The following is a 61,793-nucleotide window of genomic DNA, read 5'->3' on the forward strand; positions in this document are numbered from 1 at the left end:
TAAGTAGTCAAAAGGTCATATTCCATCCAGGTTGAAACTTGCATAAGTTACATTATCTCAATGGCTTCCTGATTCCATTTTAGCAAGGTCTCTTAGCAATACCAACTTCATTTAAATTTTCCTCCCACATTAGCAAATGGTTTTATGATCTTTCCTATTTGTACAGCAGTCAGTTTCTTCATAAAGCAGTAAATCAGATGTTTGGAGTTAGAAAAGATCTGGGAGTGTTGTCACTTTACCCTAACACAGCAGCTCTTCTTCAGTTCTTCCTTAATTCACCTGTGCTGTACTTAGTCACTCAGTTGTGTCTGACTGTGTGATCCCATCGACTGTAGCCCACCAGGTTCCTCTGTCCATGGGGATTCTCCAGGCAAGAATACTGGAGTGTGTTGCCATGCCCTCCTCCAAGGGATCTTCCCAACCCAGGGATTGAACCCAGGTCTCCCGCATTGCAGGTGGGTTCTTTACTGTCTGAGCCACCAGGGAAGCCCTTATAAAGCACCTAAGCATCTAAAACTTTGAAAAATTATCAGGAAGTTTAGGAACAGCAAAGGGAACACGTGCCACAGTCACAAGATCATCTCTTGAGGCTTATTCTTTCCATTTGTACATAAGAGTGAAGTGATTCTAAAACTATACATGTGTACACTATGATATAATGTGTGGTAAGGACATTAACTATACTTCTCTATATAAGCTATACCTGGAGAAGGCAGTATGTAGTGAGTGAGCCCAGTGCTGCTGGCAGGCTACCAGATAAAATTCGCTGCACCATCATTTGAAAGTTGTACAACTTTGAGCAAGCTGTTTTACGTTTAAGTCCTTTAGTTTCCTCATCCATAAAATGTGGATTATATTAGTACCTATTTTATTACACCATTGTGAGGACAAAATGGGTATATATAGACAGAAAGAGAAAGAAGGAGAATTGGACATAGTCCCTATTGTAAAAGAGGCAGAACCTGACACATCTTAGTTTTCACCTGGGACTCTTAACAAAAAGACAGATTAACAAGATAAAACCAGTTTACTAACACCTACAAGCAGACATCACACATCATGTGTTAGAAATCTAAACAAAAAATAACTCAAAATGACAGCTTACAATTCCTGCTTACAGAGCATCATCAGCAAGGAACAATAAATTTGTAGAGAGATGACAGGATAAAGGAGAGCAGCATAGGCTCCCTACTGGGCTTAAATTCCCCGACTTTTGCCTGCAACTTGCCTGAGGCTTGGTTGAAACAAGTGCCTGCCCTCTATAGTTCACTTCCCCTCCTTTCTCAGACGTCAAATTGTGTTCCCTTCAACTTGGGTCATCGAGGAGTGTTCAAAGACTGGGTAATACTCATACGGGTGCTCAATGCTGGCTGAAATTTTACTTCCTTAAATAAACAAAAAAAATACTATATTTAATAAGAAAAATTCGACACAATATAGAAAAGAAGGGAGGAAGGAAATTGACATTTGCTGAATGTGTACTTTGTGCCAAATTTCATGTAAGAGTCTACTTCAATATCAAGTTATTGTTCTATCACTTTTAACCTTAAGATTAGAATGCCTGTTTTTTTTTTTTTGTTTGATGTAGGAAATTTTATCTGCTCATTCTATATGTATGAAGGGAAATTAAATTTATTCATAAAATTTGTATGATTAAACTAGCTACTATGACTTCACAGATCCTGGTTATAATTAACACAATCAATATAAGATGATTTAGACTATCTTTCATTGAGGAAAAAGGCACTTACATTTCTTTTAGAATCAGTTATGGTTCGCATAAAAATAAATGATGATTACAAGAGAAATATTTTTAAAACACGTTTTAGAATTAGACTTCTGTGACTGTTTGCTGAACTCCAACCCTCCCTAAGGCAATAAACTTATTAACCCTTATTTGAAATTTGTTTAATTATTTCATCACAGAATTCTTGTAGCAAGTATTTTAATGAAGTAGGAATATTGCCTTTCACTGAAATGTATGTGCCAATTAGGTGTTATGGGGTATGCTAATGCAAATGCAACTTATTTTTTGTTACAATTAAATATTCACCATAAGGGAAATTTAAAATGTAACTTGGAAAAAAAACTCCTAAATGGAAACTATTTGTGCAACCATTTTCTAGAACTTCCCTCCTCAGACTAATAATCAACACAGCAGTGCACATCTAGAACAGCAGCATCCCAAGTTCTTTCTGGTGCCTTTTGGGAGTCACACAGCTGCATTTTTCACTTAGAAATCCCATTAACCCAACTATACTGAAGGATTTTTACATTGTCCCATTTCAAGTCCCTTGCACATTGTACAAACATTCACACAATGAACAGAGTATATCTGTCTTAAATCTCACACATTTGGTCTTCACAAAGCAATCGTATGTGGTATATTTACTAATGCCTGATAAGGCATTAAAATTTTTTGTTTTAAATATTTATTTATTTGGCTGCATCAGGTCTTAGTTGCAGCACGCAGAGTCTTTAGTTGGAGCATGTGGGATCTTTTAGTTGTGAAATGTGGGCATTTAGTTGTGGCACGTGGCATCTAGTTCCCCATCCAGGGATCGAACTCAGGTACTCTGCACTGGGAGGATGGAGTCTCAGCCACTGGACCACCAGGGAAGTCCCTAAAAAGTATTTTTTTATTATTAGATATTATAGAGAATCACTCATGGAACATATTTATAGACCAGGCTTGCATGAAGTGTACATTAATTCTGAACACCTATGAGTAAATACAAATTTAAAATATTTAAACATTGATTTAATTAAAATTCCCCTTGTGCCCAAAGGGAAAAAGAAATTTTCCCATTTTCCTTCATTTTAGCATTTTGTTTTAGAAAACTTGAAGCTGTAATTGCTTTCTCTGTCTCCTGGAGATGTATGTAAATCTTTTTTAGAACTAAGTGAGCTTCTTGCCAGTTCAGCATCTCAAGAATCTCTTTTTTGGAGCCACCTTTTGGAAACTGAACCTCCAGAAGCACAGTTTCCTAGCTACTTGGACTGACCGGGGATGCTTGGCTACAAGATGGGACTTCTCGCTGTTGAAAAGATATGAGAAAAGAAAAGGAAATTTTCCCCTTCCGTAAAGATAGTTAACGTATGTTTGTAAAAAGGTGAGATTTCTTTTTGATTTTACATCTTTTTAGTCATTAAGTGTGATAGGCATGATGTAATGCTTACTCAATAATAAAACTTTTTTCTTTTTTGAGTACCTTTGTGGAAATGTTTCCTGGGTTGTCAGTGAATATATTTAAAATTATTTCCTCAACACTCATGTTCCATTGACTGGTGTTCAGACAGGGCCACAGCTACAGAGGGAATAGAGAGAAAATAGTTAAACTGTGTTGTCCATGTAAATAAGGGAAGGAAAACTTCATGACTGAGGTCAACTGATCACTGGATGTGGGGTGTGGGCAGGGGGCAGGGGGTGGATGGGTGGGTGGGGAAGCCGCAAATTAATTAACAATAGACAGATTAACAAAGAATAACTTATTATGCTCAAAAGAGTACTCAGTAGTTAGTAATTCCCCGAATCAGTTCAGTTCAGTCGCTCAGTCCTGTCCGACTCTTTGCGACCCCATGAATTGCAGTTCGCCAGGCCTCCCTGTCCATCACCATCTCCCGGAGTTCACTCACACTCATGTCCATTGAGTTGGTGATGCCATCCAGCCGTCTCATCCTCGGTCGTCCCTTTCTCCTCCTGCCCCCTATCCCTCCCAGCATCAGAGTCTTTTCCAATGAGTCAACTCTTTGCATGAGGTGGCCAAAGTATTGGAGTTTCAGCTTTAGCATCATTCCTTCCAAAGAAATCCCAGGGCTGATCTCCTTTAGAATGGACTGGTTGGATCTCCTTGCAGTCCACGGGACTCTCAAGAGTCTTCTCCAACACCACAGTTCAAAAGAATCAATTCTTTGGTGCTCAGCCTTCTTCACAGTCCAACTCTCACATCCATACATGACTACTGGAAAAACCATAGCCTTGACTAGACGGACCTTTGTTGGCAAAGTAATGTCTCTGCTTTTGAATATGCTGTCTAGGTTGGTCATAACTTTCCTTCCAAGGAGCAAGCATCTTTTAATTTCATGGCTGCAATCACCATCTGCAGTGATTTTGGAGCCCAGAAAAATAAAGTCTAACACTGTTTCCCCATCTATTTCCCAAGAAGTGATGGGATCAGATGCCATGATCTTCGTTTTCTGAATTTTGAGCTTTAAGCCAACTTTTTCACTCTCCTCTTTCACTTTTATCAAGAGGCTTTTTAGTTCCTCTTCACGTCCTGCCATAAGGGTGGTGTCATCTGCAATCTGAGGTTATTGATATTTCTCCCAGCAATCTTGATTCCAGCTTGTGCTTCTTCCAGCCCAGCATTTCTCATGATGTACTCTGCATAGAAGTTAAATAAGCAGGGTGACAATATACAGTCTTGACGTACTCTTTTTCCTATTTGGAAACAGTCTGTTATTCCATGTCCAGTTCTAACTGTTGCTTCCTGACCTGCATACTGGTTTCTCAAGAGGTAGGTTAGGTGGTCTGGTATTCCCATCTCTTTCTGAATTTTCCCCAGTTTATTGTGATCCACACAGTCAAAGACTTTGGCATAGTCAATAAAGCAGAAATAGATGTTTTTCTGGAACTCTCTTCCTTTTTTGATGATCCAACGGATGTTGGCAATTTGATCTCTGGTTCCTCTGCCTTTTCTAAAACCAGTTTGAACATCTGAAAGTTCATGGTTCATGTATTGCTGAAGCCTGGCTTGGGGAATTTTGAGCTTTACTTTACTAGCATGTGAGATGAGTGTAATTGTGTGGTAGTTTGAGCATTCTTTGGCAAAATTCCCTGAATAGTCAGAGATAAATGTTTATATACCAGATTAAAAAAAGGAGGACATTTAGGGCTTCAAAGGGAAAGTATGTTTCCCACTGAAAGGAAGATTCTATTGAGTTTTTTTATACTAATGTCAGCTGAGTTTGGACTTCCCTGGTAGCTCAGACTGTAAAGAATCTGCCTGCAATGCAGGAGACCTGGGTTTGATCCCTGGGTCAGTAATATCTGCTGGAGATGGAAATGGCAACCCACCCCAGTATTCTTGCCTGGAGAATCCCATGGACAGAGGAACCTGGTGGGCTATGATCCATGGGGTTGCAAAGAATTGGACGTGACTGAGCAACTAACACACATAAACGCAGCCGAGTTTATACTTTCTCATGCTGAGGGTCAGTCTTCTTTCAAGAAGGAAACTTTCTTGGAGGAGGGTAAATAGCAGCTGTATTTCTAGAGGTTCTGCTAAAGTTCAGCTAACAATTTTTTTGTGTGTGGCTGCTGATTGCTGAGATGTTTCCAGTTTAAAATAATTTCCAGACTGCTTTCATACCACTTTGGTGAGCTGTTAATGCCTTCAGTTTGATAACAACTAGCTAGCTTTTGCTTCTGCAGTATATCAGATTCATATGTCTTCCCCAACACAGAACACTTTCAACACTTACCCAATGAAGAAATTCTAATGTTCCATGCTGTCAATGCATTCAGGAGAGTGACTTAGTGCATAGCTCCTGTTGAAGATCTTGTCTCCCCTCAGTGACAGAGAAACCAGCGCAGGTGTTGGATTTTTATTTACCCTTCAGTTCAGTTCAGTTGCTCAGTCGTGTATGACTCTTTGCGACCCCATCAATCGCAGCACGCCAGGCCTCCCTGTCCGTCACCATCCCTGGAGTTCATTCAAACTCACGTCCATCGAGTTGGTGATGCCATCCAGCCATCTCATCCTCCGTTGTCCCCTTTTCCTCCTGCCCCCAATCCCTCCCAGCATCAGAGGCTTTTCCAATGAGTCAACTCTTCGCATGAGGTGGCCAAAGTACTGGAGTTTCAGCTTTAGCATCATTCCTTCCAAAGAACACCCAGGGCTGATCTCCTTTAGAATGGACTGGCTGGATCTCCTTATAGTCCAAGGGACTGTCAAGAGTCTTCTCCAGCACCACAGTTCCAAAGCATCAATTCTTCGGTGCTCAGCTTTCTTCACAGTCCATCTCTCACATCCATACATGACCATTGGAAAAACCATAGCCTTGACTAAACGGACCTTTGTTGGCAAAGTAATGTCTCTGCTTTTGAATATGCTATCTAGGTTGGTCATAACTTTTCTTCCAAGGAATAAGCATCTTTTATTTTCATGGCTTCAATCACCATCTGCAGTGATTTTGGAGCCCAAAAAGATAAAGTCTGACACTGTTTCCACTGTTTCCCCATCTATTTGGTAAGTAGAAGTAATGTATGCCTCCTTCAGGCCTGGCCCATAAAAATGTTCCACGAATGATTCTCTATATGCTTTCTCCATCTCATATTTTGAGATAGAGAAACTAGATGCCACATTTATATGGCTTTTCCAGTTGTTCATTGCTAACATATAGAACATATCCTGGTTCAAATAGGTTAATATGCAAGTGGACAAAATTTTTCCCACACGCGGATATCTAGGATGGAAGTAGCCATTTGAAAAGGGCATCTGCTGGTCTTGGAGAGCCTCCCATAGATGAGGAAGGCAACTGGGACTCCACTGGGGACATAGACGCTGGAAGCAGCCATTCTGGTGGGCTCGTTCCACCATGAGGATGCCGATGCTGTCAAAAGCCATTTTGGAATCCTCACTCTAGTTTATTAGTGCTGACGTGGCCCTGCCCGTCAGGCAGTTAGCACCAGTTCTGGGATACCCCAGACCAAGCAGCTAGCCAGGCAGGGCTGTAGCATCACCTATCAGCAGACCAGTTGCCATAAGAACCCCTGCGTCCCTAACCAGTTAGGGACAAAACCCACCCACCAGTGGGCCAAAGCCAACTCCGGGAACCCTAGAACTCTGCAGCCAGAGATCCCAGCACACAGCTCCACCCACCCCTGGGGAAATGCCAGCCCTAAGGCTATCACAACCCCTTTAGCCAGCCAAGACCGGACCCACCTGCTAACAAGTCAACACCAGCCTCAGGACACCTTCAGCCCCTCACCTAAATGCCTCAGGGTCTAGCCTCTCCTACCAGTGGACTGACACCAGGTTTTCCCTGGTGGCTCAGATGGTAAAGAATCTCCCTGCCATGCAGGAGACCCTGGTTCCATCCCTGGGTTGGGAAGATCCCTGGAGAAGAGAATAGCTACCCTCTCCAGTATTCTTGCCTGGAGAATTCTATGCACAGAGGAGCCTGGTGGGCTACAACCATGGGACTGCAAAGAGTCCTACACGATGGAGTGATTAACACACACACACTTGGAACACCTCAGAGTCCACAGCCAGCTGTGTCAGGAACCAACCTCACCTACTGGCAAGCCAACACCAGCCCCAGGGACGCCATGGGCCAGGCCTTGCCCACCAGCGGGCTGACACTGGCTCTGAGACACCCTACCTTGCAGCCAGCCATCTGGCTTCACCCACCAGTGGACCAGCAATAGTCCAGAGACCCACCCAAGGGAGGGCTCTGCAGTTGGCTGCTTTGTGACCCAACCACCTCAACCACAGGCTAATATTTTATTAGTCTCAGGTGCCTAACATAGTGCTGGGTGGGGTTGATACCAGTACATAGGTCAATGCAGCAGAATAGAGAGCCCCAAAGTGAACCCACACATACATGGGCAATTAATCTATGACAAAAGAGGCAAGACTATATACAATGGGGAAAAGATAGCCTTTCAATAAATGGTACTGGGGGAACTTCACTTGTGGTCCGGTGGCTAAGACTCCTTGCTACCAATGCAGAGGGCCTGCATTTGATCCCTTCTCAGGGAACTAGATCCCTCATGCACACTACAATAAAGAGTTTACTGCTGCAACTAAAGATTCCACAAGATGCAATGAAGAGTGAAGATGCCACATGCTGCAGCTAAGACCTGTGCAGCCAAATAAATAAACATTTCAAAAAATAAAAATAAAAATAGATTTTGGGAAAACTGGACAGATACATGCAAAAGAAACAAACTGGACTACTTTCTCACACCATAGACAAAAACAAACTCAAAAGGGATTAAAGACCTAAATGTTAAGAACTGACATCATAAAACTCCTAGAAGAAAACATAGGTAGTACACTCTTTGACATGTCTTAGCAACATTATTTTAGATCTGTCTCCTCAGGGAAGGAGAAATAAAGCAAAACAAGCAAATGAAACTACATCAAACTAAAAAGATTTTGTATAGCAAGGAAAACAATCAACAAAATGAAAAGGCTGCTACTAAATGGGAGAGGATATTTGCAAATAATATATCTGGTAAGAGGTTAATATCCAAAATATACAAAGAACTCATACAACTCAACATCAAAAAAATAAAAAAACAATCCAATCAAAAAATGAGTGGAGAAACTGAATAGACATGTTTTCAAAGACATGCAAATGGCCAATGGGCACATGAAAAGATGCTCAACATTACTAATCATCAGGGAAATGCAAATCAAAACCACAATGAAATATCACCTCCAGAATACTGGAGTGGGTAGCCATTCCCTTCTCCAGGGGATCTCCCTGACCCAGGGAATGAGCCTGGGTCTCCTGCATTGCAGGCAGACTCTCTTTACTCTCTGAGCCATCAGGGAAGCCCTTTTTAAAAAGAGTAAGCCCTAAATCACAAGGAAAAAATATTTTCTCCTTTTTATTTTGTGTCTGTATGAGATAATGGATGTTCACTAAAATTATTGTGGTAATCATTAAAAAAGAAGAACAAGCAGAGGAAACTAAAACTCAGGAAAAAAATCTAAGCAAAAGTACAAGACCTATATTGACAAAAGCTGTCAAAGCTGACCAATGGACATAATTTTTTTTCCTTCTAACTAAATGGAAAATCATTGTACATGGACTGGTTTGGAAGACCCAAATATAGTGGTGTTTCTTTTGCCCAAATTAAATCTATAAATTTCAAGGCAAGTCCCACTTAAAATCCCAGTTGGATTAAAAAAAAATGAACTTGACAAGATGATTCTAAAGTTCCTTTGATTCACGGTAGCATTCTTTGTTATAGCAAGGGATTGGGAACTACTTAATGTGCATTGGAAGGGAACAATAGGATGCTAAATTGCTATTAAAAAGAATGAAGCTGAACTATAAATATTGACATTGAAAGCTTTCCAAGATCTATTGTTAATGAAAAAGCAAAGTACAGAACAGAGTGCATTCTACCCTACAACCAGGGCCAAAAAGGAAGGAGCGTATGTATGTGTACATATGCACACATGCTTGTGTATATCTAGAATACTTCTGGAACAACACAGAAAAACCTAATAACGATAGTTTCCTTGGAGAAGGGAATTTCTGGAAGTGGGGGTTACAGATGGGGGGGGAAACTTGCTTTTCACATAGCCTTTCATCATCATGTACGTGCATTAATTAAAAAGAAAAAAAATTTATCAAACAAGTTCACTTGGAAGCATATGCATAAGAATAGGCAGATTCTGACAAAGAAGACCATGTAGGGGATTTATTCAACTGAATTTCCAAATGTACACAAAGTTGTAGTAATTAAAATTCTGTGATAGCAGACCTAGAATAGACAAATAGATTGATGAAGCAAGGAGACCCAGGTATACTGTGTTAATCTAGATCCTCTGAGAACCAAATTGCGAGATACTGCTGCATTGTTGGTGGGAATGTAAATTGGTACAGTCACTGTGAAGAACGGTATGGAAGTTCCTCAAAAAACTAAAAGTAAAACTACCATAGGACCCAGCAATCCCACTACTGGGCATATACCCTGAGAAAACCATAATTCAAAAGGACACGTGTACCCCAATGTTCATAGCAGCACTATTTACAATAGCTAGGACATGGAAGCAGCCTAAATGTCCAATAGATGAATGGATAAAGAATATACACATATACAATGGAATGTTACTCAGCCACTAAAAAGAATGAAACAGGGCCATTTTGTAGAGATATGGATGGACCTGGAGTTTGAAGTAAGTCAGAAAGAGAAAAGCAAATACAGTATATTAACCCTTGTATGTGAAATCTAGAAAAACGATACAGGTGAACCTATTTCTAAGGCAGGAATAGAGACACAAGTATAGAGAATGGACGTGCGGATGCAGAGGGGAAGGGGAAGGTAGGGCGGGTGAGGTGTTAGGACTGATGTGTGTACACTGCTGTGTGAAATTGATTGGTAGTGGGAACCTGCTTTGAAGCACAGAAAGCTCAGCTTGGTGCTCTGTGATGACCTAGATGGGTGGGATGTGGGGGAGAAGGGTAGAGGGAGGCTGAAAAGGGAGTAGATATATATGTACACATATAACTGATTCATTTCATTGTACAGCAGAAACTAACACAACATTGTAAAGCACTTATATTCCAACTTAAAACAAAAAAAAAGAGCTCATATGCCACCGCTGAAGATCTTGTATGCCCCAACGAAGATCACAGATCCCAAGCGCTGCTGCAACTAACACCCAGAGCAGCCACATAAATAAAAACAAATATTAAAAAAGGAGAATATGAAAGGAACATCAGAGGATGTAAGTGACTGTGAGTAGATACAATGTATTCCATATAGAGTAAATGGTTGTACTTATGTACAATATATTATGTTTTATGGAATATAGTGAATCCATTAAAAAGAAAAGAATACTATAGCTTTACATAAAACTAGTATGTAGAGATCTCCAAGATCTCTTTCACTATTAAGTGAAAAATCAATGTGTGGAACAATGTTATAGTGATTTCTTTTGTGTTAACTTTTAAAACAAAAGAAAAATCAGTATGGATAGTATATGTTAATAAATGTAATTCTTTCTAGGAAGAATCACATGCTATCATGTTTTTCTTTTCTGAACGGTTTCTATTCTCTAGCCATGAATGATTATTGCTTTTATTATTTAAAAACATCCATAGATGGAGAGTGAGATTATGGTTTCCTCTGTATTTTTTTCTGAATTTGAAAAAATATAGCAAGCATTATTTTTAAAATTTAGGCTGCACTGTAAGGATGTAAAATCTTAGTTCCCTGATCAGGGATCAAACCTACGCCTGCTGCAGTGGAAGCAGGGAGACTTTCCCAGACTGCCAGGGATGTTCCAGGAATATTATTTTTAAATAACATTAAAAAAAAAAAGAAAAACTTTACAATAAAGAAGTTGAATCTGATGCCTATGGTTTATTGTGGCATGAAAAGAGAAAGTTGTACAGCAAATGTATTATAAGAGCCTCTTTATTAATGAAAAGCAAACATATGGAACTATATAATATACTTGCATAAATATGGATAAATAGTATAATAGATATTGATACACGATGGATATAGGTGCACACCCACACACTAAGCAGATAATAGGGCTGGTGGGTGGCGAGGGAAGTGATATTGAGGGTATAGATGGAGGAGGACTTCAACTGCACACACGTCTTACTTCTGCATTGTAGCCTTTAAAGTTTTTCTTATTCCTTATACTTTTACAGAGTCACCAGACTGTATCCAAGACTTTCTTCCTGAGAAGTTAGATTTCTTTTAAGTTCTCGGCAATTATCAGTTGCTGTCTCTTCACTAACGCTTCACTAGCATCCTTTCTATTCCCTTCTGGAACTCCTATGTATCTAGATCTAGATCCATCTTTGAACTTATTTTTAGGCACCTTTACCGAGATATAATTCACATAGCACATAATCATTCACCCACTACTAAATATATATTTGAAATGTCTTAAAGTGTCTTCCATGTTTCTCAACTGTTCACATTTTGGAAACAACCCTTTTGACTGTGGGTACTCTGGAAGAACTTATCCATGCTATTTCCTAAGTCCATGGGAACATTGCTTCTTTCCTCATCCCTTGTCCTAATCATCTCTACCACTTAGCTGTTTCTAAGTTACATCCTTTTGCAGTAGACCAGTAATATAGTCAGTTCAGTTCAGTTCAGTCACTCAGTCATGTTCGCCTCTTTGTGACCCCATGAACCGCAGCACGCCAGGCCTCCCTGTCCAACACCAACTCCAAGAGTCCACCCAAACTCATATCCATTGAGTCGGTGATTGCCATCCGACCATCTCATCCTCTGTCATCCTCTTCTCCTGCCCTCAATCTTTCCCAGCATCAGGGTCTTTCAAATGACTCAGTTCTTCGCATCAGGTGGCCAAAGTATTGGAGTTTCAGCTTCAACATCAGTCTTTCCAATGAACACCCAGGACTAATCTCCTTTAGGATGGACTGGTTGGATCTCCTTGCAGTCCAAGGGACTCTCAAGAGTCTTCTCCAACACCACAGTTCAAAAACATCAATTCTTCGGAGCTCAGCTTTCTTTATTGTCCAACTCTCACATCCATACATGACCACTGGAAAAACCATAGCCTTGACTAGACGGACCTCTGTTGACAAAGTGACGTCTCTGCTTTTTAAAATGCTGTCTAGGTTGGTCATAACTTTTCTTCCAAGGAGTAAGTGTCTTTTAATTTCATGGCTGCAGTCACCATCTGCAGTGATTTTGGAGCCCAGAAAAATAAAGTCAGCCACTGTTTCCATTGTTTCCCCTTCTATTGGCCATGAAGTAATGGACTGGATGGAGAAGGCAGTGGCACCCCACTCCAGTACTCTTGCCTGGAGAATGCCTCGGATGGAGCAGCCTGGTTGGCTGCGGTCCACGGGGTTGCAAAGAGTCAGACACGACTGAGTGACTTCACTTTCACTTTTCACTTTCATGCATTGGAGAAGGAAATGGCAACCCACTCCAGTGTTCTTGCCTGGAGAATTCCAGGGGTGGGGGAGCCTGGTGGGCTGACGTCTACGGGGTCGCACAGAACCAGACACGACTGAAGCGACTTAGCAGCAGCAGCAATGGGACCGGATGCCATGCATAAGAAGCAGTAAAACAAAACAAATGTCACTACAGAAGTATCAATGAATGAAATAAATTTTTATCATATATGTCAGGATGAAAAAACTGAAATAATCAGTGAAAGAGAAAATAACTTAGGGAAAAAGAGTCAGTGTAAAACAGGAAAAAAGGGAATTCAAAATTAAAATCTCTATAAAAGAAAGTGGGAGAGAAAGATTTGTGGACTCTAAAAACATTGCTTAGTGCCCTGAGTGTCATGTCATTTCCAAACATGTGGACCCTGATCTATACCACCTCAGTCTTCCCTGACAGCTCAGCAGGTAAAGAGTCTGCCTGCAATGCAGGCGACTCAGGAGACTCAGGTTCAATCCCTGGGTTGGAAAGATCCCCTGGAGGAGGAAATGGCAACCCACTCCAGTATTCTTGCCTGGGAAATCCCATGCACAGAGGAGCCTGGTGGGCCACGGTTCATGGGGTCGCAGTCAGACATGACTGGATGCACTAGCACCTACACCATCTCATCGTGCAAACACCTCCTTGCTGGATACTGCCTTCAGCAGAAAGCCTCTGTCCTTGCTACTTTAGCAAGGCTATATATATGGTACCTGGGCTTCCCTGGTGGTGCAGAGGTTAAAGCATCTGCCTGCATTGGGTTGGGAAGATCCCCTGGAGGAGGAAATAGCAATCCACTCCAGTATTCTTGCCTGGAGAATCCCATGGACAGAGGAGCTTGGTGGGCTACAGTCCACGGGTCGCAAAGAGTCGGACACAACTGAGCGACTTCACTTTCTTTCACTTTCACTATATGGTACCTAACCTTTAACCAGGCACTCAAGCCTGAGCACACCTTTCAGATCTTTTAATCACGCAATCCCTTGCCTAACTTGTCAGTTCTTTCAGTATGGCAAAGAAGTAAGAAACTAAGACTGAATAATTAACAGGTGACCAGATTTCTTTCCTAGACTCCCCTTTAGTAATCCCGTAAACAAACTGTGTGAACAAGATAAGGACTAGAGGAAGATCACAGGGAGTCCTGGAGCCTGCATGCAATGACTCTGACTCAATCTCAAGGATTAACTGAAATTACTTCTCTCCTTTCCCTAGTAGTTCAGCTTGTAGAGAATCTGCCTGCAACGAAGGAGACCCCGGTTCGATTCCTGGGTAGGGAAGATCTGCTGGAGAAGGGAATGGCTACACCCTCCAGTACTCTGGCCTCGAGAATTCCATGGACTGTATAGTCCACGGGGTCACAAAGAGTCGGACACAACTGAGTGACTTTCACTTTTCCTTTAAAATTTTCACTATTGAGTAGAATCTCCAGAAGTAGTTTTCTGAGGGACACGGAGTTTATCATCTTCCCAGATTGCTGGCACTCTGATAAAAGACAACTTTCCTTTCTATCAGCGTTTGTAAATTTGATTCTGTAAGTGGTAAGCAGTGGGCCTTGATTCAACTATTCTGTAATCCCCCTTCTCTATCTCTCATCCTCACCCTGACATCCACCCCCAACCCAAGATTTTACTCTTTTGTTGTAACTCAGTTCAGTTCATTATGTCCCTTCTGAACCTAAAAGTGAGAACAGGGAATGCAGCTCTTGCATGTTGGGGGCCTGCATATGGTAGACATGAATGCATATTTCTTTTTAAAAAATATTTATTTATTTGTTTGACTGCATTGAATCTTAGTTGCAGCATAGTGAAAGTGAAAGTGAAGTCGCTCAGTCATGCCTGACTCTTTGCGATTCCATGGACTGTAGTCTACTAGGCTTCTCTGTCCATGGGATTTTCCAGGCAAGAGTACCATTTCTTTTTCCAGGGGATCTTCCTTACCCAGGGATCAAACCCAGGTCTCCTGCATTGCAGGCAGATGCTTTACCCTCTGAGCCATGCAGGATCTTTAATTGCAGCATGGTAACTCTTAGTTGTGGCACATGGGATCTAGTTCCCTGCCCAGGCATCAAACCCAGGAAGCTGGGGCAGTGAGTTTAGGACCAGGGGGTGGGTGAGGGGGCATGGGGGTGGGTGAGGGGATGTGAGGGTGGGTGAGGGGACGTGGGTGTGGGTGAGGGGACGTGGGGGTGGATAAGAGGACATGGGGGAGGGGGAGGGGCCATGGAAGTGGTTGAGGGAGCATGGGGATGGCTGAGGGAGATTCTGGGAGTCTACTCTAGGATCAGAGATGTGAGGACTGCCAGACTGGACCTCAGCTCGCGGCCTGACAAGGGCCTCCTCGTCCTGTCTCCAGCTCAGTCTCCTAGATCCCCCACATTCAAGAGCCTTCTGTGCTGCAGGCTGGAACTCCCTTCTTTATGGCCTGGGTCATTATACTCCAGTTCAACTCAATTGTCCTGGACTCTGGGAACTTCCCTCTACCTCCACCAGGAGGAGCTCCTCCCTCCTCCAAACCCGGGGAGTGATGCTTCACTACCTCACTCCCCTGCACTACAGACACCTGACGATATGTCTTACTTCCTATTATGGGCTGAATTGTGTACCCCAAATTCTTATGTTGAGTCCTAACCTCCAGCACCTCAGAATGTGACTTTCTTTTGGCTGTGCAGTCCAGCAAATGGGATCTTGGCTCTCCACCCAGGGACTGAACCCACATCCCACGCAGTGGCAGCCTGGATTAAACCTCTGGACAACCAGAGGTCCCCAGAATGTGACTTTATTTGGAGTAGAGCTTTTAAAGAGATAACTCAGTTAAAATAGGACCCACTAGGTTGGGTCCTAATCTAATATGACTGGTGCCCTTTTAAGAAGGGGAAACGTGGACACAGACACACAGAGGGAAGGCAGTGTGAGGACAGGGAGAAGATGGTGTCTACAAGCCAAGGCGAGAGGCCTCAGGCTGCTGGGCTCCGGAACCGTGAGATGATAAATGCGTGTTGTCTAGAACACATTGCCTGTGATATTTGTTACGGCAACTGGAGCTGACTGATGTTCTTCCTCTGAGGCCTGTGCATTTCCATGGTAGGAAGACACCCTTCTCTCTCCCCAGCTGGACTCCTTCAGAGTCCCCACCCCTGCCTCCTCCTGCTGTAATGTTCCTGCCGGTTCCTGTTTGCTTGTCCAGGGAATCAGACGACAGACCTCAAGAGAAGGGCTGAGTGCTGAGGATCAGGAGGAGCAATAGGGCCCCAAGACAGAATCAGGATGACTCTTTCATTTGTTTTTATTTGGCTTTTCAAGCTTGGATTGTGGGGGTCACAGCTGGTAGACAGGGAAGCCAAGAAGGGACCACTGAGAGTGACGGGGCTGGGGGAGGGGAGAGGGGAAGGTTCCAGTGAGGAGGCTGGAGCCTGAGGCACAGAGCAGGAGCTGAGGGGCTTGGCGCATCACCGCATGGTTTGCCTCGGGGAACCAAGCAGGAACAGCAGCAGGGGCCAGGTCTGTGGAGGCCCAAAGGCTGTGCCCAGCACAGACGAGGCGGCAGCCTGCAGAGACTGGTGTGGAAACTGGGTCTGTGGAGGAGTGGACGTGGGCTCAGGGAGCGGTGTAAGAGCAGACATGGGCTCAGGGTGGGGTGTGAGTCTCTGGATCTCTTCGATCCAGTTGGTGAAGTAGGCGACATTGGTGAAGATGCTGGGGTAGATGGGGTGTCGGCAGTCAAAACCCCAGCTGGCCAGCCCCATCAGAACCCAGGAACCGATGAAGTCACAGACGAGGGGGCCCCCGGAATCGCCCTAGGAAAGAAATGGGAGTTCACGTGGGTGACTGAGCCAGTTCTGAGAAGACCAGGTAGCAGGGTGGGGCTTATGAGTCTCTGCCCTCCAGCCTCATTCTGTGAAATTCCAAGCACCAACTTCCCACTGCAGATCAGCCCAATTAAGCCATGCAGGCAGGCACTGGAATCATGCTTCAGGAAGTCCTGATTGACCCTCAAAACAATCACAGATCTATATCCATCAATATATGGATGCTATGCCCAGGGAGGGTGTGGTGGCCAGGGACAAAGCACTGTCCAAGGCCGAGAAGGGACAGACAGCTGCAGGATATGAGCTCAAGAAGGCTGGTCTGAGAGTGGAACCAGCTGAAGCTGCTGCAGACCTGGATCTTGCAAATTCTGAGCTGCAGCAGCACATGTCCACCCAGGTCCGCCTCCTTTTTCACTCAATTAGTCAGTCCTTTAGTTTTCTCTCAAATTCTTGGTTGAGCATCTTCAGAAAGTGCCCATACCCAGGCCTGGGGGAGGCAGCCTGTATTACTCAGAGAGCAATGAAAGCTGCTAGGGTCCCCTGAAAGCTGCTAGGAGTTACTGGAGTCTTGAAATGCTGTCAGGGCAGGACCACCTGGGTGGAAATCTCTCACTTCATCACCCAAAGGGAAGGTGTCATCCTTGGAGGCAGGGTGAGAGGAGCAGGATAGCTGTGCTTGCTGCCTTCCATACACTTGTCTAACACGCACATCCAGCATCCAGGGAAGCTTCTGCCCTGGGCACAGGGGTGAAATGTCAAGGTTCCTCTTTCATGGAGTTATTGTAAATAAGGCAACCAGCCTGTCATTGTCAGATGTGACATGTGGTAACAACACATGGAAGGGACAGGAGAGGAAGGGAAAGGCATTTCATAGGGTGGAAACATAGAGCTTTCCCAAGCTGAGAGTCCAAATGGGACAACCCAACTTTCTGATGCTGGAGCAGAGGGAGCAGTGAGTGCAGACGAGGAGAGGAGGGATGGCCAGGTGGGTGGGAGGAAGAGCAATGACATGTGGGAAGCGAGGGGGGTAGACGGGACTCGGATTCCCAGGGCCTTATGGTGGGGGTTGGAGTTGACGCCCATGGAGAACTGAGCCTATCTCAGGGAGGCGGTGTGGAGGGGAGGTATAGCCCCGGGGTCTCCAGCATTCAGAGGTGGGCAGGGAGGGGACCAGGTGCAGAGTGGAGTAGCTGGCTGGTCCTGGTGCCCAGGAAATGGCAGTGACACTTGGTCAAGTGCCGAGTGAGAGGAGGATTTGGGGCCACGGGTGTATCTGGCAAGACAGGTCCCCAGGGACATTGGCCATGTGGCTCTGGTGGTACTGGGGACACTCCTGGGTAGAGTGAGTTAGATCCAGGGCTATTAGGAGGAGTCTCTGGGGGAAAGGAGGCAGAGAAACTGGGCAGTAGCGGGAAGGAGAGTGCCACTGCACATTTATACGAGAGCCGTGAAAGCGGAGACAAGACATGGAGCAAGGGAGCCTCTGGACACCCAGAGCTCCAGGAGGGACTGGGTACAATGGGCCAGGAGGCTCAGGAGAGATGGAAGATGCCCACTGGACTGGGAAGATGAATGGCATTTTGTCCAACAGAATGCTTTGAAGTTCTCAGTGAAATAGGAAGCAAGCTCTCCAGCTGAGAGGGAGGGGTGGGGGAAGTGGTGACCTGAAGGAAGGAGAAGGGTACATGGTGTGGCTAGCCAAAAGTAACCCTCAAGGACGGCCATCCTCATCAGCAGAACCTGGGGCTGTGTTACCTTACACGGCAAAAGGGACTCAGCAGCTGTGATGGAGTCGAGGATCAGGAAATAGGAAGATTATCCTGGATGATCTGGTTGGATCCAGCATAAACACAAAGGTACTCATGAGGAAAGAGGGAAGCAGGAGGTCAGAGTCAGAGGAGGAGATGTGATGACAGGAGCAGAGGGAGAGCAACGTGATTTGGTGACGCAGGAAGGGGCCATGAGCCGAGGAGTGCTGGGGACCTCTAAAAAGATAGAAAAAGCAAGAAAACGTTTTCTCCTAGAGCCTCCAGAAGGGAGCAGCCAGGCCCACACCTTGATTTTAGACTCTGACCTCCAGAAATGTAAGATAATACATTCTGTTGTCTGAGCCACCAATTTAAGGTGATGTCACCAAAGCACCAAGAAAGTCACACCAGGGGCTTCTTGGACATTGGGAATGTGCCATCATCAACTCAGTTCTTCCCTTCTGGTGTCCCCACCTGGGTTGCCCTTGGCCTTCCCCACAGTGTACCCTCCCTGAGCTGTTCAAGGCCAGGGGAAGGCCTGGTCCCTGTCTACCACAGGGCTCCAGGATTCGTGCAGATAAGCCTCATGGTTGCTGATATTATGGTGAAATCTAGGCCAGTCTGTGGGAGATGGGAAGGGCTCCAAAAGCCTCCTGCACCCTAGGGAGCTCTCAGCACTAGTGGGAAGCCCCAACACTAGTGTATCCCATGGAAAGTGAGCTGTGGTTTGCACTATTGAAGAGACAGAGCAAACCAAGGCAGTGTGTGTGTGTGTGTGTGTGTGTGTGTGTGTGTTGTGTACTGTGTGTATATGTGTTGGATGGGGCCAGGGCAGTGAATTCTACCTTGGGTGAGAGGACAGGTCCAAGACAGGCCCAGAAGAACAGGTACAATCCTGGTAGAAGGAGACAGAACAGGCCAGGATATTGAAAGCCAAAACTTGCTAGTTCAGCTTCAGTTCAGTCACTCAGTCGTCTCTGACTCTGTGACCCCATGAATTGCAGCACGCCAGGCCTCCCTGTCCATCACCAACTCCCGGAGTTCACTTAGACTTGTGTCCATCGAGTCCATGATGCCATCCAGCCATCTCATCCTCGGTGGTCCCCTTCTTCTCCTGCCCCCAATCCCTCCCAGCATCAAAGTCTTTTCCAATGAGTCAACTCTTCGCATGAGGTGGCCAAAGTACTGGAGTTTCAGCTTTAGCATCATTCCTTCCAAAGAAATCCCAGGGCTGATCTCCTTTAGAATGGACTGGTTGGATTCCCTTGTAGTCCAAGGGACTCTCAAGAGTCTTCTCCAACACCACAGTTCAAAAGCATCAATTCTTCGGTGCTCAGCTTTCTTCACAGTCCAACTCTCACATCCATACATGACCACTGGAAAAACCATAGCCTTGACTAGACAGACCTTAGTCAGCAAAGTAATGTCTCTGCTTTTGAATATGCTATCTAGGTTGGTCATAACTTTTCTTCCAAGGACTAAGAGTCTTTTAATTTCATGGCTGCAGTCACCATCTGCAGTGATTTGGGAGCCCCCCAAAAATAAAGCCTGACACTGTTTCCATTGTTTCCCCATCTATTTCCCAAGAAGTGATGAGACTGGATGCTATGATCTTCGTTTTCTGAATGTTGAGCTTTAAGCCAACTTTTTCACTCTCCTCTTTCACTTTCATCAAGAGGTTTTTTAGTTCCTCTTCAATGTCTGCCATAAGAGTGGTGTCATCTGCATATCTGAGGTTATTGAGATTTCTCCCGCCAATCTTGATTCCAGCTTGTGTTTCTTCCAGTCCAGTGTTTCTCATGATGTACTCTGCATAGAAGTTAAATAAGCAGGGTGACAATATACAGCCTTGACGTACTCCTTTTCCTATTTGGAACCAGTCTGTTGTTCCATGTCCAGTTCTAACTGTTGCTTCCTGGCCTGCATACAGATTTCTCAAGAGGCAGGTTAGGTGGTCTGGTATTCCCATCTCTTTCAGAATTTTCCGCAGTTTATTGTGATCCACACAATCAAAGCCTTTGGCATAGTCAATAAAGCAGAAATAGATGTTTTTCTGGAACTCTCTTGCTTTTTTGATGATCCAGTGGATGTTGGCAATTTGATCTCTGGTTCCTCTGCCTTTTCTAAAACCAGCTTGAACATCTGGAAGTTCATGGTTCAAGTATTGCTGAAGCCTGCCTTGGAGAATTTTGAGCATTACTTTACTAGCGTGTGAGATGAGTGCAATTGTGTGGTAGTTTGAGCATTCTTTGGCATTGCCTTTCTTTGGGATTGGAATGAAAACTGACCTTTTCCAGTCCTGTGGTCACTGCTGAGTCTTCTGAATTTGCTGGCATATTGAGTGCTGCACTTTCACAGCATCATCTCTCAGGATTTGATATAGCTCAACTGGAATTCCATCACCTCCACTAGCTTTGTTTGTAGTGATGCTTTCTAAGGCCCACTTGACTTCACATTCTAGGATGTCTGACTCTAGATGAGTGATCACACCATCGTGATTATCCGGGTCATGAAGATCTTTTTTGTATAGTTCTGTGTATTCTTGCCATCTCTTCTTAATATCTTCTGCTTCTGTTAGGTCCCAACCATTTCTGTCCTTTATAGAGCCCATCTTTGCATGAAATATTGCCTTGGTATCTCTAATTTTCTTGAAGAGATCTCTAGTCTTTCCCATTCTGTTGTTTTCCTCTATTTTTTGCATTGATCGCTGAAGAAGGCTTTCTTATCTCTTCTTGCTATTCTTTGGAACTCTGCATTCAGATGCTTATAGCTTTCCTTTTCTCCTTGGCTTTTCACTTCTCTTCTTTTCACAGCTATTTGTAAGGCCTCCCCAGACAGGCATTTTGCTTTTTTGCATTTCTTTTCCATGGGGATGGTCTTGATCCCTGTCTCCTGTACAATGTCAACAACTTCAGTCCATAGTTCATCAGGCACTCTACCTATCAGATCTAGGCCCTTAAATCTATTTCTCACTTCCACTGTATAATCATAAGGGATTTAGGTCATACCTGAATGGTCTAGTGGTTTTCCCTGCTTTCTTCAACTTCAGTCTGAATTTGGTAATAAGGAGTTCATGATCTGAGCCACAGTCAGCTCCTGGTCTTGTTTTTGTTGACTGTATAGAGCTTCTCCATCTTTGGCTGCAGAGAATATAATCAATCTGATTTCGGTGTTGACCATCTGGTGATGTCCATGTGTAGAGTCTTCTCTTGTGTTGTTGGAAGAGGGTGTTTGCTATGACCAGTGCATTTTCTTGGCAACACTCTATTAGTCTTTGCCCTGCTTCATTCTGCATTCCAAGGCCAAATTTGCCTATTACTCCAGGTGTTTCTTGACTTCCTACTTTTGCATTGCAGTCCCCTATAATGAAAAGGACATCTTTTTTGGGTGTTACTTCTAAAAGGTCTTGTAGGTCTTCATAAAACCGTTCAACTTCAGCTTCTTCAGCGTTACTGGTTGTGGCATAGACTTGTATTACCGTGATATTGAATGGTTTGCCTTGGAGACGAACAGAGATCATTCTGTCATTTTTGAGATTGCATCCAAGTACTGCATTTTGGACTCTTTTGTTGACCATGATGGCTACTCCATTTCTTCTGATGGATTCCTGCCCGCAGTAGTAGATACAATGGTCATCTGAGTTAAATTCACCCATGCCAGTCCATTTTAGTTCACTGATTCCTAGAATGTCAACGTTCACTCCTGCCATCTCGTTTGACCACTTCCAATTTGCCTTGATTCATGGACCTGACATTCCAGGTTCCTATGCAATATTGCTCTTTACAGCATCGGACCTTGCTTCTATCACCATTCACATCCACAGCTGGGTATTGTTTTTGCTTTGGCTCCATCCCTTCATTCTTTCTGGAATTATTTCTCCACTGACCTTCAGTAGCATATTGGGCACCTACTGACCTGGGGAGTACCTCTTTCAGTATCCTATCATTTTGCTTTTTCAAGGAGTGGTGGCTGTGCGGGCACAGGAGGGCCTAGAGGAGCCATCCCACGCTGAAGGTCAGGAAGGGTGGTGGAATGAGATACTCCTCATCCAAGGTAAGGAGCAGCAGCTGTGCTTTCCTGGAGCAGCCGTGAAGAGATACCCCACGCCCAACGTAAGAGAAACCTAAGTAAGATGGTAGGTGTTGCAAGAGGGCATCAGAGGGCAGACACACTGAAACCATACTCACAGAAAACTAGTCAATCTAATCACACTAGGACCCCAGCCTTGTCTAACTCAATGAAACTAAGCCTGCCCTCAGGGCAACCCAAGACAGGTGGGTCATAGTGGAAAGGTCTGGCAGAATGTGGTCCACTGGAGAAGGGAATGGCAAGCCACTTCAGTATCCTTTCCTTGAGAACCCCATGAACCGTATGAAAAACTTGCTAAGTACCTACTGAATGTCAGGCACAGTATTAAACTTTCTACAGGGACCCTATTAAGAGGAGGCTGTTAGCAACCCCATTTCATGGGTGAGGAAACTTAGCTAAGGTCACAATCCCAGTAAATGACAGATCGAATACTGAAACCAGGGCTCTCCTGCCCCGCAGTCTGAGCATTGAATGCCTCTGTGGCCTGTCTCTCCTCAGACCTGTTTCTGAGTGCCCTGCACAGGGGGAGGGGTACTTCCAAGGAGAGGAGAGGGGCCTGGGTTTCAGGGTGGGGGCTGGAGCAGGTGATGCGGCAGCAGATGAGTCTAGATGGAGTGTCTCAGGTAGGCTGTGGTGACTGAAAGGCTAAGAGAGGGAGGAGGGGGGTCATCTAATGCCTTGGCTCTTGGGGGTCCATCTCAGTGCTGTCCTCAGCCTGGGACGAAACGAGAGGAGGAGTGGGCTCAAGGGGCACTATGGATGTCCAGCAGGCAAGGAGACAAAGGGTTCCAGCCCTGAGCTCCGTGGGCATGACCTCTGCAGGCTGGAAGGGAGGTCTCGGGTGACAGCAGATGGGGACTCGGGGTCTGAGCCCTTTGTTTCACCTTCGGGTGCAGCTGACTCTGTGAGAAGGACAGGCCAGGCCAGACAGCCAGACAGTTCATACCACTGGCTGTGGACTGGGAACCAAGAAACCTGGGTCCACCTCCTACAAGGAGGGCAAGGGGCCAAGCTTCTCCCCTCTGGCTCAGCAGCTCACTGGGCCGCCATGAAAACAGCTGTCTGTGAGGCCATCCTGTGGGCCAGGTGCATCTCATCCCTCCTATGTGCATTTCCTGGCATGCCAAAGCATATCACCACAGACTGGCTAACTCCTCTGAAATCAACAGAAATTGATCTTCTCACAGTTCTAGAAGTCAGACGTCTGAAATCAACTATCTGTGTCTCTCCGTCTTTCTATGAGAAAACAAGTCACTGGATTTAGTCAGTTCAGTCAGTTCAGTCGCTCCGTCATGTCCAACTCTTTGCGATCCCATGAACTGCAGCACACCAGGCCTCCCTGTCCATCACCATCTCCCGGAGTTCACTCAGACTCGCGTTCATCGAGTCATTGATGCCATCCAGCCATCTCATCCTCGGTCGTCCCCTTCTCCTCCTGCCCCCAATCCCTCCCAGCATCAGAGTCTTTTCCAATGAGTCAACTCTTCGCATGAGGTGGCCCAAGTACTGGAGTTTCAGTTTTAGCATCATTCCTTCCAAAGAACACCCAGGGCTGATCTCCTTTAGAATGGACTGGTTGGATCTCCTTGCAGTCCAAGGGACTCTCAAGAGTCTTCTCCAACACCACAGTTCAAAAGCATCAATTCTTCAGCGCTCAACTTTCTTCTCAGTCCAACTCTCACATCCATACATGACCACTGGAAAAACCATAGCCTTGACTAGACGGATCTTTGTTGGCAAAGTAATGTCTCTGTTTTTCAATATGCTATCTAGGTTGGTCATAAATTTTCTTCCAAGGAGTAAGCATCTTTTAATTTCATGGCTGCAGTCACCATCTGCAGTGATTTGGGAGCCCCCAGAAATAAAGTCTGACACTGTTTCCACTGTTTCCCCATCTATTTCCCATGAAGTGATGGGACCAGATGCCATGATCTCCGTTTTCTGAATGTGAGCTTTAAGCCAACTTTTTCACTCTCTTCTTTCACTCTAAATTCAGCAAGGTCTCATCTTGTGATTCTCAACAATCGTCTCTGCAAAGACCTAATTCTAAATAAGGTCACATTCTGAGATTTAGAAGACACAAATTTAGGAGACACTATCCAACCTACTATACTATCCTTGCAACAATCCCATGACGGAGGCCTCAACACCCTACGCTATGAATGAGGACACAGGCTCAGAAGTTGAAAAGACCACCCAAGGTCACATGCTGGTGCAGTGTCTCTAACTCCAGAACCCTAACACTTCCCCTCCACTCTACGACACCATCTATGGAAGAATCAGCACATGATGCCAGCTTGGGAGCCTGGGCCCTGATGATGATGTGGTAGAGGTCAGGTTAGGCTTGGAATCAGAACAAAGGGGCCCAAGTTGTGGTGTCTTATTTTAGGGTAGCCACTTTCCCTCTCCAGGCTTGTTTTCTCACCTATAAAAAGGCACCACAGAGAGTGGAAAAAAAGCTTCACAATCAAATATCCAACAGTGGGACTTCCTTGGTGGTCCAGTGGTTATGAATCTGCCTTCCAATGCAGAGGATGCAGGTTCAATCCCTGGTGAGAGAACTAAGATCCCACATGCCCCGAGGCAGCTAAGCCCACATACTGCAGCTGCTGAGCCCATGCGCTCTGAAGCGCGCATGCTGTAACTAAAGGGAAGCCCACACGCTGCAATGGAAAGCCTGCCTGTCACAACTAACACCCATCCAACACAGGCAAAACAAACAAACAAAGCAAAACCAAAACCCCCAAAAACAAATATCCAGCAGCAGACTGATATCTGGAATATGTAAAATGCACAAAGAGCCCCTAAAGGAAGAGACAGGCAACCCAACAGAAAAGTGAGAGGGGAGAAAAACCCTGAAAGGAAATGTTACAGAAAAATATGTCCAAAGATAGTAAATATGCAAAAGTACATTTAATTCATCAACCACAATAATTATGAAAATAAGAAAAGATGGAAAGTGCTAAGTATTGGTGAGAATATGAACTCTCATCCACTGCTTGAATGAGTGGAAATGGTGAACCACTTTGGAGAAGGTTGGTAACATCTGCCAAAGTTTAATATACATGTACCTTTTAATCCAATAATTCTACTCAAGGGTTTTGTGAAATAGAAGATAAAACATTTGGAAGTGAAATGAAATGAAAAATTTGGAAAGTACAAAAATATGCATTACAGTGTACCTGATCATAGGATTCAGTGGACAGAGGAGCGTCCGATAGAGTAAGAAGACTGAACACACTACAACTACAGGCAACAGTATGGACGAATCTCACAAATACAACGTTAAGACGAGAAAGGTTGACAACTGGAAATACATTCTATTTACAGAACATTCAGAATCTAATCTAAGGTATTACAGGTGAAGATGGTGGTTTGTGTTGGGTGTTGGTGACAGGAAGGAGGTGTGAGTGGGGCCTCTGGGGTACTGATCACATGTTGCCTCACTATGTGAACATTTATCCAACTTATGAAAAGAGCATGGATATACTCTTTTGTATGTATGTTACACTTCAATAAAAACTTTAATATATGCCTCAAGAATAGATGCTGTCGATGCCCTCATGTGCAAGGGAGTTAGGAAGGGGGGTTGACCTGGGGGACACTGCCAAGGGATGGAGCCCAGGAAGACGCATGGAGGAGGAAACGGGAAGTCCCAGGGGCTCCACAAAGAGAGCAGAGGCAACACAGCCCCTCCCCAGAGAAACCGAGGCCCTGAGACCAGCAGGGGAAACAGAAAGGACCTTACTCACTTGGCAGATGGACTTTCCTGTGGAGAAGTCCCCAGCACACAGCATGTCCTCCTGCACAGAGAGGTTCTTGCCTTTCGCAAATCCATATAACATATTACAGAACTTGTTCTCAATGAGGCTCACCTTACCCTCCTGGAGATGGAAGGGTTCGAGCAGAGGTGCTGTGAGGATAAGAAGAAAATCAGGGAAGGATGCTGTAGCCGAGCTACAGAGCTCTGCCTTACCAGTCAGCACTGCCTCTCAACATGAGGTTTTCTCTGCACAGCTGAGCTTTCATCCTTGTTTCAGTCTTCTACCTATGCCTAATAAGCCCTCCCGTGTTTCTCAAACGTTTCCAAACTCATCCTATTCCCTCCACCTATTTCATAGCAACAAACTACACTCCTCCTATTCCACAAAGGAAAAAGGCAAATCCCTCCAACACATGCCACTCACTGGTGCTTAGCAACCATTCACCAATCTATCTACCCTGTCACAAACCATCTCATCCACTCACCTTTTGTCTATCATTAACCTTGCTTTCCATTCACTTGTCCCTCCATCCATCTACCTATCTTTCCTCATGTCCCATTCACCCACTCACCCTTCCATAAATTTGCTTATACACTCATCTCTTCATCCATCCCTCCATTCTCGCCTCCAGCAATAGACCACTCACTTGCATCTCTCTCCACCACCCTTTCACCCACCTGCCCAACCATCTTCCCTTCCACCCACTCATACTCCCTCCTTCTCCCATCCATTCTCTCATCCAATCACTGATTTATTCATCATTCAATTACTCATTTATTGCTCTATCCTCGTGCTAAGTATCTTTTAACTAATGATACAGGGGAATATTTTAGTTGCGGCAGACAGGGTAAATGAAGTAAATAAATAGCATTACTTTAGATCTAATAAGTGGTATAAAGGAAATATAACAGGAAGATGTGCCATTAGGGGTTGCCTATTTTAGCTCACATGATCAAGTAAACTCCTCAGAGGGGCAGCTGAGTTGTATATGTAAAGAAACAAGTCATGACAAGGTTAGTTGGGAGAGTAAATGCATCCAGGGAGACAGCCAAGGTGGAGACCTGAGGTGGGAATGGCCTTGGCATCGTCAAGGCAGGAAGGAGGCCTGCTGGCTGGGGTGGTGTGGGTGAGGGATGCAGCAGGAGGTGAGAGAGAGTAATGGGGCCTGAGAGCCAAGGCAGGGAGTTGTGACCTTATTTTAAGTAGAAATGAGAAGGCACTGGGGGTGATGAGCAGGGAACTGGCATGACTCCTGCTCTAAAGCAAATACTCAAACGGCTACATGGAGAGTAACATAGAGCACACAGGGTGGGAGCCGAGATCAGTCTGGAGGTCCAGGGAAGAAGCACCCAGGGCAGCAGTGGGATACCTACCAGGTGCCAGGCCCTGCCTGGGGCACGGACTGGGATATTGAAACAAGAAAGACAGGGTCCCTGTCCTCAGGAGGAACCAGTCTGTGTGTGTGTGTGTGTGTGTGTGTGTGTGTGTGTGTGTGTGTGTGTGAAGTGTGAAGTGTGGTATACATGTGTGTTGTGTGGGTGGTGTGAGAATTCTGGGGACCTAGTTGTTTGTCCTATGATTATTGAGTGTTAACCGACACACTAATAGGCAAGGACCAGGGATGCTGGAACATCCCACCTAATGAAGCAGCATCTGTTCAAAATGCCTGCAGCACCTCTGTAGAGAAACACCATACCAAATTATGACCCTACAAATAATGACAAATAAATATTCTTTCCCTCCCTAATTTGGCATTGTAAGCATTTCACCAAGTCATAGACACTCCTTTCTTTAGTGGAGACTCTTGTTCATAAGTTTTGGTCTCCTTTTCTTCTCTTTCAATCTTAAAAAATACAATTTTTTCATGTTACTCAGTTTGTCTAACAAGTCTACAAATTAGATAGATGACCTGACCTGGGAGAAAACCAAAGTGAGGTCTGGAGAGTGAAACCTTCTCAAGTTGTAATAATTCTAAATTGATCAGGCAAAAAAATAAAAATAAAAATAAAAAAAAAAAAAAAAATTGATCAGGCAGACTCAGAGGTCAGAGGTCATATTTGAGTTTTTTTCCACTTTTCCAAAGCACCTCCTATGGCACTGGGAAATCAGAGAGTTTGTCAGTGACCTGGAAGGAGTCAGGCCCCAACCATGACCTTTGAGTTAGATCAAGTCATCTCAGATCTATGGTTGATTTAAACCTTGGAATCAAGAACCAGAAAGACTTCAAGAACTCAGATTCTTGATTCCAAAGTCAAATATTCCCAGACTTCAGAGTTTTACACTTAGGGAACACCAAAGCTTTAGAATCACACACTTTCAGAATTAGAACTAGAATGGTTCAGTCCTCTGGAAATGAAGCATAGTGGGCCAAGGGGACCTTTGCCTGGGGACGCCTCAGGTGGAGACACACCTCTCTTTTTTGCTCCTCTGTCCTTCTCCCCTTCCTCCTCCTCCCCATTCTCATCCCCCCTCCAACTCCCCACATCCCCTTACTTTCCTCGTTGAGCATCCCCCAGCCAGTTATCCAGCAGGATGAGTTACTGGGGAGCTTCATGCCAGGGACTGGGAGGCAGGCAGGGATGACGTAGGAGGTGAAGTTCACAGGAAAGCGCAGCTGCAACATGGCAATGTCACTCCCAAAGGGATGTAACTTCTCGAAGTCTGGGTGTGTGATAATCCGGCTCACAGACACCTCCCGGGTCTGAGGGGTGTGCTGGTACAGCTGGGTGCTTCCTAGCAGAACCTGGTAATTCTCCGGGGCTTTGGATTTCCTGGAGGAGGAAAAGCGCACTGCCACCATCATCTCCAAGTGGGGACTAGCTCTTTCCCTGCATCCTCATCTAACTGCCCACACGCCTCTGGACCCCTCCACCCCACATGACACCAGACAGCCTTTGTCTCCCCATTTCTAATGTTCAGGAGCCCTTCTTTCCTGAGGCTAATTGATACCCTACTTACAGTTTCAGACATATGGCTGGCTTCTCCATCACACACTAGAATTGAGGAAGCACTGAATCCTTGTTCTGGAAAGGTCCTTGGTGAGGTCATTAAATGAAGGCCTTCTGATTGTACACAGCAGGCATTCTGGCTCAGTTCAGGCTCTAACTTTACCCTACCCGAGATGCCATACAACCCACCTTCTGGCCCCACACTCCTGTTAACCATCCCCTTTCTCTAAACACATCCATGCCCAAGGCCTGCTTCTCCACTTAGTTCCAAGGACAAAAGATTTGTTAAATAAATGAGCAAATGGGTGCAGGAAATGGAACTTTGCCTTGTTCCCCCAACACAGGTGCTGAAACTTCCCACCTCCCTGACTGTCTTCACAGCTCATCTACTTGCAGACCCTCTCTCATGTTCCCCTCACCCAACCCTTCCCCTCCAGCAAGGCCTCCCTCTCCACACATCTTCTCCTGATCCCCCACCTCATCTGCTCTGCCCTTCTCATCCATGCTGGGCTTTCCCTTCTGACAGGATGGAGACACGGTGAGGTGGGATTTGCCACCCCTGATGCCACCAAGGGTCTTGCACGGAGCATGGCACAGAGCGGGTGCCGATAAACTCTGAGCCCTCAAAGCTCCAGTGCCCAGAACTGGGCTGTGATGCCTGAACTCCCTGGTGACCCCTCCTCATCCGTTCAGAAGCCAGTCACTGAGCCAGCCCCACCTGGCTAGGTGAATTAGACTCTGAGCAGCCCTGTCACTCTCCCAGGGAGCCCACCTCCCCCTTATGCAGCCTGGCACCACGGCTCCCTGCATGCACGCCAGTGACTGTGACTCCTCCTGGGCACAGTTTCGCAGGACTAATAAGAATCTCCCAGCTGCTGGCCACACATGTGGTCCCAGGCCCCCGCCAAGAGTCTGACACCTGGAAATATGGGGACACTGAGAAGAAGCTGTGGTCTGAGATGGGTCCACACCACATGGCAGTGAGGACTGACACTGCCGCTTTCCTGAGGCACACCTGTGTTGGGGAACGGACACAGGGGCCAAGGGCAGAGCATGAGGAGGATCTGGGCAGGTGAGCAGGGAGGACAGTCCAGGTGGAGGGTACACAGCCCAAAGGCAGGAACGACATGCCTCTGAAGGCCACAGACTGCCCAGAGGAAAGCCCAGAGGAGCTGACATGGGACACCATCCCCCTTTTCTCATCTTCCCCTGCATCCCCCTCCCCTGCCAGAGCCTGCGCTGGCAGCCTAGGAGGGAGACTCACTTGAGAAAGCAGTGGGCAGCGGAAAGAAGCCAGCTGGAGTTAATGAGGACAGCTCCACAGATGTGCGAGCCCTGGGACCGCAGGCTGGCCTGCCACGGCCACTGGCCAGCCTCCACGTCCCGGCCACCATAGATCCTCCCCATCACCTTGGATTTCCCGCACACCGTGGAAACTCTGCTGCCACCTACAATAGAGACACTGTTGGTGCCCCAAATGTCACAACCAGGAAGCTCTCCCCACTTCACAGATGGGAAAACCAAGGCCAGGCGTCTAGCAGTCTAGCCAAAAGGCCAGGCGTCTAGTGGTGTAGCCAAAATGACAGGACTCTGCCTTCACTGGCTGCCACTGAGGACTGGACAGCAGAGCACAACACATCAAGCCCTGTGGGGAAGAGGACCCAGGGGTCTGGGGGGTGGGACAAGGAGGGACCAGCTCACAGGAGCGTCTCCAGGCAGGTGGACATCCTTGAGCAAGGCTGCCGAGCGCTGGGCATGGCACAGACCTCACTTCCCTCACCTCGCTCGCCTCAATGCCTTGTCTGGTAGATCAAAGAACTAAAGGTCTCAGAAGTTACCAACATTACTTTCTCAAGATCACGGCTTCTAAGGGCCTGTGCTCCCTCCACTCTACCCCATGTCTTAGGGAGGAGACTTGCAGGCAGAAGTTGTGGTGCTGTGTGATCTGGGGCAATTCACTCCCCTCTCTGACTCTGCAGGAGTCTCCATGTCTAAAAGAAGAAGGAGTGGGCTAATGGGGACAGCCTGGTTCTAGGACTCACACTCGGGAGGGCAGGAGTGTGCCCAGGCCCCCTGAGACCGGCATCCAGTCTAGGGCCTGGGCTCCCAGGGCCTCAGTGAGGGGAATGACACCCCTGGTCCCTGGACTCAGGCCTGTTCACTCAGTAGTCCTAGAACTTTCTTCCACCCAGCCTCCAACCTCCAGGGCAGACCCTACTAGTCCCCACTCCCACAGCCCCACAAAGGAATTGGGTCTCTTCCCTCCCAGAGGCCTCACGGTGGAGGGCCTGACCCACCTGTGTGGAGGGGATCTCTGGGCTGCCTGGTTGGAGGGAAGGCCAGAGAAAAGATGATACTTAGTGACTCACCAGGCCCTGGTCACAGCCGGCCGCCCACAGGCCCTGTAGGCTAGGAGATCTTGGCCCGAATGGAGGCCCAACTCACCTGTAGCTCCCGGAGCCAACCGCTGTGCTCGCCAAGTCGGAGCGCCGCCCCTCAACGCTCCCCCATCGCCTGCAGTCGGGCCGGGGGCGGCCGTGGCTGGGGACCCTCGCAGCTCCCGGGTGGCCACGTTCAGCAGCAGCAGCCAGAGAAGAGCCGCGGGCTGGCCTAGGCGTTGGGGGATCCCCGCCTCCCCGCCCATTGCCAGGGTTACTGACCCCAGCCTGACCCCACCCTGCTCTGGCCCCGCCCCAGACCAACCCCAATCCACCCCTATCTTCTTGAAAACTTTATAAACAGCGCTACTTTTAATTTTTAAACCATCAAGTTCATTTATACAAAGGACAAGTCAATGATTTTCAGTAAATGTTTTAAAAATTTATTGATTTATACTTAAGTAAACCTTTTGTTTTAGAACAGTGTTAGATGTGCGGAAAAACGGCAAAGATGATAAAAAGAGTTCAAATATTCCTCCTCACCCGTTTCCCGCAATGATCAGATCTTGCATTACTCTGCACGTTTGTCACAAGTAGTGAGCCGGTACTGATACATTAATATTAACCTAAGTCCATTCTTTTTTTCTTTCTTTTTTCAATCTTTTAAGTTTAAGGTGCGTAGCATAGTGATTTGGAGAAGGAAATGGCGACCCACTCCAGGATTCCTGCTTGGAGAATCCCAGGGACAGAGAAGCCTGGTGAGCTGCCGTCTATGGGGTCGCACAGAGTGGGACACGACTGAAGCGACTTGGCAGCAGCAGCAGCAGCATAGTGATGTGCCTTGGGTGCACCATGAAATGGTCATCCTGATAAATTTAGTGAACCCACATGGGTACAGAATTAAAAAAATAGGAAAAAAAATGTGTTTCCAATGATGAGAACTCAGGATTCACTCTAATAAGTTTCCTGTATAATATAGGGCAGTGTTAATTATATTTATCATGTTGTATATTACATTCCTAGTACTTAACTTATAACTGGAAGCTTGTTTCTTTGACTATAGCTATCTAATCCCTACCTCCCCATTCCTGGCTTCTTGTAACCACAAATTTGATATCTCTTTTTCTGTGGATTTGTTTTTGAAGTATAATTGACCTACAATGCTGTTAGTTGCTATTACACAACATAGTGATTGGATATTTCTGCACATTTCAAAATAATAGGAATAGTTATGATATGTCACCATACAAAGGCATGACATAGTTATTCACTATATTCTCTGCGGTGTTATTTCTTACCCATTTCATACTCATTTATTTGGCAATTAGAACTTAAAAAAAAAATATATATATATATATATTTTTAATTTATTTTGGCTCCACTGGGTCTTTGTTGCTCCACGAGGGATTTGTCTAGTTGTAGAGAGCAGGGAGTAGGACTCTTCGTTCTGGTGTGCAGGCTTCTCATTGCTGTGGCTTCTCTTGTGGAGCACATGTTCTAGGGCATGGAGGCTTCAGTAATTGAGGTGCACTGGCTTAGTTGCCCCATAGCACATGTTGTCTTCCTGGATCAGGAATCGAACACATGTCTGCTGCATTGGCAGGCGGATTCTTAATCACTATACCACCACGGAACTCTTGCCATGGGAACTTTATACCTCAATCTCCCTCAGCTTTTGCTTTCTTCCCCCCAGTCTTCTCCCTTCTGGTAAACACCTGTTTGTTCTCTTTGTCTATAACTCTGTTTATGTTTTGTTATGCTTGTTCATTTATCTTTTAGATTCCAAAAGAAGTGTAATCATACAATACTTGTCTGTGTCTGACTTATATCACTTAGCATGACAGTTTCTGGGCTTCCCAGGTGATGCTAGTGGTAAAGAACCCACCTGCCAATGCAGGAGACATAAAATAAGCAAGTTCTAACTCTGGGTAGGGATGATCCCCTGGAGGAGGGCATGGCGATTCTCCCGCAACTGCCCCAGCACAGTATTCTTGCCTTGAGAATCCCATGGACAGAGGAGTCTGGTGTGCTTCAGTGCTCAGCTTTCTTTATAGTCCAACTCTCACATCCATACATGACCACTGGAAAAACCATAGCTTTGACTAGACAGGCTTCTGTTGACAAAGCATTGTGTCTGCTTTTTAATGTGGTGTCTAGGTTGCTCATAGCTTTTCTTCCAAGGAGCAAGCGGCTTTCAATTTCATGGCTGCAGTCACTATCTGCAGTGATTTGGGGGCCCCAAATAAATAGTTTCTCACCGTTTCCATTGTTTCCCCATCTATTTGCTATGAAGTAATGGGACCAGATGCCATGATTTTAGTTTTCTGAACATTGAATTTTAGCCAACTCTTTCACTTTCATCAAGAGGCTCTTTAGTTCTTCTTCGCTTTCTACCAAAAGGGTGGTGTCATCTGCATATCTGAAGTTATTGATATTTCTCCCGGCTATCTTGATTCAGGCTTGTGCTTCATCCAGCCCGGCATTTCACATGATATACTCTGCATAGAAGTTAAATAAGCAATATGTGTGAAAGGACCCTCATCTTTCTGAATCATTGCGTTGTTCCTATCAGGTGGGTCAAAGAATTCCCATCACTGTTGGGGATTCCCAGCAGAAATCATGCAGATGGATAGAGGGATGTCTGTACCTTAGGCTCGTGGGCACTCCTTCAGCATTTGTGTGGTGGGTCCTGGCATCTGGGCTCCTAGAAGGGTGGGTCTGGTGGACAGATGGCATGCAGAGGAGAACCTTCAGAGGTGTGTTGTTGGTGTAACAGGCAGCAGTCAAAAGTCATGGTGCTTCCTGGATAAGAGGTCAGATAACCAAGTGCTCTCTCAGGAAAAGGCCCTGAGAGTCAGTTGGACAGCTCCAGGTGTTGCTGGTTATTCTGTGGCACAGCTGATGGGCAAGGACAACTCCACATTGGGTCCAGGTGGTGAAAGTCTACAAGTCTTGTGTCCCTGAACCCAACTTCCCCAGGAGCTGTGGGGACTTGAGTATCAATCTGGTCAGCTGTATCACTAGGTCTCAACCAACCTGTGTGTGTGTGCTCAGTCATGTCTGATTCTTTGCAACCTCATGGACTGCAGCCTGCCAGGCTCCTCAGTCCATGGGATTTCCCAGGCAAGAATACTGCAGTGTGCTTCCATTTCCTCCTTCAGGGGATCTTCCTCACCCAGGGATCGAACTCAGGGAACCAGGGATCAATCTGCACTGCAGGTGGATTCTTTCTTTTAAGGCACCAGGGAAGGCCTGCAACCAGTCTAGCTCCATGGAAACCTAACTTCTCAGGGATACACAGGACCTCTGGGGATCAGTGAACTGACAAGGATGAAGGTGGGTGTTTTGCAGAAAGTTTTCACTTTCGTCTCAGGTTCAAATAATTTCTTAACAAAATAAGCCACTTGTTATACATAAATAAATAATACAAAAATTTATTAGAGAATTATCTAGCTTTCTTTCAATATACTAATGTTAAAAGAGAAGAGAAATAGAAACAGCAGAGGATACATCACCGAATTGGGTTTTGACCAACATTCAGAATTAACCGCACTGGGAAGTCCCCTGACACAGCATATCTGGAGTCCTAGTTGGGAAAAGTTCCCAGGCAATGCATCTGCTTCATGAGTGAGACTTCAAATATTGCAGTTTGGGATTCCAGTTTATAATCCCAGGATGCAAACTGATACCATCATCAATCTGTGAGCAATTTCAGCTAGGTTTCACACTAATGCTATTTGTTTGTCATGTAAAACTTGGAATATTGTTAAGCCTGGGGCTTGGTTGGCCAGTGTCCCTCCGGAGGCTCAACAATTTCAAGACTTGTCTCCTGTCTTGCCTATGGTTCTGCACAGCTTGCACTCACAATAGGCAATCAAGCCACTCAAGTCAGTGCTGTGTCCAAGTAAGTTAGAAGCAAGGTCAGAAGCCTGATCTGCTTTGTCTCTGAAGCCTGATCAAGACTATTTATTTAATTTCCCTAGTAGTAGGGAGGCTTTGTTCCTGAGAGAGAGCATTGCTCCTGCTGCTGCTAATTCGCTTCAGTCGTGTCCGACTCTGTGCGACCCCATAGACGACAGCCCATCAAGCTCCTCCGTCCCTGGGATTCTCCAGGCAAGAACACTGGAGTGGGTTGCCATGTCCTTCTCCAGTGCATGAAAGTGAAGAGTGAAAGTGAAGTCTCTCAGTTGTGTCCGACTCTTAGCGACCCCATGGACTGCAGCCTACCAGGCTCCTCTGTCCATGGGATTTTCGAGGCAAGAGTACTGGAGTGGATCGCCATTGCCTTCTCCAGAGAGAGCATTAAGGACTGAGATTTGGAGAGCCTGGGGAGTCCCGCTCTGAGGAAATACAGTTCTGACATTCTCAAATCCTTTAGACATGTTCTCCATTCTTTTCTGAAGGCTTAGGATTCTTCTAGCAGTGGAAGCTCATCTCAGTTTCATGTTTCCTTTATAGGATGAAGTGACCCATTTTTTTAAAAACTATTCAACAGGAATTCGGCAATAAGGATCTCATGATCTGAGCCACAGTCAACTCCCAGTTTTGTTTTTGCTGACTGTATAGAGCTTCTCCATCTTTGGCTGCAAATAATATAATCAATCTGATTTCGGTATTGTCTATCAGGTGATGGCCATGTGTAGAGTCTTAAATTCAGACTTAAATTGAAGAACGCAGGGAAAACCACTAGACCATTCAGGTATGACCTGAATCAAATCCCTTATGATTATACAGTGGACGTGAGAAATAGATTTAAGGGATTAGATCTGATAGACAGAGTGCCTGATGAAGTATGGATGGAGGTTTGTGGCATTGTATAGGAGACAGAGATCAAGATCATCGAAAGAAAAAGAAATGCAAAAAATCAAAATGGCTATCTGAGGAGGCCTTACAAATAGCTGTGAAAAGAAGAGAAGCGAAAAGCAAAGGAGAAAAGGAAAGATATAGCCATTTGAATGCAGAGTTCCAAAGAATAGCAAGGAGAGATAAGAAAGCCTTCCTCAGTGATCAATGCAAAGAAATAGAGGAAAACAACAGAATGGGAAAGACTAGAGATCTCTTCAAGAAAGTTAGAGATACCAAGGGAACATTTCATACAAAGATGGGCTCAATAAAGAACAGAAATGTTGGGGACCTAACAGAAGCAGAGGATATTAAGAAGAGGTGGGAAGAATACACAGAAGAACTATACAAAAAAGATCTTCACGACCAAGATAATCACGATGGCATGATCACTCACCTAGAGCCAGACATCCTGGAATGTGAAATCAAGTGGGCCTTAGGAAGCATCACTACGAACAAAGCTAGTGGAGGTGATGAAATTCCAGTTGAGCTATTTCAAGTCCTAAAGATGATGCTGTGAAAGGGCTGCACTAAATATGCCAGCAAATTTGGAAAAGTCAGCAGTGGCCATATGACTGGAAAAGGTCAGTTTTCATTCCAATCCCAAAGAAAGGCAGTACCAAAGAATGTTCAAACTACTGCACAATTGCACTCATCTCACATGCTAGCAAAGTAATGCTCAAAATTCTCCAAGCCAGGCTTCAACAGCATGTGAACCATGAACTTCCAGATGTTCAAGCTGGTTTTAGAAAAGGCAGAGGAACCAGAGATCAAATTGCAAACATCCATTGGATTATCAAAAAAGCAAGAGAGTTCCAGAAAAACATATATTTCTGCTTATTGACTGTGTGGATCACCACAAACTGTGGAAAATTTTCAAAGAGATGGGAACACCAGACCACCTGACCACTTGAGAAATCTGTATGCAGGTCAGGAAGCAACAGTTCGAATTGGACATGAAACAACAGACTGGTTCCAAATCGGGAAAGGAGTACGTCAAGGCTGTATATTGTCACCCTGCTTATTTAACTTACGTACAGAGTACATTATGCGAAATGCTGGGCTGGAAGAAACACAAGCTGGAATCAAGATTGCTGGGAGAAATATCAATAACCTCATATATGCAGATGACACCACCCTTATGGCAATAAGCAAAGAAGAACTAAAGTGATGGAAGTGAAAGCGGAGAGTGAAAAAGTTGGCTTAATCTCAACCTTCAGAAAACTAAGATCATGGCATCTGATCCCATCACTTCATGGCAAATAGATGGGGAAACAGTGAAAACAGTGGCAGACTGTATTTTTTTTTGCACTCCAAAGTCACTGCAGATGGTGACTGCAGCCATGGATTTAAAAGATGCTTGCTCCTTGGAAGAAAAGTTATGACCAACATAGACAAAATATTAAAAAGCAGAGACGTTACTTTGCCCACAAAGGTCTGTCTAGTCAAGGCTATATTTTTTCCAGTGGTCATGTATGGATGTGAGAATCGGACTATATAGAAAGCTGAATGCTGACTAATTGATGCTTTTGAACTGTGGTGTTGGAGAAGACTCTTGAGAGTCCCTTGGACTGCAAGGAGATCCAACCAGTCCATCCTAAAGGAAATCAGTCCTGAGTGTTCTTTGGGAGGATTGATATTGTAGGTCAAACTCCAATACTTTGGCCACCTGATGTGAAGAACTGACTCATTTGAAAAGACCCTGATGCTGGGAGAGATTGAAGGCAAGAGGAGAAGGGGATGACAGAGGATGAGAAGGTTGGATGGCATCACTGACTCAATGGACATGAGTTTGAGTAAACCCCTGGATTTGGTGATGGACAGGGAGGCCTGGCGTGCTGCAGTCCATGGGTTCTAAAAGAGTTGGACATGACTGAGTGACTGAACTGAATTGAACTGAACTGTTTCAACAGGAAGCTGCAACGCCATCAGATGGAGCCATGTGATCAGTGTGGAAATCAGCTGACCCCACAGCCACCTCCTGCCTCCCATGGATTCACCCAAGAATTTCTGAACCGTCTTAACGGTGAGTCTTCTGGCCTTTTCTCCCTTATTGTGAATCCTCCTGCTAACAAAACATTCTGTGGAAAATTAAGAAAAGCAAACCGTAACTATAGTTGGAGTCTGGAAGGTCTGTAGAGGGAGCTCTCATGCCGTGTCATTCATCCTCAGTTACCCAACAGGAAGAAATAAACCTTGCATTCCCAAACAAGAAGTGCAGCCACATCACCACTCCAGCTGGAGGAGGAAGACTTCCCTTTTGGCCAGCCACAAACCCAGCTAATAGAAAATTCTTCAGTTTAGCTAAAGAGAAGCCATTGTCCCCTGAATGTTTTCTTTCTTCTGCTGAAGTTACACTTTTTCCCATGCTGATGACTTATTCCGTTGTCCTGCCCTCCTTACCTTAAAAGCCTTCCATGATGTGTAACTCCTTGGAGCATCTCCCTGTCTTCCAAATGAAGTGCTGCCTGGTTTCATGAATCAGTTCTAGAGTCCATTTATTTTAAATTTGAAGTAAATCTTCAAATTTACTTTTTACTTCAAATTTACAAATTTTTCTTTCTTAATGTGCTGGTGACAGCGATGGGATCTCAAGGGAATTTCTGATGACATTTAGAGACAAGGAGAAACAACTGTGGTGCCCACACATCCTCTGAGTTCACTGTTTTTCTTGCCATTCACAGAGATTGTTAGTAAGCTCCTCTTGGTTTGCACTCCATTCTCTTTGCATTTGTGCCCCTAATCTAATTGGCTTTCCTTTCAGGGAGGTTTGGGTTGGCTGGCAGATCATTCTGCCTGAGGCCAAACCCATAACCTATTAGATCAAATTTCCAGTGCACAGTAACATTTCTTGGTTGTTGCCAATCTATTTTTGAGTGGTAAACCCTAGCCCCTAATTTTGTTTGCTAGATCCCAATTTGGGAACCGCTGACGATGTAGTTTCTACTTCCCCATGTGTTTGGAATCAGTATCAGCCCAGCTTCTGTGCTCAGAACTGTCGGTGGCAGCTATAGGTCTCCATTTTGCATGGAATCAGTTTGTAGTCCCCATTTCTAGGGATTTGCTGGTTTTATCATTTTACCCAATACAAGGTTCTCTGAGAATTAGTGATTGTGCACGCCAGCCTTATTTTGGCCAGGCCATAGTAGCATCTCTCGGGTAGTGTTGATGTATTATGGCATAGGTTTGTTTGTCTTGTTTGGGGATGACAAAGGCTAGCTAAAGAAATGGGAGCCTAATCCTACTGAGCATGTCACCTTCTGGCACAGCTGCTTATTTTATATTTTATATGGAAGAGCTATAGACCTTGAGGCTATAGATATTTAGAAAGATGGCAAATTTTTACTAATATTGATCTAGAATTATAGTAGTCATTGTGGGGAGTGTTCCAGGTAGACAAGATTGTTCATTTAAGGAAAATCCTAGAGAGCACAGGATCCCAAATTGGACAAAGTGAAGGAGATGCCTACTTTAATTGACATGTAAAAGCTTACAGAAGGTTTCAAGATTCCAAAATAGCTTCATTTAAGTACTCAGTACAAAAAGCTAAGGAATGCATTGAAACATGTGCATTACCATATGTAAAATAGTTAGCTAGTGAGAAGTTGGTATATAACACAGGAAGTTCAACCTGGTGCTCCTTGACAACCTAGAGAAGTGGATGAGTTGGGGTGGGAGGGAGGTTCAAGAAGAGGTGGATAAATATATATATTCTCATGGCTGGTTCACTGCCACGGCCAGCACAAGCAAGAGTTGCACCTGCACAGGGAGCGAACGGAGCGTCCCCGCTAAGAAAAATAAGAGAGAGACAAAAGATGGGGTTGAGAGGATCAGACCACAATTGGCTGATGCCTTTCTTTATTAGGCTATAGTATTTATAGGATAATGTACGTGACTTAAGACATGTACAAGATTATTTTTTAACCTCAGGATACAATCACTAGACCCTTACCATTGTGTACAGAGTATACTAAGTAATCTATCTTCTATGACATGTTGCAGGACACCCTGACCTTAAGGGCTGTAAAAACTCTTCAAGGGTGGCGGGACAGGGAGCTTAGGAACAATGCCTAAGGCTCTGCATACCTGCCGAGCAGCTCCCAAGACTTAACCCTTTACGGGCGGTCCCCCGCAGCTCCCCTCTCTTTATTTTTTTTTTTAAAAGCTCCATAAGGTGTCGGTGTTGCAACATGTTTTTATGTATCAGAATTTTCATGTGTAAGAATTTTTTAACAATACTACAAATAAAACAAGGAGCCAAACAAATCACGATAAGCACAACAATCAAAACCGCGCCCACAGCAATTATGCTTCGCCACAGTGAATGCAAGCTAGGGAAGTTAGAAAATAAATTTTGTAAAAAATTGTCAACAGTATCAGCTATGTTTAGAGTAGCTTTAGGAGAATTTTTAATATTAAGAATTTCATTATGTAATTGCAATAGGTCTAGAGAAACATTAGTATTAAACCAAATTCCTTGTAGATGTTTTTTCACCTTATCCCATGGAAAGTCAGATGCATTATAAGCCTTTTTTGTAACACAAATCCATTTATAATTAGCATGACATTGAATTTTCATGCGAAAGCTAATGCTCTGAACTTGTTCTCCTAGAACTCTAACCACATCATATAAAGCTGATAATCTATCTTCTATTTTTCTATCTATATCTTCTTGTGTTCTCATTACTTTAGTAACGTTATATGACAAGGAATCTACAGTATGAGCAGCTTGAATGGATTGTGCCAGAGATACAGAAGCAGTAACAGCAGTTGCTATAAGGGTGATTAAAGATACTATACCCAGAACAATCAGGCTCACACTTTTTTTAGTGCGGTTAAGAGCCGTGTTAATGCGTTGTAGCAATTTTAAAGCAGTCTCGTCATACCAAGCTTCAGTTATTTCAACTGGTAACATTACAAAAGCAGGTTGTTTTACTATTATAACTTGTTCTCCTTTTGCAACACCTCTTATGCAATTGGTAAGTATGCAATTAGAACAATTTAAATGATAAATATTCAATGACAATGCTATTTCCACATGGCTTTGTATCAACATAAATGGGTAAGGGACACAAGCTCGGGGATATAAAAACCCCGTAACTCCTACATTACCATATTTACTCCCACTGATATTGGGTTGTAAATATAGACTATTGCCATGACAAAAAGCAGCCAAAAGTTTCCACAGTTCTGTTTGATATGTGTGAGCAGCGTTTACAGAGAGAATGGGTGGATGCTGTCCTTGATATTCAGGAAAATCAGGTTTTCTTCCAGGTGCCCAATCTCATAAAAAGGTGGTATTGGCATTGTTGATGTTGTACACCGACGCAACCCGGGCTCGACATAAAGTCCAAGGAGTGTCTATTCCTATGCGGATGCTTAGATGTTTGCCACAAAACGGAATGTCGAGAGGTCCAGTTCCGTCACAGTGCGATCTTTTTCCGGTTTTTTCATCAATGCCAGAAATAGTCACTTGAGGATAGGATATATCAGCTGACACCTGTATACAGTGAGGATGCTGTAATTGATAAGAAAAGCACATAGGATATTGCGTAGTAAGACCATAAAAGGAGATATTGGCTTGTTGCTGAAAAAGTACCTCTTTAATGTTTTTTCCTTGTAATGTCGCTGCCATAGCAATGCCTTGCATATAGGAGGGTCCAATGTCAGCACAAATACGAATATAATCAGACAGATCTGCCTTCTTTCTATAAGGTCGTAAAGCAGCTTGACAGGCAGAGTTAGCGTTTTCAAAAGCCAATTGTTTTGCTAATACCATCCCAGCCTTTTCATCTGACATTATCTTACCTATAGTATCTAAGAGTCGTGCCATGAAGTCCTGATAAGGCTCATCAGGTCCCTGTCGGACCTTTGAAAGATCTTCTGTCTTAGTACTGGAGCTAGGGAGTTTTTTCCATGCCTGTCGGGCTGCATTTGATATTTGTGCATATGCACCAGGTAAGAAATTAAGTTGAGTATTAGTAGCCTGGAAAGCGCCTTCACCAATCAACATTTCATAGGAGGTTTGTATACCTTGCTGCCGATTAACATCGGCTATACGAGCACACTGTTCAACATATTCAGATTTCCATAATAAATAATCTCCCCCCGAAAGACAAGCTCTAGCTATTTGTTTCCAATCATTTGGGGGTAGATTCTGAGTACCCAAACTTTCTATCATAGCAACAGTGAATGGAGCGGTAGGACCGTATTGTGAGCAAGCAATCTTTAACTCTTTCAATTGCTTGAAAGGCAGCGCTTCATAGAAATGCTGGTTATTATGTTCAAAGACAGGAAAAGCAAGAGAAAAATCGGAGACAACCTCACCAAGTCGTTGTGCTTGTCTCAATGCCTTTTGTAGCGGAGACACATTTTCAGATGGCGGAGGAGGAGGCCCCGGAGGGGGATCGAGACCAGCAACTACGGAAGGAGCATAGCCAGGGGGAAGAGGCGGAGCAGAAGGAGATTTGGAGTTGTTACTAGGAAGCTTGATTCCTGAGTTTTGTAAAGCAACAGTGAGATTTTTTAAACATTCAACCAAATCATCTTTAGATGTTGACGCCCCCTTTTTGTTGTGCCAAAAAACCCCAATCTTCTTGATGGTATTTAGCAGCCTCTTCGTCTAATTCCGCCTCATCTGTGGAGGAAAGTGAATCATCATTATCCGGCGGACGCGATAAGTTACAAAACGGAGGGTCACCTTCAATTCCCTTGGGAACAGCATACTTGGGCTCCGAATCAGGAACATGAAGAGGATTTTCTTCCTGTTTTAACAAATTTCCTAAACGTTTTAATTCATCATTATCAAAGTCCAGGCAATCACGAATTAGTGTCCAAAAGGATAAAGTTTCTACAGGAACCTTTTCAGGGCCATGTAAAGTATAATGAGTCCGAATTTGTTCCCCTACCTTCTTCCACGTCTCTAAACTTACTGTGCCTTCTCTGGGGAACCAAGGGCAAACTTCCTCAATAAATGAAAGAAAATTGATTAATTTAGGTTTGGAAATAGTAATTCCCCGGTGTTTTAACATTACAGATAACATATGTGCAAACAATTGACGACTATGCGTCTGTCCCATATTTATACTCTCAACTATATACCTTACTACTCCTCCTTAATTTAAATCACTTGTATACTTATATACTCACTCTTTTCAGCTTAATAAGAGTAGTGGCGAGGAAAACTGTCGAACTGCCCCACGTTGGGCGCCACCTGCCGCGGCCAGCACAAGCAAGAGTTGCACCTGCACAGGGAGAGAACGGAGTGTCCCCGCTAAGAAAAATAAGAGAGAGACAAAAGATGGGGTTGAGAGGATCAGACCACAATTGGCTGATGCCTTTCTTTATTAGGCTATAGTATTTATAGGATAATGTACGTGACTTAAGACATGTACAAGATTATTTTTTAACCTCAGGATACAATCACTAGACCCTTACCATTGTGTACAGAGTATACTAAGTAATCTATCTTCTATGACATGTTGCAGGACACCCTGACCTTAAGGGCTGTAAAAACTCTTCAAGGGTGGCGGGACAGGGAGCTTAGGAACAATGCCTAAGGCTCTGCATACCTGCCGAGCAGCTCCCAAGACTTAACCCTTTACAGGCGGTCCCCCGCAGTTCACGTTGTTAAACTGCAGAAACCAACACAACATTGTAAAGCATTTATCCTCCAATTAAAAATAAGTTTATAAAAAATTAAAGGATAAAATGTACCTAAATCAAAAGACTATAAAGACTTAAATCCTACTGCCCACCCTATCTTGTCTTTTTTCACCTGAGTACTCATGTTTTACTAATTCTCTGTCTGAACTACTTTTCTAATCTAAAGAGCATATTTAGCAATTATCATTTAAAATAACTGTACCTGAGGTTGCAGGCAAACCCCCTCAGGTGTTCTTTACTCCTTTGCCAAACTGAACAAAGAGCTCCAGTCAAGGAGTTCTTTAAACCTAAGAAAGTGAAAAGTGAAAGTGAAGTCACTCAGTCTTGTCCGACTCTTTGTGACCCCATTGATTGTAGCCTACCAGGCTTCTCTGTCCATGGGACTTTCCAGGCAAGAGTACTGGAGTGGGTTGCCATTTCCTTCTTCAGGGGATCCTCCCAACCCAGGGATCGAATCCGGGTCTCCTGCATTGCAGGCAGACACTTTACCATCTAAGCCACCAGGGAAGTCTAAGAAGGAGCCTGCAATATTTTTTGAAGAGCTAAGGGTCATTGTGATGGCCTTGACTCCAAACTGCTAGATCTTTCTCAGCTTGTACACATGTTGGCAGGACCAGGGAAGGTCACCAAATGGATATAGCAAGCAAAATAGGAAAATCCTAGGATAATATTTAGGGGTTGGGAAGAACCCCTGGAGGAGGGCATGGCAACCCACTCCAGGATTCTTGCCTGAAGAATCCCAGGAGACACAGGAGAACTGTACTACAAAGGTGGTGAGCTGCAGTCCATGAGGGCAGAGTCAGGCATGACTGAGCGACTAAGCACAGCACAGCAACCTTAATAAAAGGCTTCCGAAACAACAACTGACTTACAAGCCATTTCTAAAGCCATCCTTGCTCACACTGATTGATCTGTTATTCTATCATACAAATGAAAGAGGGAAGAATCTGCGGCCATTGACAGCTAGTTTAGAAGCTCTCTTTTTACAGCATCTGGGATTCCATGTAATAAAAAGGACACTCAGCAAACTTTAGCTGCCCTCTTTGTAAACACATTATCTTCTGAGATTGTTGTTGTTCAGTCACTAAATCCTGTCTAATTCTTTGTGACTTCATGGACTGCAGCATGCCAGGCCTCCCTGTCCTTCACTGTCTCCCTGAGTTTGCTCAAACTCATGTCCATTGAGTCAGTGATGCCATCCAACCATCTCATCCTCTGTCACCCCCTTCTCCTCTTTCCCTCAATCTTTCTTAGCATCAGGGTTTCCCAAAGGGTTGGCTCTTCAAAGTAGGTGGCCAAAGTATTAGAACTTCAGCAGCAATCCTTCAAATGAATATTCAGGGTTGATTTCTTTTAGGATTGACTGGTTTGATCTCCTTGCATTCCAAGGGACTCTCAAGAGTCTTTTCCAGCACCACAGTTCAAAGCATTAATTCTTCAGCATTCAGCCTTCTTTATGGACTAACTCTCACATCTATATGTGACTACTGGAAGAAATATAGCTTTGACTATAAGGGCCTTTGTCAGCAAAGTGATGTCTCTGCTTTGTAATACACTCTCTAGATTTGTCATAACTTTTCTTCCAAGGAGCAAGCAACTTTTAATTTCATGGCTTCAGTCACCATTTGCATTGATTTTGGGCCCAAGTAATGAAATCTGAACTGTCTTCACTTCTCCCCCACCTATTTGTCATGAAGTGATAGGACTGGATGACATGATCTTTGTTTTTGAATGTTGAGTTTTAAGCCAGCTTTTCACTCTCCTCTTTCACTTTCATCATGAGGCTCTTTAGTTCCTCTTTACTTTCTGCCATAAAGTGGTGTCATCTGCATATCTGAGGTTATTGGTATTTTCCAAGCAATCTTGATTCCAGCTTTGAGTCATCCAGGCCAACATTTCTTTTGAGGTACTCTGCATATATGTTAAATAAGGAAGGTGACAATATACAGCCTTGACATACACCTTTCCCAATTTGGACCCGTCTGTTGTTCCATGTCCAGTTCTAACTCTTTCTTCTTATCCTGCATGCAGGTTACTCAGGAGGCAAGTAAGGTGGTCTGGTATTCCCATATCTTTACAAATTTTCCTCAGTTTGTTGTGATCCACACAGTCAAAGGCTTTAGTGTAGTCAATGAAGCAAAAGTAGATATTTTTGTGGAATTCTCTTGCATTTTGTTGATTCAATGGATACTGGCAATTTGGTATCTGGTTCCTCTGCTTTTTCTAATTCCAGCTTGTACATCTGGAAGTTCTCAGTTCATGTACTGCTGAAGCCTAGCTTGCAGGATTTTGAACATATTTTGCTGGCATGTGAAATAGTGCAATTGTACAGTAATTTGAACATTCTTTGGCATTGCCTTTCTTTGGGATTGGAATGAAAACTGACATTTCCAGTCCTGTGGCCACTGCTGTGTTTTCCAAATTTGCTGGCATACTGGGTGCAGCACATTAGCAGCATCATCTTTTAGGATTTTAAATTACTCAGCTGAAAATCCATCACCACCACCTGTTTTGTTCATAGTAATGAATCTAAGGCCCAATTGACTTCACACTGCAGGATGTCTGAATCTAGGTGAGTGACCACACCATTGTGCTTATCTGGGTCACTAAGAACTTTTGTGTAAATTCTCCTCTGTTCATGGGGTTTCTCAAGGCAAGAATACTGGAGTGGGTTGCCATACCTTCCTCCAGGGGATCTTCCCAACCCCGGGATGGAACCCATGTCTCTTATGTCTCCTGCATTGGCAGGTGGGTTCTTTACGACTAGTGCCACCTGAAGGAAATAAATAGGTCATAAGAGCCCTCATATCAACCCTGCTTCTTTTAGAGGAAAGATTGTCATCATGCAGATAATCTGACTTAACAATGATAAGTGCATGGCAGCTATCATTAAGTCGATTTTAACAAAGCAGGGAAACTAGTTACATATGAGCAATGACAACTATGTCTGTGATATCACAGAAGTCCCCCTTTGGGAAGGGCTGGATTTACAGTGTGAGGATTTTGATGATTGCTGTACACCTTGTGTATGTCAATGCACACTTTGATTATTTATGTAAACATTCTTTGATTCAGATGTGAAGTCCCTTCTGGTCATTTTATTAGACCATGTGTATATATCAAGCAAGATTAAATGATGTCTTTTGTAAGATTCCACAGTATTTGAGGCAATGTATCCTTTTCTAGCCCTATAATGGGCATAAAATTGAGCCCATTTGAGTCTTGGAAATTGTACATTTTAAAAGAATTATTTAAATACTGAATCTTCTTAAATGGTTAATAAGTTTAAGCTATGTTACATGGACATTAAGATTATATCATATTTTGGAAATATGCATAATATCATTTGAGGGCATTACCACATTTTGAGAAAAAAATAAGTATTTTTTTGCAGGGGACCAAAAAGCAATTGCCAGTTACATGATTCATTTGAAAACCTACACATAATTTTAGGCTGTTGCCTTTGAACTTAAAACCCAAGCCTGACACAAGCCGTTATGTACAAAATGCTGTGTTAGTTGCATGGCCCCCTGGGAGGTGAGTGAAACTCCACACACCTTGTTGCTGGTTAATTTTATTCCTAGAGCCCATTTGCTGCCGTGCTTTACCTTGTTTCCAAAGTAAAGAAACCTGCATCATGAGTTCAGATCTTATCCTCCAGAAAAGAAAAAATATATGATATTGGCACCATCTGACAGGAAGATGAATAAATGGGACAAATAAGATGCTTTCATTGGAGGTTGGCAGCATTTAACTCATGTTTAAAATTTGTGATTCTCTAAGCAATGTGAAGTCGAGTGCATCGCTACGAACAAAGCTAGTGGAGGTGATGGAATTCCAGTTGAGCTATTTCAAATCCTGAAAGATGATGCTGTGAAAGTGCTGTGCTCAATATGCCAGCAAATTTGGAAAACTCAGCAGTGGCCACAGGACTGGAAAAGTCAGTTTTCATTCCAATCCCAAAGAAAGGCAATGCCAAAGAATGCTCAAACTACCGCACAATTGCACTCATCTCACACACTAGTAAAGTAATGCTTGAAATTCTCCAAACCAGGCTTTAGCAATACATGAACCGTGAACTTCCAGATGATCAAGCTGGTTTTAGGAAAGGCAGAGGAACCAGAGATCAAATTGCCAACATCCGCTGGATCATCGAAAAAGTAAGAGAGTTCTAGAAAAACATCTATTTCTGATTTATTGACTATGCCAAAGTCTTTGATTGTGTTGATCACAATAAACTGTGGAAAATTCTGAAAGAGATGGGAATAGCAGACCACCTGACCTGCCTCTTGAGAAACCCATATGCAGATCAGGAAGCAACAGTTCAAACTGAACATGGAACAACAGACTGGTTCCACATCAGGAAAGGAGTACATCAAGGCTGTATACTGTCACCCTGCTTATTTAACTTATATACAAAGTACATCATGAGAAACGCTGGGTTGGAGGAAGCACAAGCTGGAATCAAGATTGCCTGGAGAAATATCAATAAACTCAGATATGCAGATGACACCACCCTTATGGCAGAAAGTGAAGAAGAACTAAAGAGCCTCTTGATGAAAGTGAAAGAGGAGAGTGAAAAAGTTGGCTTAAAGCTCAACCATCGGAAAACTAAGATCATTGCATCCAGTCCCATCACTTCATGGCAAATAGATGGGAAAACAGTGGAAACAATGGCTGACTTTATTTTGGGGGGCTCCAAAACCACTGCAGATGGTGACTGCCGCCATGAAGTTCAAAGAGACTTACTCCTTGGAAGGAAAGTTATGACCATCCTAGATAGCATATTAAAAAGCAGAGACATTACTTTGCCAAGAAAGGTCCATCTAGTCAAGGCTGTGATTTTTCCAGTGGTCATGTATGGATGTGAGAGTTGGACTATAAAGAAAGCTGAGTGCCGAAGAATTGATGCTTTTGAATTGTGATGTTAGAGAAGACTCTTGAGAGTCCCTTGGACTGCAAGGAGATCCAATCAGTCCATCCTAAAGGAGATCAGTCCTGGGTGTTCTTTGGAAGGACTGATGTTGAAGCTGAAACTCCAATACTTTGGCCACCTGATGCGAACAGCTGACTCATTTGAAAAGACCCTGATGTTGGGAATGATTGAGGGCAGGAGGAGAAGGGGATGACAGAGGATGAGATGGTTGGATGGCATCACTGACTCGATGGACCTGGGTTTGGGTGGACTCCGGGAGTTGGTGATGGACAGGGAGGCCTGGTGTGCTGCGGTTCATGGGGTCATAATGAGTCAGACACGACTGAGTGACTGAACTGGACTGAAGCCATGGGATAGAGCTCAAGCTAAGGAAGATCTGTGGAGGAAAGACTTTTGCAGGTCTGCATGTGGAACACCATGACTCTTCTGTTCAGAGGCAATGGTTACAAAGGACAGAAGGCATGAGCATTTCCTCAAGCAGAGAATGCCATTTAGGGCAATGCTGACAGTATCTGGATATCTTGGAGTTCTGGGACTTGGGGTAGGTGCTGGGCACCATCTCTGGTCCTTCTTCTGTGCTGCCAGTTTCTTAACTGACATCTGACCCACCATGAAGGACCTGTCAAGTGGGTGGATACTCAGATCCTAAAGAACACCTGTGAGGTGTGTGCATGGGAGGTCTCACAGCGAGGTCTCTGTGGGATGCTTGAGTGAGATTTCTCAGAGTGGATGTGTGGGAGGTCCCCATGTGGGGACAGTGTGGGTCTCTGTGTGGAGTCTCTTAGTGAGGGGACCTCCATTGCTGGCTGTTCTGCCTCTTTCAGCAAGAGAAGGGCACAGGGATTTTCCCCTTCTGGTTTCTTGCTCTTTGTTGGTGTCCCTCTGCGTCACATTTCCTCACAGGTATCTTCAGGGTCAGCGCCCCCCAACCTCAGCACTCACCCCTCAATGCCTCTGAGAGGACCAGGCAGCACCCAGGCTCAGAGTCTCTGTTTTGTGCCCTCCTCTATCCTGAGCTCTGGAGGCCACTCTGTGCCCTGGGTTCTAGCTGCTCCCTTAGACCCTGTCTGAGCACCCACTGCTGTGCCCACCCTGGGGGATGGGGCTCAGAGGCAAGACCTGGCTCCAGGTAAAGACCTCAGCACATGCAGGCCTGTGCACGCCGCCATGCAGACCTGGACCTGGTTCCAAATGTGAGGGTTGTAACAGGCATGGGGCAGGGCCATTCCAGCTGTCACTGGGATCAGAGGCCCCTCCTGGAGCTGGTCTCTCCACCGCTGTAGTGAGTATGATACAGAGCCCCAAATTGCCCTAGAGAATTGCTCTTGTCTCCCTGCTTTTCAGGGCACCCTGGTGGCTCAGATGGTAAAGAATCTGCCTGCAATTCAGGAGACCTGGGTTCGATACCTGGGTCAGTAAGATCCCTTGGAGAAGGGCATGGCTACCCACTGCAATATTCTTATCTGGAAAATTACATGGACAGAGGAGCCTGCAGGCTACAGTCCATGGGATCTCAAAGAGGTGGACATAACTGACTGACTAACACTTTCCTGTGCAGATGGGTCCTGGGGAAGAAAGCTGACAGCACCCTTCTCCACAGGTTGCTTCCAGCTTGCTGGGTGACACATTCTGTCTGCTGGCTTCCTCACTGTCTGGGCTCTGGGCTGAGCAAGGCTGATGACAGGTGAGACTTGCGATGACTGTAGCAGAGCCCTTGGGCCTGTTGAGTTCACCTGTCCTCTGGGAGCCTCCTTGGGCCACGTGCATAGGTAGAGGTCACAGACCACGAGTCTATCCCGAGCTCCCAGTCCTATGGTAGCTGACTAACTACACTGTGGAGCGGTGAAGATTGCCTGCTTGGAGGCTCTGCTGCTTCTGAGAGCCTGGCCCTCTGTCAGGGAGTCCAGGTGGCCTCCCTCTGTCTGCGTTCTGGAGGCTAGAGTAGAGGGGAGACTCTGGGGTGGGGCCACCAGGAGCCAACGGCCCCGTAACTTCTTTCCTCTGGGCCTGTAGATGCTGGTGGGACACCAGGGGCTCCTTGGTCCCTGCACCATCTATGGGCACCTCTGCCCCCTCCTTCCTTTCCCTGTATCTGACACTAGGGGCACAGTGTCCCACCCTCAGACACTGAGGTGACTGCACACAAAAACACACCCCTACCCATTTCCTGGCAGAGGTGGGTACTATGAGCTGTCCTCTTCTCCAAGGCAGGGGTGGGCCAGCCCTCAGGGGCCTCCATGCTCCACACTGCAACCCTCAGTGCTGAGTGTGTGTGGATCTCATTCTCACCCTTGCTCCAGAGCATGAGAAAAACAGAAAGGGTGACAGGCCTGGCGCACCTCATTACAGCTCCATCTGGAAGAAGAGGGGCTTCCAGGACTGCATCATCTAATCCCACCATGACACAGGAATGAGGTTTCTCCCACCCTGTACTCGGGGCCAGCACTGCCCCAAATTCCCCTCCTTATTCTGATGAGTGAACTTGTTTCTGACACTTTCTGAGCCTGAGGGGGGTGGAATTTCAGCTTCTGCAAACTCTTCCCCTACAGCCTCACAAGTTCAAAGTAGAGAGAGAGATGGGGAGGACTGAGCTGTCCTCTCCCCTGAGAAGGGAGAGGTCTTTAGGTTTAGTTCACCGTGACATATCCTGAATGCTGTTGCTTGTTTCTGTAATACTGTGCTGGTATTATGGACACTGAGGTGCAGGGAGGGAATTGAGGTATGGGTTGAGTATCCATTCTTGGGTTCACTTTCCTTCCATGACCCCGTCCCATATGGAAGTCAAAGCACACACCTGGGAAGAAGGGACGCTTATCCATTTCCTTTCTTCAAGCAGACAGAGCCCCATTTCTCATGAGAAATAACATTTATTTCAGGAAACTAATTTTGTGGTAGGAAGAAGGTTTTAGCACACAGAGGATGTTCTAACATGAGAAAAAACGTTTTCATGTGCATGGTATGGATTTTTTTTTGAGAAGTGTTTTCCTTTCAGGAAAGCTGTGACAAGCATGTTCTGATTGGCCAGAAGAGGTGTATTTCTGAAGACAGTGCCTTGGGCTGTGGAGGGGATGGTATGGGATACTTGTCACTCTTGATCCATGCTGGCAGGCTCTGCCCAGAAGGGGACCTGACTCCCTGGGTGGGAAGGTCCATGTGCTGTTCCTGGGACTGGTCCACTTACTCTTGGTAGGATACCTGTGGCCTACAGGGGTAGCTCGCTGATGGTGGGCTGTTTGTTTCATCACTCTCCTTTGCTCTTGATTTCTGAGAAAGCCATGGTAGCAGTAAGCTGGACCTAACGGGGCCTGCAGTTCTGCTTTGTACCAGTGAAACTACCCTGGTGAAGCTCCATCTTCTTCTATTAGATCTGTCCAACAGATGTCATGAGATCCTGAGCCTCAACAGCCTTGCTCTCTGTAATCAGACTTCTTTTGACAGTTCCTTGGCTCTGAGCAGTGTCTGCTGCAGGCTTGCTGTTGCAGGGCTTGTTATAGTCTTTTGCCTTCATAGGGGCAAATCCACTGCAGAAAGTGCTTAATCCTTTCTCTAAAGTGGTTTTCTGAAGAAACCTGTCCCTTCTTCAGGATTAACGGTTTTGTAGGGAATCTGCTGATTCCTTTTTCTGGCCAGGGTGGCTCATCCTGTGGGCCTGGTGGAACTTCTGTGCCACCAACCCCTTTTTATGCTGTTGTAATTTGGGCCTCCTATTAGTCTGTCTCGCATCAGTGGAGATGAACTTCCTGTGCTGACTCTTAGGCTGGGGCTGCCTTTTCAGGGCATCCTGCTGTCCCTGGCTGCTCCCTCCACTCGATGTAACATCACATGTGCGGGAATTGGCCGTGTCTCCACTGGACAAGGTCTCAAAACAACACAGAGATTCCTGAGAAACCAAGGTGTTTGTGGCAATGAATATATCTAAATGAGTCTTTGAGAAGCCTCTCAGTGGCACAGTCTTGAAAGTGGCCTGGCCTTGAGCCTGTTTCTGCCAGTCTATGAACCCTTGGAACTTAAGCTTATGAAACTGTTCATCAAAGTATACATCTTCTGGATTTCTGGCAACAGACTTTGTGTTCAAGGAGGGATTTTTATGGGACCTTGGTGACCATGATCTCCTGTCAAAATTAATTATTTGGGATTTGATTAGTAGACCAGGTTCAAAGTACCCTTCTAAGCAGGGTCTCCCTCCACAGTCTCTTGTTCTCTGGAAGATTGGGAACATTCATCAAGGTCCATGACGGTCACACTAGAGCAAGTTTCTGGGGAGGCCCGATCCCCAGATTCCTCCTGTGGCTCATTTCTGGCCATTGCTGGATGTGGACTGGGCTCCAAGCTGCCTTTGTCAGCCTCCACAACAGATTCACTGTGCCAAATTCTGCCCACAAAGTTGTATGTGGGGGCCTGAGAAGGTGGCTTATCCTCCTTTCCAGTAAGAGGGGCTTCTGAGGGCTTCTGGACATTTCCAGTTGAGGTTCCTCCCAGAGCCCCCTGGGTTTTCTGAGTTGCCGGGTAGGGGGCAGGACAGGTACTCTCCAGGGTGGGCACTGCCTGGATTGTTATCACTTTCTCTCCTGGATGGGGATGAGAATGATTTCCTGAGCCCTCTGTAACTTGGTATTTGGGTGGTCCCCAGAGTCACTGGTGGTCTTCAAGGTGGATCTTCGAAGGTGTATGTGATGAAAAGTTTTCAACTTCAAGCTATATATGAACCTGAGGAGAAGGATCCATCTGTGCCTCACCTGAAACTTTATTATATGAGCTTCCAGCTCCTGTTAAATATGAGGACTGAGGACAAGAGACTCATAGGAAGTCTACATGGAAGCTTCCCAATCCTGAGAACAACCTGCATTTTCTGTTCCCATAGGAGCAGTTGACAGTCCGGGAAGGTCTATGAAATGGTTGGCAGAAAGCCTTGAACAACAGACATTAACAGGGGTCTAACACTCATGGATCTGCTATGCCTTCCTGTTTATAAGGACCCCCAGGATTTCTTCTGGATGCTTCCTGCCTGGGCTCAACTCTCTTTCTAACTCATGCTTTGCACTTGGAACCTTCACTGGAGGGTTGGCTGAGGTCATGTACAGAACTTTTAGGATCCTCCCCATGCTCTGCCTTACATCCTGGCTCAGGAGTTTTCCTGCTGGGATCCTTGCTAGGTACCAGGACGTCATTTTCTGTGTTTCCTGGCTGCTTTTGCCTAGACCTGCAGAAGGTCTTGAGGGTTTCTTCATGCCCAGTGTCTGCCAAGGCCTTGGGGATTCGCCCTGAGGCTGCATCAATTTCTGAGACTGTGGATTCTGCAGGGCATGCCACTCTCTTGTTGCATGAACCTTTTGGAAAGAGGGTACTCCAGTTTCTCCTGAACCTCAGGGCTGATCAAATCCCCAGGAATAATGGAAACACATCTGCTTGCCTGGGAAGACCTGTTTTCCTGGGGAAGATTGGGGGTGATCTGGCTAAAGACTTGCTGAGATTTTTCTAACTGAAGAGGGTTAAGTTCACCCACTTTCTAGTTGCTTTTTTAAAAAACAGACATTGTAGGCTTGAATTGCATTGAGGATCAAAGATTGTGCCTTGTTTTGGAATATAAGGCAAGACACTTCATTGTACCTAGTCTTCAGTTGAGAGGAAGATAGTTCCATTGGGAAAGAGTGTGAGATGGGCAGTGGGTCCCCATGTAAATCCGAGGTTGTGGTTGTGACTGAGGTTTGCTTGGAGTCAAGGATTGGGTTCGGGCCTGGGTCCCCATGTGAATCTGAGTTGGTGGTGTTTGAAAGTGAGCTGTGGTTGGAGTCAAGGGTTGGGGTGAGTATGGGTGTCCACATGAGCTGGAGGTGGTGGTTGAAAGTGAGTTACAGTTGGAGTCATAACTCCATAGTGTTTTGATTGGAACTGGGTCTCTACTTGAGCCTGAATTGGTGGTTGACACTGGGGCATGGATGGAGTCAAGAATTGGAGTCAAGAGTCCAGCCTGAGTCTTCATGTGAGCTTGTGGTGGTGGTTGAATCTGGGGCATGTTTGGAATTAAGGGTAGGGGTCTGGCCTGGGTCTAAATGTGACTCAGAGGTGATGGCTGCAACTGGGACATGATTGCAGTCAAGGACTGAGGCTAAGCCTGGGGTACAGAGTGGATCAAGGACTGGACCAATGGCAGTTGTGAAATTAATTTAGTTTGAATTTGGAATTGTTCAGCCTTAGAGCATTCATTGAATAAGATAGGGTGTAACTCTAGAGGGGACCCAGGTACTGTGTCAGTAGCCACCAGAGACACACTCTGCAGAAAGGGGAGACCCAGAAGTGCTACCTGCATGTCTTCTGTAAATGGTCCCTCAAAGTGTTAGGATATCGGAGCTTTCTGGGACCAAGCTGCTGTTCTGGTTTGCCTTTTATGCTCCAGAAATGTTGGTGACCCAAGGTATGCTGCTTGTCACGCAGCGACTTAATTCTCTTCCCCAGTGAAGTCAGATGGTGGCCTGCCTCCTCCTCCTTTTCTTACTCCTTCCAAATCTTAAGTTCCACTCTCTTGGTGATTCGTATCTCCAGCAGCTTCTGGACATCTGCATTGACAAAAGAGGGTACCTGCCTCTACCTGTCTGTTTCTGGGGTCTCACCAAAATAATGCCTCTGGTGAGCGTGTGGAAAGCTATTCTTTTGTGGACCCCAAGTGTGTCAGGGTGGAGAAGCTCAATTCTTTGGCAGCCCCCTGCCACCAAGACAGGGTTGAAAGGGGATAACTTGAATGGACAAGCCCTAAGATGGCTGGTCTCCAAGGGGAGCACGGGGATGAACTTTGTGGGATAGTGCCCAGTGTTAGTGCCATGGAGTCGCCCTGAGTGAGACTCAGCAGGGAGCCTAATGGTGCTGAGGTGGAAGGCAGGTACCTTCATCAAGATGACGAGGGGAAGGAGAGAGAGCAAGTGGGTGGAAGACTGTCCAGCAGAAGGACAGGCTCTGGTGTTGGAGAGGCACTCAGGGATGAATCTGAGTGAACGGAAACTAAGGAGGGGACTAAGCCTGGAGAAGAGCTGGAGGCTCGAGGTAGAGGCCGTTTGGGCAGAGGAGGCATGGAGGACATAGTGGGAGCAGGCTTTTCCCTCCACAGCTGTTGGGCTGCAGTAGGTGTTTCTTTGTACATCTCCCCTGGGATATCTTGAGAGACCTGATGAAAGCTGCCTTTGTCAGGGAACCTCCCCAAGTGTCTGCAGGAGACATGAGGAACAAGCTTCAACCAGGAGTTTCTGGGCCTGGAAACCTGGGCAGGCTGGGAAGGGGTGCACATCTGCAACCAACTACCCTGCACAGCCCCATACTGACTTCACAGTGTCCTTGCTGTCTCTCACCCCAGGATTTTAAACCTAACCACCCCCAGGAGTCTCCCTTCCAGTTCAAACCCAGGCTACCTGCAGCCCTGGGGTCACACCATAGGCTCTGGGAAGAAGAACCACCAAGGAGAGAAAGGGATGATTCTCTACCTTTGCAGAGGTGATGTCAGGTCCCAGACCTCCTTCAGTGCTTTAAGGCAACTTCTGCAAGCTGGAAAGCAGCAGACTGGCTCATGGTGAGGAAGCCAGGGCATAGGGATATTACAGGAGGCTGATTGCAGTGTCCCTTTAAGGGAACACAACTGGGAGGTTGGGATCCAAGAACCAGAGTCCAGGGCCACATGATCGCTGACAGTGATGGTGAAGCTTGTGATAGGGTTTATCATTAAGAAAGTGCTTTCATATCCATTACCCCTTGATGCCTTCACCAGTCCCTTTGTGGGGAAGAATGGGCAGCATTCACTGCATAGATAAATCTGGGAGAAGTTAGTTCAGTTCAGTTCAGTTGCTCAGTCGTGTCTGACTCTTTGCACCCCATGGACTGCAGAATGCCAGGCCTCCCTGTCCATCACCAACTCCAGGAGATTACTCAAACTCATGTTCATTGCGTTGGTGATGCCATCCAACCATCTCATCCTCTGTCGTCCCATTCTCCTCCTGACTTCAATCTTTTCCAGTATCAGGGTCTTTTCAAATGAGTCAGCTCTTTCATCAGGTGGCCAAAAGTATCGGAGTTTCAGCTTCAACATCAGTCCTTCCAATGAACACCCAGGACTGATCTCCATTAGGATGGACTGGTTGGATCGCCTCATAGTCCAAGGGACTCTCAAGAGTCTTCTCCAACATCGCAGTTCAAAAGCATCAATTCTTTAGCACTCAGCTTTCTTTATAGTCCAACTGTCACATACATATATGACTATTGGAAAAACCATAACCTTGACTAGATGGACCTTTGTGGACAAAGTAATGTCTCTACTTTTTAATATGCTGTCGAGATTGGTCACAACTTTCCTATCAAGGAGTAAGCATCCTTTTATTTCATGGTGGCAGTCACCACCATCTGCAGTGATTTTAAAGCCCCCAAGAATAATATCTGCCACTGTTTCCACTGTTTCCTCATCTATTTGCCATGAAGTGATGGGACCAGAGGCCATGATCTTAGTTTTCTGATGGTTGAGCTTTCAGGCAACTTTTTCACTCTCCTCTTCCACTTTCATCAAGAGGCTCTTTAGCTCTTCTTCACTTTCTGCCATAAGGGTGGTGTCATCTGCATATCTGAGGTTATTGATATTTCTCCCAGCAATCTTGATTCCAGCTTGTGCTTCCTCCAACCCAGCCATTCTCATGATGTACTCTGTATATAAGTTAAATAAGCAGGGTGACAATATACAGCCTTGACGTACTGCTTTTTCTATTTGGAACCAGTCTGTTGTTCCATGTCCAGTTCTAACTGTTGCTTCCTGACCTGCATACAGGTTTTTCAAGAGGCAGGTCAAGTGGTCTGGTATTCCCATCTCTTTCAGAATTTTCCACAGTTTATTGTGATCCACACAGTCAAAGGCTTTGGCATAGTCAATAAAGCAGAAGCAGATGTTTTTCTGGAACTCTCTTGCTTTTTTGATGATGCAGCGGATGTTGGCAATTTGATCTCTGGTTCCTCTGCCTTTTCTAAAACCAGCTTGAATATCTGGAAGTTTGTGGTTCATGTATTGCTGAAGCCTGGCTTGGATAATTTAAAGCATTAATTTACTAGCATGTGAGATGAGTGCAACTGTGTGGTAGGTAGTTTGAGCATTCTTTGGCATTGCCTTTCTTAGGGATTGGAAAGAAAACTGAACTTTTCCAGTCCTGTGGCCACTGCTGACTTTTCCAAATTTGCTGGCATATTGAGTGCAGCACTTTCACAGCATCATCTTTTAGGATTTGATATAGCTCAACTGAAATTCCATCACCTCCACTAGCTTTGTTCGCAGTGATGCTTCCTAAGGCCCACTTGACTTCACATTCCAGGATGTCTGGCTCTAGATGAGTGATCACACCATCGTGATTATCCGGGTCATGAAGATCTTTTTTGTACAGTTCTTCTGTGTATTCTTGCCACCTCCTCTTAATATCTTCTGCTTCTGTTACGTCCCTACCATTTCTGTCCTTTATTGAGCCCATCTTTATATGAAATGTTCCCTTGGTATCTCCAATTTTCTTGAAGAGATCTCTAGTCTTTCCCATTTTATTGTTTTCCTCTATTTCTTTGCACTGATCACCGAGGAAGTCTTTCTTATCTCTCCTTACTGTTCTTTGGAACTCTGCATTCAAATGGCTATATCTTTCCTTTTCTCCTTTGCTTTTTGCTTCTCTTCTTTTCACAGCTATTTGTAAGGCCTTCTTAGACAGCCATTTTGGTGTTTTGCATTTCTTTTCCATGGGGATGGTCTTGATCCCTGTCTCCTGTACAATGTCACAAACCTCAGTCCATAGTTCATTAGGCACTCTATCTATCAGATCTAGTCCCTTAAATCTGTTTCTCACCTCCACTATAAGTGATTTTATTTAGGTCATACCTGAATGGTCTAGTGGTTTTCGCTACTTTCTTCAATGTAAGTCTGAATTTCACAATAAGGACCTCATGATCTGAGCCACAGTCAGCTCCTGGTCTTGTATTTGTTGACTGTATAGAGCTTCTCCATCTCTGGCTGCAAAGAATATAATCACATTTCGGTGTTGACCATCTGGTGATGTCCATGTGTGGAGTCTTCTCTTGTGTTGTTGGAAGAGGGTGTTCGCTATGACCAATGCATTCTCTTGGCAAAATTCTATTAGCCTTTGCCCTGCTTCATTCTGTATTCCAAGGCCAAATTTGCCTGTTACTCCAGGTGTTTCTTGGCTTCCTACTTTTGTATTCCAGTCCCCTATAATGAAAAGGACATCTTTTTTGGGTGTTACTTCTAATAGGTCTTGTAGGTCTACATAGAACTGTTCAACTTCAGCTTCTTCAGCGTTACTGGTTGGGGCATAGACTTGGATTACTGTGATATTGAATAGTTTGCCTTGGAAATGAACAGAGATCATTCTGTCATTTTTGAGATTGCATCCAAGTACTGCAGTTTGGACTCTCTTGTTAACCATGATGGCTACTCCGTTTCTTCTGAGGGATTCCTGCCCGCAGTAGTAGATATAATGGTCATCCGAGTTAAACTCACCCATTCCAGTCCATTTTAGCTCGCTGATTCCTAGAATGTTGACGTTCACTCTTGCCATGTCCTGTTTGACCACTCCCAATTTGCCTTGATTCATGGACCTGACATTCCAGGTTCCTATGCAATATTGCTCTTTACAGCTTCGGATCTTGCTTCCATCACCAGTCACATCCACAACAGGCTGTTGTTTTTGCTTTGGCTCCATCCCTTCACTTTTTCTGAAGTTATTTCTCCACTGATCTCCAGTAGCATATTGGGCACCTACTGACCTGGGGAGTTCCTCTTTCAGTATCCTATCATTTTGCCTTTTCATACTGTTCATGGGGTTCTCAAGGCAAGACTTCTGAAGTGGTTTGCCATTCCCTTCTCCAGTGGACCACATTCTGTCAGACCTCTCCACCATGACCTCCCCGTCTTGGGTGGCCCTACAGGGCATGTCTTGGTTTCTTTGAGTTAGCCAAGGCTGTGGTCCTAGTGTGATTAGATTGACTAATTTTCTGTGATTATGGTTTCAGTGTGCCTGCCCTTGGATGCCCTCTTGCAACACCTACCGTCTTACTTGGGTTTCTCTTACCTTGGACGTGGGGTATCTCTTCACAGCCGCTCCAGCAAAGCGCAGCTGCTGCTCCTTACCTTGGCTGAGGGGTGTCTCCTCACCACCGCCCCTCCCGACCTTGAACGTGGTGTAGCTCCTCTAGGCCCTCCTGCACCCATGCAGCCACTGCTTCTTGGACGTGGGGTTGCTCCTCTCGGCCGCCGCCCCTGGCCTTGGGCGTTGGGTAGCTCCTCCTGGCTGCTGTCCCTGACCTTGGACGTGGGGTAACACCTGTCAGCTGCCCCTGTGCTGTTGCAGCCTGGCACTCTCAGCCGCTGCCCCTGACCTCGGACGTGGGGTAGCTCCTCTCGGCCGTGCTTGTGCACCATCGCAGCCGCCCGCACTTTCATCAAGAGGCTCTTAAGTTCTTCTTCACTTTCACAAACATGGTATGTCTTTGTTTCCTTAAAGGTTCATAGTGGAGTGGAAGACAAACTGTCTTCTGATGCTTGTGATCCTTGTCCAGAGATGTTTTGTCTCTGTGGTCAATCAATACCTGTGCCCAGCCTCTCTGCAGGAATAGTCAGAGGTAATGATCTGAAGGAATTTAGATACTCCCTTCCATGACTGGTCTTCCCAATTTATATTTGGGCTGATTTGAATATATCTGTCTCTGGGGTGTAGTATTTTGTTAGTACAAAAATGATTACAGAATTATGACAGGATAGTTATTCCACAATGCAATTTCTATATAAATGGCACTGAGAAGATGCACTCAATATTGTATTCCAGTTATGAGTAAGAATCTTGTAAGTAACTAATAGAATGACTTAACAAGAGGACAAAGCAACAAGGAAGCTTTCTTTTCTTGAGTGCCTGTGTGCAATATTTTGCTTCACCATCCCTCTAGCATGAAGTTATTGGTTGAAAATCTTTTAAGTTTTCCTTCACAATAAAAGCTCAAGTACTGAGTGATATTTCCAAGTTATTTTTTCAGTCCCCAAAAGGAGTTTCTTCATACAAATTTCACCATGATATTGCTTGAAATACTCTCACCTCATCTTCTTGTCTTCTTTTGAAACTGTTTTCCCTTGCAAGGGGCAAGGAGCTTCTTAAGCAGCAACAGGAGTCTTTTTCACAGTGTGAAATTGTCCTTCTAAACCTCTCTTTCTTTCCCCAACACCCCATAATCAGTACTGCTGCTATAGCAGGGAGTGGCTCTTGTTTCTCAAGATATTAGTTTACAGTCCTCTGAGGTTTTCGCCCTTCATCTCCCTTGACAAGATTCTTAACAGTTCTTCTCACAACACAAATGTGAATACTCTTTCATATCATTGTGATAGTGATAAACTGACTGATTCACAAATGAAAATAAGAATCAGGCAAATTTTTTTTTAGAAGAGATGTCCCCATGATTTCTGTGCAGATGGGACCATATGCAGTGACGAGCCCAGGTTCTAAAGAGCAAGGGAATGTGATGCAAACAGGAAATTCACAAGCTTATAAGCTGGGCTTGCAGGTTAGGATTTAGATGGAAGTAGGTTTGTGTGAATGGAGAATGGCTTTTGGTAGATAAACTCTTGACATTGTTGGAAGGCACACATCCATTTCACGGTTAGTGGATTTTTAAAACCTAGAAAAACCAGGACTCTAGGATATTTAGTCCCTATCACAAGGAAAGAGAAGATTTTTGTCTTCTTGTTCCTTACGTCTGCCTTAGCCTTACTAAAAGTCTAAACATTGAATGCTATATGATGGCTCTTCCAAATCAATTTCCTCTAAAAAGTCTGAAGGGTTTGTACATGTTTGCAATTGTGTTTTGTATTGGACACAAAATACACACTTCTGTCTATTGACTGCCGGTTCTCTTTCTCAAAAGATGAGTAACTATTAATGA

At 45.1% G+C, this 61,793-nt stretch overlaps 2 protein-coding genes across 2 annotated transcripts; both read right to left on the bottom strand.

Annotated features, from left to right (window-relative positions):
* Nucleotides 1-16,118: 16,118 nt before the first annotated feature.
* LOC138080751 (putative serine protease 47) lies at nucleotides 16,119-31,977 on the bottom strand. Its single transcript, XM_068973614.1, has 6 exons — nucleotides 31,949-31,977; nucleotides 31,473-31,771; nucleotides 30,292-30,475; nucleotides 28,573-28,850; nucleotides 26,068-26,228; nucleotides 16,119-16,466 (listed from the first exon to the last, which is right to left on the bottom strand). Exons 1-6 carry the CDS (start codon nucleotides 31,975-31,977, stop codon nucleotides 16,119-16,121), a joined length of 1,299 nt encoding a protein of 432 aa, XP_068829715.1.
* Nucleotides 31,978-40,362: 8,385 nt separating this feature from the next.
* On the bottom strand, nucleotides 40,363-43,326 carry LOC138080752 (uncharacterized). Its single transcript, XM_068973616.1, is given in 3 exon segments — nucleotides 40,363-40,401; nucleotides 40,404-42,815; nucleotides 42,817-43,326. Coding segments are annotated over 3 exon segments (2,961 nt in total).
* Nucleotides 43,327-61,793: the final 18,467 nt, after the last annotated feature.

Source organism: Capricornis sumatraensis, chromosome 6, assembly GCF_032405125.1.
Source record: "Capricornis sumatraensis isolate serow.1 chromosome 6, serow.2, whole genome shotgun sequence".
Classification (NCBI taxonomy): domain Eukaryota; kingdom Metazoa; phylum Chordata; class Mammalia; order Artiodactyla; family Bovidae; genus Capricornis; species Capricornis sumatraensis.

Bases quoted from the DNA above. Each gene is read 5' to 3' on its own strand.
- LOC138080751 (XM_068973614.1), bottom strand. From the start codon at position 31,977: ATGCAAGATCTGATCATTGCGGGAAACGG. The intron at 26,229-28,572 runs GTAAGGGGATGT...TTATCCTCACAG, and splicing joins GGGGATGCTCAACGAGGAAA to CACCTCTGCTCGAACCCTTC. The intron at 16,467-26,067 runs GTGAGTAAGGTC...TTTCTTTCCTAG, and splicing joins CAGGAAAGTCCATCTGCCAA to GGCGATTCCGGGGGCCCCCT.